Raw genomic sequence first — 71,233 nt, 5'->3', positions numbered from 1 at the left:
TGAGTGTGTGTGTGTATTGTGTGTGTGTGTATTCACAAATCCAAACATAAATCCTTCAAATGGCTCCAACTAAATGTGATGCGATTCCGAATAGTTGTGTTTTAAGGGGAATCAATAAAAAATTAAAAAATAGTTTGGTGAAATGAAATTTGGTTCGAAACTATAAGTACATAATGAATATCACTAGCTAATACGGCTACTTCAACAGAATGTGCTTGCATGCTTTTTGATGTTACTGGCAGACAGATTCTCAGTATTTTACAAATTTGGCTTGTGGAATGTTCTACTATGGAAGGCAACAGAGAAACGGATGCTGGGGAAAATAATCTGGAACAAAGACAACACTTCCCCTCCAGTCTTCTAGAGCGGGTGCTATAGAGTATTACCATTGGTTGAACGATCATCGGTTTAAACGGTTTCAAAAGCATTAGAGATGCTTTTGCAAAACAGTAATTGGAACAACCGGTATTTTCGGGGAAGCACTTAGAAAAAAATTAAGTCGAGTTGGAGGAACTCATCAGGTTATTGGAAGACCTGAAACGTGTTGCGAACAAGATGATGCTAAAAAATGATAGCACCTTGTTATGCAAGATTTCGTGAAGAAACTAATTGATCAATATGCTAGCTCAGAAACCATGTGAAAAGATAAATCACAGGCCGATGCCGTAAGAACAGCCGTCGATTCGGATCTATAGGCGCGAGCGTTTCCTTCAAGCTGGGGCTCATTGCCTATTATTTGAGTTATCAAACCAAGGGATACAATGATGAAGAACGAGTTAATGGTAACTCTGGAAAAGGCTCTATGCAACCAATCAGATGAGATCGATTGAACAATGGATCTCATTCAGCTAGGCAAGGTTATTTAGGCAGTCAATCTTGCTATTGTAGCAACAAAAAAAACGTGTTTTGCGGATCCGGTTTCCATACCGAAAACGATTTTTACGCGAGCATCGTCTAATTATCTCACGAAGCTAGCGTAATTTGTTTTGTTATGTTTATCAAAGGAACACGACGATGCCCTTTGTAGTGCTCTGAAATCATCTCGACTGGTCTTGCAGATCCATTTTAACCTCTTAACTGATCTAAAAAGTTCTGGAGTCGATATCACCCGGGTCGAGAATTTGGCCAATATTATGTAAGATCAGCGGCAACTAGCGTTGACAAGTCGGAAAATTCACCGCAATTTTCTTACATAATTTTGCGTTGAATGCGTTGAATTTAAAGACAAAAATTCAACGCATTCAACGCAAAATTATGTAAGAAAATTGCGGTGATTTTTTCGAATTGTCAACGCTAGTTGCCGCTGACCTTACATATTTAGCGTTGAATTTAGCGTAGATCTTACACATTTAGCGTTGAATTTAGCGTAGATCTTACATATTTAGCGTTGAATTTAGCGTAGATCTTACATATTTAGCTTTGAATTTAGCGTAGATCTTACACATTTAGCGTTCAATTTAGCGTAGATCTTACACATTTAGCGTTGAATTTAGCGTAGATCTTACATATTTAGCGTTGAATTTAGCGTAGATCTTACACATTTAGCGTTGAATTTAGCGTAGATCTTACATATTTAGCGTTGAATTTAGCGTAGATCTTATATATTTAGCGTTGAATTTAGCGTAGGTCTTACACATTTAGCGTTCAATTTAGCGTAGATCTTACACATTTAGCGTTGAATTTAGCGTAGATCTTACATATTTAGTGTTGAATTTAGCATAGATCTTACATATTTAGCGTTATATTTAGCGTAGATCTTACACATTTAGCATTGAATTTAGCGTAGATCTTACATAATTAGCGTTGAATTTAGCGTAGATCTTACACATTTAGCGTTGAATTTAGCGTAGATCTTACATATTTAGCGTTGAATTTAGCGTAGATCTTACATATTTAGCGTTGAATTTAGCGTAGGTCTTACACATTTAGCGTTGAATTTAGCGTAGATCTTACATATTTAGCGTTGAATTTAGCGTAGACTAAGGTCTACGCTAAATTCAACGCGAAATATGTAAGATCTACGCTAAAATTCAACGCTAAATATGTAAGATCTACGCCAAAAATCAACGCAAAATTATGTACGATTAGCGTTGAATGCGTTGAATTTATGTAAGATCTACGCTAAATTCAACGCTAAATATGTAAGATCTACGCTAAAATTCAACGCTAAATATGTAAGATCTACGCCAAAATTCAACGCAAAATTATGTAAGATTAGCGTTGAATGCGTTGAATTTATGTAAGATCTACGCTAAATTCAACGCTAAATATGTAAGATCTACGCATAAATTCAACGCTAAATATGTAAGATCTACGCCAAAAATCAACGCAAAATTATGTACGATTAGCGTTGAATGCGTTGAATTTATGTAAGATCTACGCTAAATTCAACGCTAAATATGTAAGATCTACGCTAAAATTCAACGCTAAATATGTAAGATCTACGCCAAAATTCAACGCAAAATTATGTAAGATTAGCGTTGAATGCGTTGAATTTATGTAAGATCTACGCTAAATTCAACGCTAAATATGTAAGATCTACACTAAATCCAACGCTAAATATGTAAGATCTACGCTAAAATCAACGCTAAATATGTAAGATCTACGCCAAAATTCAACGCAAAATTATGTAAGATTAGCGTTGAATGCGTTGAATTTATGTAAGATCTACGCATTCAACGCCGATCTTACATAATTTTGCGTTTTTTTAGCGTTGACACTTCGGCCCGGGCAGTTATGTTGCCGATCAATCGGCAACAGATCAAGAATTCATGAAGTTTGATGTTTAACGTTGGACCTAAGTGCTACAGAAACTAGTTGAGTCTACCTGCAACTAATTTGACCGAAACACAGCGCTGATAATTCAACTCTTTTTCTGAACAAGCTCTCTAGAGTGGCATGTAAACGATTAATTACATGTTTTTTGGTTCTCTCCGTTACTAAACAATCACGGGATTTTAGTTTTCCACCAAAATGATTAGGACCATTATCCCTGTTTGTGTTTTTAGTAAAAAAAAACTTCCCAAAGATAAGCATAAAAAGCTTCCCAAAGATAAGCAAAGATGATTTTTATTAGGCCTATTGTTGGCTTTTCTATAACTGAAAAAATAATAGTGGTAATCTATTTTTCTTGGTTTATGGTATTGGCTCTTCTACGACTCTTGGGTATTGTGCGTGTAAACTTGAAAATCACTCGCTGTTCTAACTGCTGTATCATTAAAATGTTTTCGAGAAAATGTTTGATATTTATTTATAAAGGTTTCAATAGTCACCTGATGAGAAGGCCGAATCATTTTTTCGGTTTCAAACGTACCGCAGATCGGCGCCCCAGATACATCATAGAAGTCCCCCTCCCCTTTAAAAAACTGATGGGAAAACAGTTTTTTGTTTCATTAAAAAATAATAAAAATCAATACGAATTGCACTTCTTTCCAGGAGCACTTTTTCTAATTTTTCCGGAAAACTATAGAATTATCAAATTTTAAAAACACAGTGTATCTTTCTGGACATTCTATTTGAAGGAGACGTGACAGAAAGAGTTTCGTTTCTTTGTATTCTTGGAATTTGTTTTTTTTCTGCCTTAGCGTGCAGCCTACCTTAAAGTAAGAATTGCTCAGCAAAAAATCAGTTAGATTTCTGAGAAAAACTAAAAATATGTAAGATCTACGCCAAAATTCAACGCAAAATTATGTAAGATTAGCGTTGAATGCGTTGAATTTATGTAAGATCTACACTAAATTCAACGCTAAATATGTAAGATCTACGCTAAAATCAACGCTAAATATGTAAGATCTACGCCAAAATTCAACGCAAAATTATGTAAGATTAGCGTTGAATGCGTTGAATTTATGTAAGATCTACGCATTCAACGCCGATCTTACATAATTTTGCGTTTTTTAGCGTTGACACTTCGGCCCGGGCAGTTATGTTGCCGATCAATCGGCAACAGATCAAGAATTCATGAAGTTTGATGTTTAACGTTGGACCTAAGTGCTACAGAAACTAGTTGAGTCTACCTGCAACTAATTTGACCGAAACACAGCGCTGATAATTCAACTCTTTTTCTGAACAAGCTCTCTAGAGTGGCATGTAAACGATTAATTACATGTTTTTTGGTTCTCTCCGTTACTAAACAATCACGGGATTTTAGTTTTCCACCAAAATGATTAGGACCATTATCCCTGTTTGTGTTTTTAGTAAAAAAAAACTTCCCAAAGATAAGCATAAAAAGCTTCCCAAAGATAAGCAAAGATGATTTTTATTAGGCCTATTGTTGGCTTTTCTATAACTGAAAAAATAATAGTGGTAATCTATTTTTCTTGGTTTATGGTATTGGCTCTTCTACGACTCTTGGGTATTGTGCGTGTAAACTTGAAAATCACTCGCTGTTCTAACTGCTGTATCATTAAAATGTTTTCGAGAAAATGTTTGATATTTATTTATAAAGGTTTCAATAGTCACCTGATGAGAAGGCCGAATCATTTTTTCGGTTTCAAACGTACCGCAGATCGGCGCCCCAGATACATCATAGAAGTCCCCCTCCCCTTTAAAAAACTGATGGGAAAACAGTTTTTTGTTTCATTAAAAAATAATAAAAATCAATACGAATTGCACTTCTTTCCAGGAGCACTTTTTCTAATTTTTCCGGAAAACTATAGAATTATCAAATTTTAAAAACACAGTGTATCTTTCTGGACATTCTATTTGAAGGAGACGTGACAGAAAGAGTTTCGTTTCTTTGTATTCTTGGAATTTGTTTTTTTTCTGCCTTAGCGTGCAGCCTACCTTAAAGTAAGAATTGCTCAGCAAAAAATCAGTTAGATTTCTGAGAAAAACTAAAAATAAAAGAAACTTTTTGGGCATAATTGCGCAGCAAACTGAATGACAAAAATTGTCTCTGATTCTCAGCTATCATTTCTGTCATTTTAAGAAGCATCGCAGTAGTTGACCAAAGAAATAGATTGTTTGCCAGATTTTTTTCGTTCAGGAAAACAAGCAACAAATAACCTTACAAACACAGTGAAAATAGCTTTTTTTTGAATTTTGACACGAACAGTTTTTTCATGAATTTGTCCAATGTCTCAACCGTTACAGTTGATGTCTCTTTTCCCTTTGTCGAAGACGTTACCAATTGATGTGAAGATTTTTTTAATGGTCACAGAAATGCACTTTCGAGGAAAAATGACTAAAGATGTTGCGAAAAGCAGATCTCAGTCATTACCTTAAAGGAATATCCTTTCAATAAACACAAGCACCGTAGCAACTAAGGTAAAGGTTTTTGAAAATTTTCAAAAAAAATTTGGACGTGTCATTTTCTGAATGTTTTCTACAACTTCTACTTTTGATTTGATTTTATGGTTTTGAAACAAAAAACTATTTGTTAGCTAAATTTCACATTCAATATAACAACCATTATAGTCCTTTTAGCCATTTAGTTTATATTTGCATAAAACAGAGAATCTCGCTCACGCGATACATTGTTCCTAGTGTAGAACAAAGGAGATGGTCTTTTAATGTAGCAACTTTTTAGACCTCTCGATATATAAACTTCATTCTAACGGACATTCGGCGGCGTTTTTTCTTTTGTAGCACGGTAAGCTAGATTTAACAACAAAAACTGTTATGAGCCTAATTTTTAAGGAAATTCCGCCGCGTGTTAGAAAAAACGTAAAATATAGTACCGAAAAAAACAAAAGGTGCTTTTTCGATTTACTTTCTGGTTTAGGATATCAAGCCATTCCTGATTTTCTCTGTTTGAGAAAGAATTAGCAAACACTAAATAAATCACCGAGCAAGCAGAAAAAGAAAAACAGCCAAAGCTGCATAAAAGTTTTAGAAAGAGGGTTTTAAATCGTTAACCCTACTTATCAGCAAGGCAAACTAATTAGTAACAGAACGCAAGGAAGTAACACAAAACGTGCTGAAGGAGAACTTCCAACCAGGCAGCGCATCAACAGTGACAGAAACAAAATGTGTGAATTTCGTACGTCTTAAAGACTTCGAGCACGAGGCGAAAAACTTGGACGACCGTGGACAGCTTTGCCAATCATCCTCAAGAGTACGCTATGACTTTGCTACCTCGGCTCACAGATGAGCCCGCTTCCTGGATTTGAACAGTTCATCGCTCACACCAACACATAAGACTGCAACAAAGAATCTCACCAAAAGATTCGGAAGCAATGAACATCAGCCACAACCAGCTCCAAGCCCCCCGCGCCCAAAACCATCTAAGTTTTTTGACTAAAACGGACAAGAAACAATCAATTTTTATCAAGAATACGTTTCACCTCTTATGAACCCGTACAAATTGTTACCCATGTCTGCACACCATTTTGAAAACAATGAAAACCAGTCAGATGTACAACGAGATCTGAACTAGGAAACAGATCATAACTGATTTATTGAGCGCCAAAACAGTTAGCGAATTTGAGCAAAAAGAAAATCCTGACAATGGTCTCACTGCAGCTCACACACTGTCACAAACACGAAGAAAAAGCTAGATCACACTGGCAAGTCGCCCGAAGATGTTGTTGACGTCACAAAAAATATCCGGCAATGTACATTGCCTAGTAATAACTACAATGAACCAATTTCAGCGAATAGCCTGCATTTTCTACTGTCGGAAAAACTTTGTTATAAGTCATCAAGCTGATTCAAACAGGAACTTAGATCAATCCACTTACGAAGAGACCTTGGAAGAGCCTCCTTTTCGTTTCGCTACAACAGATTCCTACAGTTTCGCTACCAAGAAACTCCAACCTGTCAAATCAAAATTTAAAATTGGTGCGGCAGGTTTGGATTTGGAAAAAAGTCAAATTTTCCGCATCAAAAAAATTTGACTGGTGAACACAATCGTCTTTGCCATGTTATGGTAAGCGAAAAGTCAGAAGTGATGTTCTCACGATCAACGAAAGCAAAGCTTTCTGTAAATATTTTTCCTTTCGTCTGTCAGGCTGACTCATGTTTTTTAAGCTCACGTTGGAAGGAACATTACTGCAGAAACTTTGGAGCCTGTGGAACCAATGCCTCAGACTAGTTTTAACACCACTTTGTCCAAAAATGACCCCTTATTGAGTAACGAAAGTGTCTAAGATTGCATTGCACAGCCAAAACACTTCGACTTCCATCACCCAGAAGTCGGAACAGAAAAACCGGGAGCTAGTCAACCTCATATTGCAAGTGTCAACACATACAGTGCATTTAACCAAAATTAATGGGAATCATACAATCCCAGGCCTCAACTGTTTTTGTTCAGGCAGTCAAACACCATTTTGTCAGCTCCACCACTACTATCGTTTCCAGCGTATAATACTATAGCAACAACCCTATTGACTCACCAAAATGTGCCCCTGCAGCAAAACTTGAGCAACGATTGATCCCTACAAATGATTGGAAATCAAGATCCTCCAGTTGCTTTTTGTCAAATCCAAATGCACGTATGCGCAATACCCAAGAGCGTGGTGCCAACCAAAAGTTAGCCATTTTTTTGCCACACAACAAGTTGAATCTTTGCAAAATTTACATAGCCGAAAATGTTGTTGATTATAAGCATTCAGTATAATTGCCCGTTTTTATCTCTTTCTCAGTTTAATTGCAATTCATACAGATATCATGAATGGCATTTGTTTTTCAATGGTGCTTAGTAACACAAGCAAAAGAGATACACATAGACCCATTTATCTACAAAGAACTGTGTTGTGGAAATCAAAGCAGATAATCCAATCTCATTCTTGCAATCGCGCATTTTACGGAGCTGCACTTGATAAAATCGTGAACCACTTTTGCTACTCAAGTGTGTGAGACAGTGTTTTCATCAACCAGCTTCAATTTGGCTTTCAACAAGAAATCGTTTGTTGCCCTTTAGATTTTTCTGAAGCGAATTAACCAAAATTTTGATTATCTTGACTTTAATGCAGACCTGCACAGCTCGACCCTGCTATAGAAAGCCAAACAAAAAAAACCAACTCGGTATTGAAGTGGGGTTAACTTTTCCAGAGGATTTCAAAAAGTTACTGCGAAAACTCTCGATATTTCGATAAATGAACTTCTGAGCTTTCCGTGAAAGGTCTAGTGGAAACTCTATTGCTAACCATCAAAGAAGATGAGTGTTTCTAAAAAAAAGAACTAAAGGCAGCACTTCTTGGCGTACATCTGATGAAAAGGGGGAAACAAGAAATGACTCTAACTAACGAAATTTATTCATTTCTTGTCTGATGGCCCTTTTGCATTAGATCGAGTATGTTCTTTCTTAAAAATAGTTTTCGTTGCGAGTACAATATCAGAAATCCATTAGTTTTCGAAATCCTCAGTTTGGCTTCATGTACCAGCGGCTCTGACGATCGTGGCACACATGGATTAGAGCTCTCATATATCTCCTTGAAATGCCAACTTTTCCAAAAGAGCAAAATTTCAGATTGTATTAATTTGTGAAGCAGAAATCAGTTGCTGCAGTAACCGATTGAGGATGGAACCAAATTCAGCCATTGGTTAATACATCTAGATGCTGGCCATGGACCAGCCTATTGCTAACAGTCGCAACAATCTTCAACCTAATTTTCAGATTGAGAAAACAAAGAAAAAATAAGGATCTGTTCACTGAAGCAGACCTTGATTCTTTTCCAAGATATCTCGTGAGATTTCACAACTGTTATTCTCTCAACAATAAACGCTCTTCAAAGTGGACGAAAGTTGAACTCGAAGTGCAAACTACGATCACTGAATCCGATCATAGTCGAGAACCGTACTCTGCGATCTCAAAGAAGACATCAATTTGCAACTACATCAATACAAATTCCGATGTGCCCAATTATTCTTCATTCCAAAGACCGAAATGCTCGTTTATACATTGAACACTCGCATCGTGTTGGCGTTCATCAGCGAACTGAAAATGTTGAAGCCTTTTTCCAAGTATCATATTTTGTAATTGGCCTACCCAAAACTTTGTTGAGCATTTATTTTAAATGCTCTCCTTGTGGCCAATTTGAAGCCCAGAACATCAAGTCTAAAATGGCACCTCTGACTCAATAGCGATATCTTTACGACAATTCAGTTTTTTCTTTTTGCAAAATGCAGAATAGTCGTTTTTTAAATCGAAGGAGAAAAAGATATTTTTTAAAGCATATGGCCTCATCCTAGCCTGCCTCATGACAAAAACTGCGTATCTTGGTGATTGTCCCAATCTCAACACAGAAATGTTTTTAAATGCTCTGCGCGTTTTTGCTCAAGTTGAAGTAATGCGTCCCGAGTCTCAACAAACAACGAATTGCGCGAAAAATCTGTTTAGCAACATTGTATGGACGTTCAACCCACAAAACGGCTCATATTTTGATGGTGCTTTTGATTGTTCTAGGTAGCAAAAAGGAACGCTTTTGAGAGGCAGCAGATGATTAGCGTAGGGCAATTTTTGCAGACGTCCCCGCCAATGGGCAGACGTCGACGCCTAATCACTTTATCACATAAAATCATGCAACTCAATGCCACCAGGGAACCAGTTCAACATTGCCCGCAGCTTTCCAGTCCTGGAAACACATACTACAACTGGTAAACCACATCTGGAGGCGTCTTGTTAAAGAGTTGCTACCAACCTTTACGAAAGGAAACAAGTGGTTCAACTCAGATGCAGCAGCTCTCAAAATTGACGATATCGATTGAATACTCAAAGAGTTAACGCTGCGTGGAATATGGCTTTTAGGAGGGGTGATTGAAACATCTCCAGGAAAGGATAGAAAAGTAGGAGTTGCCAAGTTGAAAGTGGCTCACGACAAGTACGTCCGGTCGGTAACCCGTCTTGTACGCGTTTTGGCTGACTAGCTGTTTTTTCTCATCTTGTCTTTATTTTGCAACGAAAATACTACTGTGGTCTACTTCTTAGCTTCTTAGCGCTGTTTTACCTCATGTATTCTGTGGGAATTTGTTGCCCATTAATTAGCAACAGATCAAGAAGTTTTGAAGCCTGATGTTCGATTTTAGTCTTAACTTCTACCGAAACAAATTGCGTCTACCCGCAACTTTTTTAGCTGAGTTTTAAAACGCTGACAATTCATTTCTTTCTTTTAAAAAGCCCTCTAGATCGACATAAATACGATTAATTAGTTGCTACATAAATAAAATGAAGAAAAACTTCTTCATTTGAGCACGTGGGGTCATCTGACTGAAAATTCGACTCCGTGAATGGACTGGTTCTTGTTTTGTAGAAAATGTTTCTATTGTCTAATAAAATTCATGTTATCAGAAAGTTTGTGTATCTGTGGGGGTGGCCCTTGAATGCGTGATTTGAACCACTGCCAGGTCGAATGGACTCCTGCAAAATACAGTAAAATTGTGTTATTGAGAAATGTTATATTTCTGGCGTGCTCTTCAAACCGCACCTAACTTGCTAGAGTCCAAAAATTTAATCACCATGACTGACAAACTTCACCATTAAAGCACTGATTTTAAAAGTAATTTATATGTGTAGCTTCTCGGAAATCCGATAATCTTTCTCATGTTCTTACGAGAAGTAAAACTGCTCAAGCTATATTCAGTGCAACCATTAGCGTTTGGTAACAAATCAAACGAAAAGCTTCTAAAATGCATTATTTGCCATTTGGTACTACCAATAATTAAATTTTGAACAAAACTGGAGTATGATTCTCCACCTTTTACTGATTTTACTTCAATTATTTGTTACTGATGACGGAGAATTCGGAAAACTATATATTGCATGAAAACTTGGTTATAGATCTGCTCGAGTTGCGAGCATTGAGCTGGTGATCAAAACTGTGAAATTCTTTCGGAGGTCAATTTTGAGTAATTTTAGTGAAATACTTAATAATGAGTAAACAAAAAAGATTAACATAATTTCTCTCATGTTGAAGTTTTTTTACTGGTTTGCCCTGAGATTTTGTTCACAGGGCTCAGCAAGAGTGGCACTGGTTTGTTGGGTCTTAAAGAAAACAAATGAAAAACTGAATAGATTAAACATTTTGATCCACAACAAACTATTAAAACTATTGTTTTTCATGAACTAAAATTTGACTCTGTGTCCTGTTATAGTTCATATCTAGTTTATTTATAAGCTTGGTTTTGTGGATATTGTGGCCGAGGTGCGGCATTATTGTGAGTAATTGTCGTTTGAGGATGGTTTGAGGTCGGAGATGTATTTTGATCAAACTTTGTATTCCGTCCCCAAGCTAGTACGTCTGCGGGTTCGATCCCGAGCTTCTCCTTTTTGTTTTCTCGTACACACCGCTCGTATGTCCACATGGCACCACAGGTGGTCTTCTGCATTGTGCCAAAAGGGCCCAGGTGGTTGCAACAATCTAAACACCAAAGGACTTGATAAAATCCGCTATTACTCTATTTCTTTAGAGTACCATTATTTTGCTTGGCTTATTCTAAAGTTTTTTGTGCTTGTGTGATTGGGACTCATACTTGTGTTGATTCAAAATTGTTTTTGACACCTTTTTTACACATCTCATATTAATTTATTAGACTCTTAGCTGCCATATTAAAGAAAAACACAAAACAAACTGTTCACGTTTTTCAAATTGAACGCTCTAAAATTCGGCTGAAAAATAAAATAATTTTTTGTGTAAAAAAGGGCAAATTAAATCACTGATATCAAACACAAAATTTCAGCCAATCACATGACAAATTAATGGAGCCAAATTTTAAGTATGAGCAGCAGTAAGCCAGGCAAAGTATTGTTAATCTACACGATCACTATTGTAATTGCTCATTTTATGTCCTTTTTTCACTAAAAATTGTGTAATGGTACACGAGAAAATTTTAACCGTCAACAGTTGAAATGATAGCATATTAAAGAAGGTTCATTCAGACAATAGAGGGTAACCTTTACATTCGTCCTCGGAAAAATATGAATAATATCATCTATTTTGATAATTTAACTCGTTTCTAATGGTATATATTTTTATTAGATGTTCCACCTCTTAGATAAATTTTCTTAGAGCTGTTAAATCCTGGCAATGCAGACGAAGCACAGTAACATGTTGGGTATCAAATATTCTCTCACCCTTGGGAACATCCTCTGGATTGGGTGCTGCTGATGTTGGAATCATATTCTCACAGTCATTCCAAACAAGGGCATCTGAAACAGGACCTCATTAGTTCAAGGTATATGTTTTGACATCAGCAAGTCTCAACAATTCATAATTCAGGACTGCAATATAGTAATGGTTAGACTAATATTGCAGGTGATACCCATAGAAATGTGACCTACTTATTTTTTCCTGTACGTATAAGGGCCCTTACACGCTCCGGAAAAATCATGCTCAAATTAATACAGGGATCAGCTGCAAGATTAAAACACGTACAATCCATCATTGATTAAAGCATTTATTACTCAGGTCGAGGTGTCCGTATCGACTAGGTTTCTGATCGGTCTATCTTCGAGAGCACACCTGCGCATAGTCCACTCAAATCACATGGTCTGGAAAGGTATTCGAGCGAAATTTAGTATTCACAATTGCAATTTCGAGTCCAATTTTTCTCCCAAATGTGTTGTATTTTTAACTGAGAGACGTTGGCTCTGCCAATAGGCAGCAATACAGCAGCCTCTGATCAGAGATTGGTATATAGATTCTAATGGTGCTCATCGGAACCAAGAGGTCCAGTTGCGAGAAAATGCCGATCCTTGTGTTTTATTGAAAGCGGTGTACGTTGATTCATTGAGTGGGAAATATTTAACAATGGTATACTAAATACATTTTTCCCCAACACTTGGGTTTTATTTTCATTCAGCAATACTTTGGATCGATTTTTCCTTGGCCGATTATTCTACTTAAAATATTAATTTTTACGAAACGAAGTTTTTAGAGCGATATTAAGAGATTTGTTCATTTTTAAAACCTTTCTATGATCAAGCGAATTTGAAAGGCACTTTAGTCTGATCAGACGCAGTTTCATGAGCACTTGAGTTTGATCAGATGCAAATTCGAGCACACTTGAGTCTGCTGAGACTCAGACTGTAGCCCACATTCGTCTGATCAGGTGTTATTTCCGAACGCACCATAGTCTTATCAGAGGTCGCTTCAGTCTGGTCGGTCTGGAGGTTAGTTTTGCATGGGACAATCCAACCAGAGACTATTTCGGTCTGGACCTGAACCTGGGTACCAATTCATAGCACTGATGAGTAAAAAACGAAGGAAGACTGAATATTGCGGTACAAATATGGAATTCAAGAGAAACTTAAAAATTAAGAAAAAATACTTAATTCTGTACAAGTTCAGTAATGGAGACAGATCACAGATAAAATAAGTTCTGATCAGAAAACCACTTTCGAGCACTACAGAGTTCAATATATGGCATTCAAAAATGTTGTCTCGGTTGGTCCGACCAGAAGTCGTCTATATCGTGAGAAAGTTTATCAGGCAGCAGCTCAAACATAAAAGACTAATCATTATTTTGAAGGCCCAAAAATTCTTTAATTGCTCTCGAACAAAGTTTGTAGCGTTTTTTGAGAGCTGTGTGCCTTCTTAATGAGGTTTTTTTTTTGCTTATTGAATTTTAGACTGAATCTTTTTGGTCCTCTGAAATTGGTTAAACTGATGAAGCGCAGTGTTATTAGATTGTCGTACGGTTCTCTTAGAGCTTTAATATGCTCTTCGTATATGTTGGAACCAATTTCGAGTCTTATTGAACTTATCGTCGTACCTCAATGACGCTAGCGTCTAAGTATAAGATTCGAGGGGAACTAGCGTTTGTTATACTTTTAAAAACGAAGACTTTTTGTCAATACTTGAGAATAAAACGCGCGCGTATTTGATAGTGCGAGAGCGCAATTTAATTAAAAATCAAGAAATTTGGACATTGGCGCAATAAAATCTGATGAGGCTTGACGAGGAAAAAGTTCAATGTATAAAAGGTAAATTTTTTTTCACAACCCGCCTCTCCCCTCGCCTCCCGCGCACATACTCCCCTTCCCTGTACATAATATATTTACGCACTCACGCAATGAGGCTATGTTCCCTACATTTAAGCTAGCTACTTTAAAAGCCAAAGTCGAGTGACATGTCAATTATGTTTGCAGTATTTGATTCCGATCAAACAAATTTGCAAAAAAGGCACAAAATTTCGATATAAAACCCACAACTCTTAAAAACCTGTGCCAACGAAAGTTTAATCATTTATCGATTTTTTCTTCGACGGCTTCATAAAAAGGTATGGTGATGGGGACTTCAGACTGAAATAATATGAATAGAAGAAGCCGTAAAAACACTTAAATTTGTAATCCTGATAGCACTTGCTAGTTCGAAAGTGTTTGTGTTAAACAATTGTAAAACTGTTTTTCTTTAAGTTGTTACAATATACATGAAAAATATAAATTTACGCTAATAAACCAGTGCAAAACTCTAATGCTACTCTAATAATTTTGCCGTCCTCTGAGAGGAGCACTTTAAAAAGAGCACAAACTATATGGAAGTTTTATGCACCCAATTTTTTTAAATTAGAGTAGAGTAGAATTTTTGACCTGGGGGTTTTTAACTTTTTAATAGATAAAATTCTAAACTGGCTGTTTCACAGTTTTAGTGTTGGGTGTAAGATTCTAATTTAATTGGGTTTGTGGTTACAAAAATCAATCACGGAGAGAGTACGTTTAATTCCGACTGAACAATTTAAGAGTTTTGTTATAAAACTGAAATATAATTTGACTATTCATATGAACATCATTTCCATTTTCGTGCCAGCCCAATCAGCTTAGCAGCATAAATTTTGCAATATTGTTTAGTATTGTTTGACCCATTACAATGCTATATTATGTACCTAACGAAATGCCGAAATGCGCGTTTTCTTCAAACTGTTTTATTTGATTGTAAGCTGTGCGTACGTTGTTTCTTTTGTGATGAAGAAAACATTTGCGATAATTTTTTGTTTAATTAACGCATTATTGAGTTACTTGTTTTGAAAACTCTTTCTTTTGAAAGCAGAGTTTGAAAGTTTAATTTTAAAACATACATTAGTTAGTCATTTTTTCATATCAGCTATTTGGAACCAATATTGAATATCGCTAGGGGATTTTTGGATGCCACATCTTTATTGAAAACAGTTGAGAATGCAACGGCCATCAATCAATATCAATAAAAAACTATTCTCAATCAAGAAAATTTCTTGTGAGCTCGGATTTTCATTGATTATGAACTCAAAAGCTCTGGTTTTCCAACTGTTGGATGCATTCGTTACCTCAGTCACTCTTATGCGTTTAAAGTGTTGTTAGTAAGTTAAACTGATTGAAATTGAACCTTAATTAAAGCCAGTACTTGAAACTGTCAACATATATTTACGTTTTCCCAAAATTTTTTTTGACGCTTTTCATTCTGTTCTATCTACAACAAATTTATGCATTTTTCTATTGATGGGGTTGGTGGCTAACTCACATCATTCTACTAATCTAATAAGAGTAAATTGACATGAATATAATGAAAACATTTTCAAACATTTTGAAATACCTATTACGTTGATTATGTGAATTTGTTAGTGAAGTCAATTAACATGATTGGGTTCGAATTTTTTTATTCTGAAGACTAACTCTTAATGAACTCTCGGCTGTTGTTTTCACTTTTAGTAGAATGATTTTACTTTGCACCGAGAAGCACTTACTTTTGTCTGATCTCGATTCGATTTTGATTCAAGGTTTCCTTCTTTTTCAACAGATAGGGAACAAATTTGCGAGACAGGCATTTTTCTTCAGTCCAGAATTCACTTATTTATGCATTGCAGAGAAGAAAAAAGTTATTTAGTAGCTGCTACAGTGCAGTTTTTGTTCAAATAAAAATTTGCTACTTTTGCTGTAATTTGAAAAAGGAACACCCTTTATAGAAAAAATGAAAAGGAAAACCATCGCAAGTGGAAGAACTGGGATAGATTGGAGTGCAATTTTGAATTTAATAATGCTTCAGAACTTTATTATTGCAGGTCTGGTATTTATAGTTTCCGTTGAAACAATTTCCGTGCAATTTAGCATAGCAAACACCTGCAAAAAACTGAAAATACATCGAAATTTCCGGAAAAGTTTCAAAAAAAGAGATTAAAAAAGAAACCAAATGTTTTGTCAGTACTTTTTATATTATCTTTGCCAGTTGTTCACCGTTGTTCTATTTAATTATAACGACAAAGAAATCAACACTGTGCATTTCAAGCGAAAAAAAGAGAAGAGATGAGTTCATTGACTGGCTCACAAAAAGTTTTTTTAATTTCCTTGATTTTGTAATTCCCTGTATTGTTAAAACTAACCGTGAAACTATTGTTCTCAAGTACACGCGCACCTCTCTAAAACAATGAAGGTTGCACTGAACATGGGTTTGATAATCTCGAAAAAAAACAAACGGTCAATAAGTTTTAAAAAACAATAAAATTAGATTTTAACAATGTTCGTTTTGTCTCCTATCCTATTGTTGAAGTTAAGATCCTCCTGTTTGATGATAAATTGTCCATCAAGTTTTGTATTAAATAGGAGATTAGAGATTATGGCATTCCTGGTGGATAAATTTTCGGAACAGAAATTCCTTTTGAAAGTATGGAGAAATCGACCCATGAATTTACGAATGAAAATTTACATGGACCAAATAATTTTTAAAAAAATTATTTGTGAAATATAAAAATTCAACAATTTAGCCTAAAATTTTTATTTTGTGTTTTAAAGAACACTTGATAGCTTTCCTTGCTGTCGTAAAACCGCAGTTTCACAAATAAACTAAAAATTTGGTGTGAAGCAATTTTATTTTGTGGCATTAAAAACAGACAGACGACAGCAAGAAAATATCATGAATTCATAGATAAAATCAAAGGAAAATTATTCGTTTTAAAGACATATTAGACATTTGTCTCCGTATCTCCCTCCTGATATTGTTCACCAGAGTCTCTAAGATTGATCTTAATAGATTCAAAAGAATAGAACTAGGTTTCAATATATTTTTCAAAATGGTTCCCGGTACAGGTGGGACATCTCTGCTAAATTTGCATTAAGATTGAAACTTTCAAACATTTTTTCCACATTTTTGTTCATTTTCCTCCGTTTAAATTTTTACATTTTCGCCTTTCTCATCTCCTGATATTTAATATCTTTGATTCCCGTAAAATTTCACTTGGAATTTCTTTCTAACTTTTACAAGTTTTATACTTTGAAAATCAAAAGTTTTCAAGTTTGGGCGACGTCTTGTTTAGTTCTCTTGCAGTTGAGTAGATTGCGGAAACTTTGATTGAAAATTCTAGCTTAACCGGAACAATTTATATGTCTCAGAAGCCAAATTAGGACCTCCATTTTTTCTTAGACTGCTATGCAGAGACTCGCCTAACCCGCGCAGGTCATTTGTGGTCTACGAAATTTAAGAGTATCTACCAAAAATGGCTTTAAAAAAATGGCAAAGTTTAATGGAGGAATTGTTACCGTAGAAATTTTATTTATGAGAAATTTGTAGCCATAGATATTCCATTTATGAAAAAGTTGTAGCCATAAAACTTTCATTTATGGCAAAGTTGTAGTCTAAAACTTTTATTTATGGCAAAGTTTTTGTCTTGCCAATTTCCTAAAACTTTTTTGAATTATGAAATCAATGGTCCATATTATGAAAGGTTTATGATTACAACTAGTAGTCAACCCGAGCAGAGTTCGACTATGTTTATACATCGTGCTTTCAAACAACGAGGTAGCATCTGTAGCACTAATTTTAGTCAAAAAATCTTAATACTGTCGAACGTTAAATGAACACTTTCAATAAAGACTTAACGAGGCTTTTTGCGACTGGTAGGTTTTTCTATTGTGGCAATCCGGAAGAAATTTGTTCGTTTGTGAAGTTTAGGTCAAAGCACTGACATATGCAAATTTTGAAATACCAGATCTTTACAGTGCCAGATTCTAAATATCCGAATTTCCTACATATGCAGTGCAAGATTTCAAGCTGATTAGTTCGCGGCTCAAGAAATATTAACTTACTCTCGTTAAGATGTCACTTAAAAATTCTGGATGGCATCTCGAATCGCTTCGCGGTTCTTTTGTAATGCCAGATTCTTTCAGAGTCACCAAACCTATATAGTTACACGTCCTTGCTCACTGAGAACGTGTGGGTTTTAAAGAATTGATCGAGCGCGTTTTTACTCGGTTTACTAACTGGCTTTGGTCTGTATGCCCCGTTGTTGAGCCTCCTTCCGGCAGCACACGAGCCACGGACCCCAATTAACCCTCCTGTCTCGCTTTTGACGACACTTGTCACACTTGTACGTGAACAGATCTCGGGTTATTGACGTGTTCATTTCTCAAATGCCCGAAACGGCCGACAGAAACAAACTAGTGAAAACTATAAAAGCTGAGTCTTTTTGTATATTTTCTAAGTTTTGAAATTTTTGGCGATGATTTGAGCAAAAACTATCAGCTTTAAATCGAGGGTTAAATAAATTAGCGGCTTTAAGTTCTAAGCTTGTGTTGCTAAATCTAATCACCCAAAATTAGAAGAGAAAATATATAATGATCAAGCAAAGTAGTAGTCGATTGATTACCTCATTTAAATTTAGTGATGAAACTCCAGTAATGAAATTAACTATTAAAATCGGATTGAACAAAATTTATTTACATTTAATGTCAAATCATCAAATTAAAAGCTTTTTATTGGCAGAATTTTGTCGTGTTGCTATGAAATAAGCGATCACGAAAAACAATTTATTCAGTACTGTTTATAACCAGGCACGTTTATTTCATTATGAATAGAAAAAAAGGATAGAACAAAATTAAAGGAGAGATTTTTAAGGCTTGGTTAGCAACCGAAGAAAATCAAAACAGACATTGTGGACCATTATTCATAAACCATAAACCCATTGTCTCAATAGCCATAAAAGCTCATTCCTGCCATAATTGATCAGCATCCAATAACTCACCGAACCGTTCTACATTTTCCTGCGCTGATTTGGAATAGCCACGCGGCTACTTTGCAGCCCTGCCCCGCACTCACCCCTTCCCCCAGTTGAAATTATGAATCAATGGATGTGTTCATGTACTAGCAGTGTTGTGTATAATAAACTATAGTTATAGCATTATTGCTTTCCTCTTTTGTTGCACCGTACAAAAAATAGGAGTGAAAAAAAACAAAAATATTTTTTTTTCAACCGAGCTCACAAAAATTGTCTTTTTATGAAGATCACAAAAATATCCTAAAAAATCTATTTGTCACTATAAAGCTATCATGACGTTTTCCGAGATCTTTATGACGTAATTAATGTGTTTCAAGCCCTGTTCTGTTGTCAAATTAAATCAAATCTATCATGATAAATGTACGATAGATAATTGATTTGAAAATAGCACATCAGCAAAAAGTATGAATCAGCCTGACACAAAAATGAACAAAAAAGAATTTTGAGCAGACAAAGCAAAAAAAATGGATCGAATTGCCCGAAGACAAAATGCAGAAGTTGACTTTCATTGACATTTTAAAACACTTGGGTGGTTAATTTAAGTTAATACTGAATGGATTTAAATCCATTAGTTGATTTTGTACTTCATACGTAACAACATTCCTCCATTGACATGATTAAATGTCCATTGCTAGCTCTGCTACCACATTTTCCTCATCTACTCGATTCTTATTGGGTGAGTTCAAAGAAAACTTCTGTTGAACATTGAACAGCTGTCCCATCTTGGGTTCTGTAGTCTTGTGCGATGAAATAAGATCTCCTGTCCGCTATCTAATCACTTATCTACCCTCTTTTTGGTCCAGTCAATAGCGGATTATATACCCAACAACACTCCCTTCACGTTGGGCTATAAAAGGCGTCTTGAATCTAATTGATTGCTCACTTTCGAGTTTTTGCCATTTAAAATTCCTCTCCGATTCGTTTTCATGAAAAAGCGCTATCTGCGAAAAAAAGATTTTAGGTTACCTTATGTTTCACGTGACGAGGAGAAAATATTTTTTTACTCAATTAATTCATTGCCGCTGTCTAGAGTTGAACTAATTTAGTATAGTTGCTCAGCTAATCGCCACAAGAAACTTTTGACTATCACAAGGAAAGATGGGCCCTACAATTTCCTGCTCTTTTATTAACGTAAGTGAAAACAAAATTGGCTAGCCCTCAAAACAAGTCGGATCACTTCTCAAATGATTTTGTAGACATAAGAGCATGCTGAAAACTAAATTCTCCCAGCCAATAGTCACACTTTGAAGGAAAATTTTCGAGGGTAAAACCATAGTCCTATGAAAATGGGTACTGCAACGAATTCGTGCGCAGGTAGTTAAAATTTTTCCGTTGATAGGGTAAAACCACACTTCTCCGGTGCTATTCTAATAACACTTGATTGCGAGGGAGATGTGACGGTAACACCCAATGTAGCTAAAGTTGTCGGGTAGCAAATTCTTCTGCTCAAAATTGGTCAAAATGTGCGCTCGAGCAGGCTGAAACTTTTCAGTCTCGTATGCAATCATGACAGTAGATCATATCACCTTGACCATGTCACGACATGCCATTGTGGCCAATTTTATCCAGATTCCCAGATTTATAAAAAGGATTTTTTCTCGCTTTGTCGTAAACTTGCACCAGCCGGTTTTGTGGTAGACTATGGTGGAGAAAAAGATAGAAAACAAGCTTTTTCTCAAGTAGAAGTGTGTTTGCCTAATAAAGCCTAGCAAGCTGAATTATCAAGTTCTTCATGAATGAAGAACAAAAGCTGACACGAAGGATTTCCCTGTTTCACTCTCGCCTTACTGCCAACCGTTGAGCTTTTGCAAAAAAAAAGAATGTTAAGCTGAGAGTAGTAATAGAAGGACATTATATTAGCCATCAGAGATTTCGTTGAGCTAAGAAGGTTTTTACGCCTGACTGAAATAATTGCATTTCTGAAATCAATTTGAAGTATACCCCACTTTCAGTTTTCTTGACATTTTGAAACGCAATTTTTTGGCGTGCACTATGCTCTTGGCTCCTCTCCTGGCAGCTGCTTCCCTCGAAATATTTCAACCTCCTCGAAAGCTGCTTCCTTTGCTATTGCCTATGCAACTAGACCCCTAAAAACTTTACCAACAGTAAAAGAGATATTTTTTCAAGGTTGTTGACGAATCACTACAAAAAACTCGAGCGACAAAATTTGGGAGCTTGCCCCTGCTTGCCAAATTCACTAGTTCTGTTAAGGATGTCACTACCCACTTGGATTCATCGGAAATTGAACAATTGATTGCAAGTAGATGTTCCCAGTATATTTGTGACAACCCAGCAGCTGTAATCTTAGAAAAAAGACTAAAGCTGTAATTACATTTTTGCTTCAATAAGTTGGAAACATTTGCAGTTATTTTTTAAAGATCAAGGGTTTTTTTATTATGAATGGTGTTTTCGAGTTCACCGAGGGTTTTTTTGGTTGTCGGGTGCTATTTCCTCTGATGACAAAATTTTTGCCGCAGGGCCGCTTTGTCCGTAAAAGACAATGAGTATTGGCTCGGGAAGCATGCATCTCCATCGTATTGTTGCTCTTAATTGTTGCTTGCTTCCTCGAAGCCGCTTCGTATCAAAGAGCAGCATAATCATCTGGCCTGCATTGCGCAAATCTGTTTATCATTAAATTCTTGTGTCTTGCACGCAAAAGACCTTTTGCTTATTGCAAAGAATATTTTTTGGTTATCAACACAGTCAGGGTTTGAAATTCGCTCATCTGTGGTTAACTGAAGAAATTGAGACTTTAGCAAACGAAATTTGTCTGTGTATTGTGCATGGGCGGAATCTTTGTAAGGAAAATTTTATAGTTCAGGAAGTTTGTTTGGATTGTTACTGGGGCCTTGTTAACCAATTCCCAGTATTGTAGATTGGACGATTTTATACATGCAAGTAGATGAAATTTTTTGGTGTTTTCATATCTATCGACAAAAATTGAGTGAATTGCTAGTATGCCCAAATTGATATAGTGCAAACCCAATCATCGTAGTTTGAAATTCATTGCAAGTATCTAACTTTGGACTTTACTAAATCGTGCTTCAATATTGAGAATTTGTTTATCGTGTTTTGGGGATAAAACAATATTGTATTATCGGGATTAAAAAAATAGTATTCAAACTGGAAACGAGATCTGTCATCATCAACTGAAGTTCACTAATCTGCGTAAAGACAGTTCAGGACTCAGACAGGATGCTCCTTTTGAACTGCTGGTGATTTCGGGGGCACAGACACTGACAATTTTTCACTGATGATTAAGGAACATTGAGTATGGGTAATGAGTTATCGGTTTTATCATTACTCTTTTGAGACTGATCCACTTGATCCGAAGGCACTTTGGCTCTTTGCTTGTATTTCATAGCCAAAGTGCGAGAATACTTCAAAAAGCAAACCCCTCTTTGCAAACTATGATTCGAGTATCCGAATAACGGATGGTCGATTCAGACAGATGTCGATGCAAGCCGAAGCACGTGCAAACTTTCTACAAACTTACAATTGTGTACAAACAAAAGAATAATCATTTGTTTTATGATTGTTTAACGAGGCATTTTAGTTTACGATTCTCGTCATCGGATTGTAGAGCGTAAAATACAAAACACCGACTTTGCCGTTTTTGAGGTTTCTTGCTGTCAATTTTAAAAAAAAAATTTCTGAGGCTCCAAATTATATTTATTTCTATGCATTTGCATTACTACAATATAAAGAATTAACTTTTTTGCTTTGAATATTTTTTATGATAAGATAAGAGCGCTTATAAATATAGGTTGCTTAAACTAAATGTGTGCCAGGTTTTCAAAAATGGGAACTCACCAGCGGCGTTAAAATTACAAAATTACATTAAATATATAGGCATGCTGATGAACATTCAACGATATTTTCAATTTATATTTTGTGCCGCAACTAGGTAACTTACATGGTTAGCAGGAAACACCGTTTTGGAAAGTTTCTGTAGCAATTCTAGAGTTAATGCACAGGTATGAAGAGAATAGCCTATGTTAAAGATATTGCTGAAGCTCGATTTCAGCTGCTACTTTTAAATATGTTTTATTCACAGAAGGCAATGATAAGTCGTCGCAATTTAGTAGAGTGCTAATCTTTACCTTTATTTTTCCTTGCAGTTTTTTTTTATTATGCCACGGTACTACAGGGCAGCTAATCTCAGCAAATTCAGCTCAGCTTCTGCGCTGTCAGAATTGAGGTACTACGAGATAGCGCCCCTGCCTAAAAATGGACTATTTTTACCTCTTCAATTGCACAAAACGTATCTTAGTACATGTAACAAGAGCCTTACAGTATGGGGTGTGACAAGGGAACGGTTTTACTAACTGGTAATTAGACAATGTCTGTGACCTTGTTGCCAAATTCCTACGAAGGTGACGGAAACTGAAGAGGTTTGTACTCAAATTCTCGGGCCAAGCATTTTCCCCAAAAATAACGTGGAAAAGAGCGTAAACTCACCCCTCTTTATCCGGTTAATTAAAAATGGAAGAGTGTAATTATAAGAGTGTAATTTAAAAAAAAGTGGCAAGCGGTGGTGAGGATTGCTCCCCCATCTTCCCTTTGTCGAAATAGGTACTTTCACTTTGTGCAATAACCATTGTGCCAACCATTAGTGCAGAGTTTTCTCATTAAATGCATCCTTCTCACCCAACTGGAGGGGAGTAAGGGTTTCTTTTTTCACTAAATGAGAGGTGACCATAACTGATTGTGTGGTTATGTGAGCGGAAAGAATTGTATAAACCAATTAGATTTTTAAGTTTTTATTCTTACCTGACCAAAGTGGGGAGAATAGAAACATATATTTCATATCTGGAAAGCGGAAATGAGCTGTTGAAAATTGATTTATTAAACTGGTGATCTGCTGTTTTATAAACCTAGTCATGGTAACCAAGTTAATTCATTGTGCCAACTGATATTATGATTATTGGATTCCACCTGGTTATAATGGTAACGGTGTAGCAGTGTAATTTTTTTATCACTCCACCATAAATTACAATCTTTGCAGCGCGTGTAAAAAGAGTGGAGAAAAGAGTGTAAATACAGTGTACTTTTTTAAAAGTTACACCCTAACATAATTTTTCTCGATAAATAGGAGTGGAATACGCATTACACCCGAATCCCCACTAATTAGGGGTGGATTAAGGGTGAAACCTCGGCCAGTGTTGAAGAAGATGCTGTCAATGGATTAAGTTAAATACATGTCAGTGAGAAAAAAGTGAACTAAAAATGTTTTGGGTAATTACAGAAACATAAGACTAGCACTTGGGTGATTAATTAACGATTAAAAATACAGAACTTATACTAAATATCAGCAATTACATTAATGCAGTATGACTTGCGTAATAATAAGTTAAAATGAGCAGCTCAAAAAATTATCACAATTCCAAATTCGACAAACTCCAATTTTTTCAAAGCTTTTGAGTAACACCACAAAGATTAGAACCAAAAATTTTGACAGCTTCTTCTCTTATGAGTGATGTTTTTATATAACTAATTATGTTGATGATTTTTCGTTTCGTGGGTTTCGTTGAAAAAGGATTCGTTCGTGATAGCAACCGTACATGGCAAAGGTTGTATCATTGTGTACTTTGAACATCCAGGCTGGAAATTTCCAATGGGTTGCATAACCACTTGCGTAATTGCAGGTTTTTGATCGGTCGGTTTAGCAAGCGAACTAGATCCAATAGATTTTTTAACGACTGCTGTATTGTTGTTTTTACTGTTCGGATTTTCTTCAGGAGTCGTGGGCATGCGCTGTATTAAGTCTGAGGTTTTGAGGCAAGTTTTGTCAATTGGACGGCTCGTTTGTGCCTGAAAAAATAAGATGCCTTATTTGTTATTGGCTTTGAAACAAAATTCAAATGCTTTCACTCATCAAAATTTGATTCCAAACTTTTTATTAACGCCGTTTAAATTCAGAGGTATAAAGTAACTTTTAGAAAACTAGATTTAATGCAAAACCAAAAAAAATGGCTTCTAAAACCGAGAAACCCAAAAATTTTTTAAATCAGGTGAAAGTTTAGCAGTTTCTTGGCAGTGTAGCAACTTTCCAATTTATAAAGCGACTTGTCAGATGAAAAATTTAGCTTACGATTTATTAAAACTTTTTAGAAAAAACGGCAACAAAGTAAATATTTAATATTTTGTAGTAAAAGTGATCAGTATTATTCTTAGTACATCGCGTAAAAATGTACCTTTCTCTTGTGACTATTGTTTTCATGACTTTTCATAGTCAGTGGCGAAACCCTAGCCGTATGTGCCCACCTCACAGACTGGCTATGTCCACTATTACCATAACCATGACCCGAATACACCCCACTCCGTTTCTTTTGGTGCTGTCCAGCATAGGTCAAAGAGTTCGTTCGATGCCCAGCAAACTCAACCGGTTGACCAAAAAAATGCACTGGGTTGTTTATTTTGGATGGGTCAAATGTATTGTTTTGTGGAATAAAAGACGTCGTGTGTTTGCATAGAGACGCTTTGGGCGTTGGAGTTCGAGCCATCTGATGGTAGTCCGGGGCAAACTAAAAACGCAACGATTAGGGTAACTGCAAGAAACGATCCGTCCGGCCTCTGAAGCGATGGCAAAATGCGTGGCAAATAATTCACTGACGGCTGATTGAACATTATAGATTTCGTTATTTTAACTCAAATCAGACAAAAAGGCTCTTTTAAACTATAACCCGGTAGTTTAAGACACATTAACACTAATTTGCTATAAATGAGTCTAGTGCTGCACTACTGACTTTAATTGCTGGACAAAGTATTGGGGATTCCCGAAAGGGAAAAGAAAGCTCAGTGTTTTTATCTTAAACCCACATTTCGGCTAAGTGCCCAAAAAAATTGGTTATATCTCAATTTAGAAAGATAACCACCTCTTCTGCTGTATGACTTTCAATCGAACTGATTCTGCTCCTTGATTTGGCATCTCCACTCGAGGCCATTCTGGTCTCAGAAGGTCCAGTCACCTCAACCCACTTCCAGATCTTATCCCAATCCAAGTCCAGGAAGAACGCATGTTTTAGTATCCGACACTCATAGTCATGACACGAGAATCCGAGCCGCATCCTCGGATCGTACGTGAGCAACTCGTGGACCAATGAACGAGCGCCACCCGGAAGCCGACAGCAGTGGTCGGGACTGAACCCTTTGAAGCCTGCTTTAATGTTTTCCTCAGTCAAGTCATAATCAATGCTGCGCCTGGGGCCCCGGGTTTCAGAAAGGGTTTTGCAGATTAAAAATGGATGTCTGCCTGAACAGATTTCATAGTTTTGTGGCATCCAATTCAACAGAACAATCAGTTTAGCAAAAAGTAGTGGATATTTTTTTAACTAAATGAGTTTTTCATAACTTGAGTTATCAGAGCCAGTAATAATAAGCCAAAAAAATGTAACTCAATACAGCAAGAATCAATATCATGACAGTTAATTAATACCAAAATAGCCATCGTACCAAAAAACCAAACTCCACAATACCCAACGAAGAAAAATTCATCTTAACGTTCAATAGCCCACGTACAACATAGCAGTTGGAATTACAAGCATGTTTTTGCCCTCATCTAACCAAATTAATATGACCTCAAGTCCGGTCGCGATAGTGCCATATCATGATAATGATCAATAGTTTTTAATTTTTTTCTGTGGCTATAGGGTAAAACAAGAAGGATCAAAAAAGTGCTTCAATACAAACTTCAAAACCTCCTTATGTTAAATTTTTTCGAGCTTAAAAGCTGCATATTTAAACACTGAATTCAGAGCCATTGATTAACAGACAGTTAACAGATTTGCAATAAAACCGCAAATACATTAAATACTTTTTTGTTAATTTTAACTGAAGGTCTTAATTTGATAAAATTATAATGTATGGAGACATATTACCCAAACTTTATCTAAAAATCACTATTTTGTTGTATGGTTTTGTGCTCAAACAAATCCGTTGAAGTTGAACCAGAAAACGCAGCGAAGAGTTTTGATGTCAATTATTATCATCAGCTGGAATTACTATCCTTAATTTGTTTTCTCCTTAAATTGTCGATGCAGCGAATTGTTGAAGCTTTTTCTGATAAAAAATTAAACGAATTAGGTCAATCAGACCTTTTTGTCGGTTTCTTAAAGCACCTCGTTTTTTTCGATGTAAATCTGTTAAAACTATTGCAATATATTGGTTGTGATTCTCAAAAGCCGGGCGAACTAAAAAAGAGGCAAATGAGCTAGAACAAACGTTGTATAGTTCTCAATAAAAATGGGTAAATATATTTCGTACTTTCTAAAAACTAAACTAGGCAAGCAACTAATGACAGGACCTGTTTTCTCTTTTCTCCTATCAATCATTGCCAACAACGATGGTTTTTGAAATTATAATGGCAAAGGTTTCTTACCAATCGAACAAAAAAGTAATGCTAGATCAATTTTTTTTCAATTCTTAAAATATGTCCACTTCCCTTATTCTTTCCATCAATTATTCATATTGGTTGTAAATTACTTTATCATGTTTTGCCCCCTAAAAACGTTAAATTTTCGACCGAAAAATCTACCCTATTGAATAGAAAACATAATTGACGATTGGAGTAGTTTCAGGTGGTGCATTAGTTACTCTAATATTGTTGCTGCTGAAATCTATCCGTTTTTTGTTAGATGAATATCGCATCTGCTGATAATTACGTTAGCATTGCCCAGAATTATCATCTATTGGAAAGATTAGAACAACAAAAGATTTTTGTAACATTTAGGAAAAACAATTGCTGTTTGTTTAAGCAGATAGCTAATACCCATAATCAAACCCAAAACTGTAGTCGACGAAAATAATCATTAATTGTAACATTTAGAAATAAACAGTTGTGGTTATGCTAACTATAAATAGTAAACATGAAGACCGCATAACAACTTGGCTGCGTCAAACTGCTAAAAAAAAGTTGGAAAAATGGAGTTTTTCGTCCCCACAAAATCCAAAAATTAAAAATGTCTTTTGTACGTTCTTCTGTTGTATCCCTACTAAAAAACCCATTGGCCAAACTGACCGGCTAGTGTAAACTAGTGTAGAAAATAGGGCTGGTGTAAACTTTCTAACCCCTATTAGATGCAGGGTAGGAAAATAATTGGGAAACTTTGAAGTTCATTCGGTATTAGGTAGCACGCATTTGGCCCTGGCACCCAAGAGGATTAAGATGAATGCCAGACCCGTTATCAAACATAGCTGTTTGAACCCTGTAATGGCCAGAAAACATTTCTGTGAAAATTTGTCAGATTTTTGTTTTGTCTTTTGGAAGTGGAAATTACGTCTTGTAAAACAATGTATTTTTGCCGGAACAAATTTCAAAAACACATGCTTAATCCTTACGAGAAAAATTTTACTTTCAGAGTTGTTGAGACAAAAATGCAGATTCGAAACCATTATTTGGGACATCAATTCTTTTCCACTGAAACTGTAATCAATATACAAAATATATAAAAAAAATTGGCCAAAAAAAGTTATTGCATTCTTACATTTGAAGAATTTCAATTTCAGCAGAGAATTATTTAAAGTAGTCAAATTGTTGCGGTTCTCAATTCCGAAAAAGATTTTGGCAGTAACATTACGAATATTCCATTATACTATTTCCACTGAACGAGTATTGTGACGCAACCTTTTACTCAACCAAGAACTGTATCTCTGAAATGTCATTGCTCTTAAAAGAAAAAGTGATCCTCGAGGGTTTAATCTTAAGAAATCTAGGAAAAACTGCTGGTTTTTTTTATCTCGCTATTCTTTAGATAGAATTTCTTCAACTTAGGTTATTGTGCAAAATAGCAGTAGTTTGATTTGCGTCCATGGTTTTGGTTTTTTACTACAGTTTCTGAAAACAAATGGAAACAAAAGCACTGTTTGGGTTTGCTAATTGAAGGCGGTAAATGCGGCAAGTGCAGTAAACTGGGTCTTTTCTCTAAGGTATTTTTAATACAGGAGGCAACACTTATAAATAGAATTTTTGTGACCAAAAGAGGAAAAAAATGTAATTCCCAAATACAAAAATGACCTAGTTTTTTATTAAGATATGTTAATGTAATTTCTTTTTATTGAGAAGACAAGACCTAAAGAATTAATTTAACATTGTGAAAAATTTGTTTTATAATAGTTCGAAAAGTGGTCTAAAACGCGTTTAATTTGCTCAAATTGCTGCACATTTTTGCTCAAAAGTCTGATTTCCAGATCTCCAGTAGTTGAGAGTAGCTGTTGACGCTTTCACGCCAAACAAGAAGTTGCAATTGACAGTTTAGAGACAGCTTTGAAGTCAACAATTACAATTGTTGGCTTTAAAAATCAAATGACTCTTCAACTTCACAGACGAACTCCGTGGATTATCAATTTTCCCATCTAGTGATGAGGGTTTTGATCCGATCTGTTTCGAGACAAATTGTGACCTCAAAACATTATGTTGCAAAGTTTACAATTTCTTGAGGGAATTTGCCAAAAAAAATCAGAGTTTTTCGCGATCATGCTTTAAGGTTAAGATAGTATGTTTGTGTGGACAATTCCAATTTGAGAATATCTAGCTCAAATTTGGTCCAAGTTTGGAAATATCCGTCCTATTTGTCCACATTGTCTTTTTCTGAGCAAGCGTGACAAGGTTTGCTCCTTGTTGTCAACCGGCGTTGTCGCACTTGATTAGAGTTTCTGAAAGATACTGAATTTTGATTAGGCAACATATCGATTAGGCAACTGAATTTCGATTAGGCAACGCCCAGATCTCACAATTCCGAAAGGTTTAGTTAGATGGTTCTTCTTTTTCTTACAATACAATTCCCGTACTGTGCTCTTGGCTGTTAACAGGTTTCGATGGTGAAACCCTTAAATTAAAATTTAAAAACAAATACAACAATTCAATAGACATCAGGTAACAAGCTCTAGCAAATTCAGCAAACTAACGTTAACTTTAACTGAGTCTAACTCAAACACACACAAGCATGGAACAAGAAAAAAGAAACTAAGTTGATCTCAATTCAACGCCTAAGTATTTTGCCACTAGTACTTAAGCTCAACAAACAGCTGGAATAATACTTCAGCTAATAACAGACTGATGAACCACAGTCAAACAACAACAAAAACTCAGAGCTTCTCGCGCGATCATGCAGGCAACCTTTGCCAAATAACTTCAACTTTATAACAGTGACAAAACAGAGCCTCTCCCTTAATCGTTCCGGCAACATAACGCAGGGACGCATAATAGCTATTACAAGAGCCTCCCGCTCTTCAATGTCGGCAAACTATGCCAAACGGTCACACGATTAGCAATTTCCTCTGCGCTTATAGTGTCAATCACTTTTATGCTGCGCAGTGGGGAGTGGGAAGTTCATTGCCTAATCAGCATGGGCTCTCGGCTCACGTACACACTATTAATAAGGGAGTTCAAAAACTCAAAATTCTTCGTTTCGGATTTTACCTCAAAATTATCTTTTTCCCCTTATATATATGTTAACCGCTACCCACCCGGTAGAGCCATTACTGCCAATCCTTGTATAAAAAGAGTTCTGGGGTTCCTTTAGGGTGTTGTTGTTTCCACTTTGTACCGTTTTATCGGTTCCGCAAAATCGGGGTGCACAAATTGTTAGTCCCAACTTGCAAAAATTTTCAGATTTGACCAAATATTGTGATTTTGCAAAACTTCACTGTCTTTCAGTTCGAATTGACGTTAACAAGTACCAACTGCTTCGGCTTCACATGAAGCTATCCGCAAAATCCAGCTAGCTACTATACAATACAGAACACAATTTCATATAAATTACTGTACAACGCACTGAGGTCCGTGTTTCACTATAATCGGTCTATAGATACCAGCCGCTTAGAAATGACTTTTCGTTCGCTGTTGACAGGCATCATGGGAGCTAGAATACTCTTAGTTAAATGCTACAAGTGATAGAAAGAGGTTCCTTGATCCCTTCGCAGCGATTTCGATGATAAAATTCTCTTCACGATTAGAATTCAATGATGAAAATTTTCATGATTCCTCTCTGATTGATAACAATACATGTGATAACAACACATGTGCAGGGGTTCCACCAACTTTCATTTAGTGCATGCTAAATTGTGCACTATTTAGTAGAGTATTTGTGACTTCATTGAGGTCGGGGTAATAAAGTTTTAACTAATTTTTTTCGCTCTCCTTTTCTCGTTACACGCAATACCGGGCCTCGAAAAGCATATTATGCACAAACTGTCCAGCGCTGTGGCCTGTGTACTGGTTACGATTTTACAGTTTTTGGCAACTGAGATTGTGAACAACAAACCATTTAGACAAATGAAAAAAAGTTATTGGACTAATTACAGAAATTTCTCTCTCTCATCTGTGGATCAAGAAGACAATTAGAACTTTTGCAACTACCCATGTCAATTGAGTATCAACTAATTTATATTCACATTTGTCAACGGTAACGAATTGTCATCGTGGAGACAATGACGTCAGCTGAAAATATGTGACAAAAAAATATGTGCCATGGAAGGCCTAAACTGGCTCAAAATTGCCAAATGTAGCTTTTGCAACGTAATGAAGAAAATTGGAGTAACTGGTAGACTTCGCATTCAAAACTTTTACAAAATTAAAGAGTTACTGAAAATGTCTCTCCAGTGTTTACCTGTAATGACGTCATAGAGTAGAACACCAATCATCCACCAATCAGCAGCAGGTGTGTATCTGTGCTGTCCATGCATCAACACTTCGGGGGGTAAACAAATGGGGGCTCCAGCGGATGTCGTAATTGGCTCATCCCACAAAGTTGCGTGATCAAAATCAATCAATTTAATCCTTGACGGGTTTTGCAATATTAAAACGTTGTCCGTCTTTATATCTCTATGAACAATTTTCAACTTGTAGTTCAAATAATGAACCGCACTGAAAAGCTGCGAAAACCAGTACTTCAAGTTTTGGTCTTTGAAAACCAGATCTTTCTTTTCGTGGGCAATTTTATGCAAAGAAATGCCCTCGACCATTTCAAAAACGTGCCAATATTTTCGTCTCTTTCGTTCTTCGGCTATGTGGTATATTTTGTAGATGTAAGGACATTTTCTGAGGCGTTCTTGAACACTTTTCCGACTGATTGTTCGTTTCCAGTTTTTCTCGAATTCGTCAAACTCTGATGTGAGTTCTTTAACCGCATACGAACGGGAGTTGGCAGCTATGCCCTGAAATAAGGACATTTTCTTGAAAATCTTACCAATATCTTGTTTCTTGACAGCCGCATGCAAAGATCTTGCAAGTTCGTACATATCTTGATATCTTGCCATGTAACATGGCAAGATCTTGGTAAGAGTTACCATGTTTTAGTGTTTCTTATCAAGGCTATCAAGTTTCTTTTCACTGGGAACCCAATTAGATTTATTTCCAAATTTGATTGATATGGGGTCCCCGGACCCTAGTCCCAGCACAATTCAGCGCTGAATCTTTACATTCCCATATTAACTCAGAAAATCAGTTCTGAATCAGTACATTTGCAGTCCATTTCTAGGTTTTTATGAGCAGGACAAATTCAGAACAACTTTTCAAATCATGATTTTGTACTTGACAGAATAGAACTTGATTTTTACCATAATCAGACAAAAATCATGCAAAATTGAAATTTTCGATTGTAGTTCAGAACAAATTCAGAATAACTTGGGTTGTCCTGATGTTTTACTCTGATCATTCCAATTATTGACATGATCATGATACTTGGCAGATTAAAATACAGAATAAAATTTGTATGATGCAGCGCTGAAAAAAGTGTGACCTCAGTCCGGGTCTCTACCCGGGTTAAATTAATCATAATTTGAATTTAATTTCTATGTCAGCTGCAATGCTACTGGCTTGGCGACTGGTGCTAGGAAAATTGGCAGACGGCGTTTAGCCGACAAGGAAAAAATGAGAAATTTAGCCGTGAATTGGTTGCGCCAACGGTGGGAGGTCTCGACCTTCGTTAGGCTAGTTGATTAAAAAAAAACTGCGTTATCTCTGTCCGCTTACAAAATAGTGGTTTAAATTGGCCTAATCACAGCTTCAAAACTAAATTTTATCGCTCATTTTATATTCTCGTTTTTAGGTTGTCGGCTAAACGCCTTGTCGGCCAATACGGCGGCCAACTTGGCGACTACACAACAAAATTTCCAATTTTACCAAATGCACAATTTATCACACATTAAATAAGGTGCTAGGAAAATTGGCCGACAGGGCGTTTAGCCGACAAGGAAAAAATGAGAAATTTAGCCGACAATTTTATCATAATTGGTAATAAAAGTACATAATTGGTCCATAAATCAGTAGTTCGGTTGTGATAGATTCATATCAAGTCCCACGGGCCGCTGAGGCATGGCCATGGCCCGCGAGGCATGGCCAGATCCGGTAAAATACGGTCCGACCACGGATAGACCTTCGTTACACTAGTTGATGAAAAAAACTGCGGTATATTTGTCCGCTTACGAAATAGTGTTTTAAATTGGCCAATCACAGCTTTAGAATAAAATTACTTGCTCATTTTACTTAAATTGTCGGCTAAATTTCTCATTTTTTGGTTGTCGGCTAAACGCCCTGTCGGCCAATACGGCGGCCACCATTAAATAAATTTAAAATTTGCTTATAAAAGTTAAATCTAATCAAAGCATCAACTTTCGGTCCACTGGGGTACCCGGGTTGACTTCATAATTGAAAAAGTTGTAAAATTACAACTTCCTATTATGTCGTCTATGAAAAGTTGTAATCCTAGAACTTTTGGTTTACCCGGGTATATATCTGTTTTCGTACAGAAGATGGTTACCTTGAAAACTTTGCCAAACGACCCTTTGCCCAGTACAGCTTTCGTATTCACTGTGAATTCCGTTTTCTCACCGTTATCCGAAATGAACAATCTGATCAAATTCGGCTCCAACTTTTTGATCGAAATTGCCTGAGCCGCAAATTGAATATTCCTGCCCTGACTCACGTGGTTGGGTGGCAGAGACTGCGATGCAAAATTGTGAAAATTACCGAACGGTGATAAAATTGTTTTCCCATTATTTTCATCGGGTTGGCGTGCGTAAATTCCTGGCGTATTGCATTTAGCTTGACTTTTTTTGGGCGAAACTGTAACGTTATGGCTACTTTCTGAGATATTGTCAAGCGAAATAAACAGTTCAGCTGGCTGGACCTGATTTTGTTCTGAATTCGAGCTGGTTTTGTCTGGGCTTGTGCTGGCTTCACGCGCAGTCTGGCTGTGTTTAGTAGCTGAAGCATTCAGAGCGCTGTTTTCGTTGGCAAGCTGCGGACTTGTGTGGTTAACAGGACTATGTTCTCTTTTCAAGGCGAAAGCGCCACCATCGCCTAAAGCAATCTATCAAATATTACCGCAATTGCTAACAACTCCCAGTTGGTCTAGCGGTTAGGATTTGTGGCTCTCACCCACAAGGCCCGGGTTCGACTCCCGGACTGGGAATATTTTTCTTTCGATTAATTTGCGAGTTCGATTAATAAATTAGCAAGTTGCAAAATTAAATAATTTAAATTTCTTTTAACTTTGTGGTGCGCGGTGACTGACTGTTCTTGTTTGGTGGGAGTAAGGATTATTAGGGAGTAATTTTACGCCAGGTAATTATCATATTGCAAAATTAAAAATCTGACAAAGAGTTTCGGATCTTGGATCTTTTCAACAATTGCCCCCCCTTTGGTACCTAGTAGAGAATCGCCACCCCTTTTGTGCTATATACTTTACCACAATATTAGTTGGCCTACAGTTTAGATAGCCGAATATCAGTTTAAGTGCAATTGCGGACCGCTGTTCATGGCCATGCCTCTCACGCGCTGTGGGATGTAATCCGGAAATCGCGGGCCGGTTGTCGCGGCGAAGCCGCGACACGCGCGAAGCGCGCCCACCGACCCGCCAGTCGGAAATTCTTTTCGCTTTGTATTCCAATTCGGCTAATTGCCCTAGCATGGCGCACTTTATTCTATCCAGTTTAACACAGTATGAGCATACACGGAAAGTTTAGTCGTCTCTGATTGGTTAATAAATCGCTCGCTTAAATTCTATTCAGGAATAGGCCCCCCTTTTGCAAAGGGGGGGGGGGGGGGCAAAAGATCCGGATCTTTTCCGCAAAGAAATTTCTTAAGATCTTACACAATAAAAATTCTCACATCACCGAGGTAACAACATGCTTGAGCATGTATAATTTTTTTTTGGGGGGGGGGGGGGCAAACAAAACTGATGATGAAAGAGCGCTCTAACCGTGTTTAGTAACGGTTGCATGTTTCACCACCTGATTCGGACTAATAACAGTGACAACTGTTTTCTGCTCTGCAATTGCAGCCTGCTGCTGCTGCTGTTCGTTTCTCTTCATTCGCATCAGACACGAAGCGGAATCTCCGGATCCATCCGGATGCACGGCAGCTGTGGTTGCCAGCTGCAACTGGGGCTGAGCGATACATCCTGGAGTGTTTCTTTTGGTGGCAGCAGCTGATGTTAGATCACGTGACAGCTCCCTGATGATTTCGAGGAAGTCATCAAACTCGAAGTGAGATGACATGTCTTTCCCATATCGCTTCAAAACTGTTCAGGAAAACAAAGAGATTATTGTTTGTTTCTTTCACGCCAAAAATAAGTTCAGAAAATTTAACAAAAAAACACCCGGACTGACCACCATAAATCAATCTTAGATACCATACACACTAAATAATGTTAAGACCTTAACGGAGTTAAAGTAAACCATTGATAAGGTAAAGTTAAGGTAAACTTTTTAAATATTGTGATCGAGTTTTGCTTGTAATTAATGTTTGCTATTAATTGTTTTTGTGTGTCTTGTCCAGTTCTCTCAGCTCTTTAATTCAGCATTATTTTTTCACAAAGTTGTCTGTTGAATGATATGTGTTTTTTTAAACCTTTTTCTTTTCCTCATTTGGTAGAATTTTAAATCAAAATGCGGATGTGCGGGGTTGGAACATCATGTGCAAACGTACATTACCGAGCCTCCTTGTTGCTCTTAAAACATTACCGTATCTTGCTTCCATACTCATAATGTAATAATGCAGTCGTGTGTATATATAATATTTAGACAGGGCACACCCCGTCTATGTGTCTTAAGCTGTCAACGGTCATGCCTCTCACGCATTATGGGATGCCTCTCACGCCTCTCAAGCTAGGAATTTGTTATTTGGGATTAGTGCAATTTTATCTTCTCAATAAAATGTGTCGTCAATTCGAAACATTTTTTTCGTCCAGTTAATACCTCCTCCTGTTGAAACACCCCAGGGGTGTTCAGACAAGATTCAGATGAAACTGGATCCAAAAGTCTGTTTCAGTAGATCAGTATTATAAAAAATTGCAAAAACAAGACCGAGTTCTGAAAAATGCTTTACAAAGACATCACGGATCATGGTAGCATAAAAAACCTAGTCGCAGGGTGCCTGAAACTCAGTTTCTTAACTGGCAAGAGATACATCTAACGGAAAAATTCTAATAGCATAAATAATTGACCTAAACTGAGCGTTGAGTCTATACGCGGACGGGTGCTAGAAAAACTGGCCGAGAGGGCGTTTTGCCAAAAAGGCAAAAAGAGAAAATCATTCGACAGTTATATCATTATTTTTTAAAAAAAAAAACTTCATTGGTCAAAAAATCAGTAGTCGGTGGACTAATATCTTTGGCGTGCGCCGGTGTGGTGCTCCACCCGGCCTATCCGTGACCGCACCCTTTTTGGCAGGTGTGCAATCATTGATAGACCTTCGTTAAGCTAGTTGATAAAAACTGTGCCGTATATTTACCCGCTTGTGATATACTATTTTGAACTTGCCAATCAAAGCTTCAGAGTTAATCTAGTAGCTCAATTTACATTAAATCTCCGCTAAATTTCTCATTTCTTGATTATTGGCTTATCAGCCAATACGGCGGCTACCATCCAGTGTAGATTGCCGCCAAAATAACTTTCATATCAAAAGCTTACAAAGACCCGCCAGTTATTAATTTTATTCAATGTTGCAAGCGATATATAATTGACAGTAAATATCAATAAACGTGGCATTGAATCAAAATGCTACAATCAAGCTTTTTCCCCACTGCTATTTGCTCGACGCCTATTTGAAATTGATATTTTCAGTTGACTTATTGAAAAAACGAAGATCGGAAACACACAACATTCAAATATAAATTCTACTAAAGACATGGACACTGTTTGTTACAACACTGCATGCTGCATGTTTTCCGGGACAGAAAATAATGGAGTACAATTATACAAAATTTTCCGATAAGAGGTTTTTATCTTGTAGAAGAAAAACGTAACATATTCCAGTTGTGTTTTTAGAAAGATGAATTTCAGAAACTCTATAATTTGAATATGAATTCCGAATTTTGAAAAACCAGACACTTGATCTTTCGTTTAAGGTTCCAAAACTCTAATTCGCGTAGTTCAAAATCCTGATTTGATTACCAAATGTTTTCTTAAATCTACACATTTTCGCCTTCTAACCCATGCACGTAGAAATTGAAATGAAATGTTACTGTGGGTCCGTAGACTGTGCTTCTAAAATTTTATCTTTCGTAAATCTATTCGTCACAAGCTAAGTTTTGTGCTCTGTGCCAAAGTATCTCTAAAATATTCATTTATACAGGAAACATCAGAAAATAACCAACTAATCAGAGCTTTTAAGAATAACTTGACTTCAGCAAAAATTCACTGGAACTACTAAGAGCACGTCTCTACAGATATTATTTTTCATCTTTACACTTGGTTCTGCCAAGAGACTGAAAACTGTTGCAACTGATGACCTTTTGCATCACTTCTAATGTAACGTTTTGGTTAGCTAAAAAAAGGGAAGATTTCAATTAGACACCTGTATAATCTTCCTGGGCCAAGGCTCAACCCTTAATCCACCCCTAATCAGCGGGGATTAGGGTGTAATGCGTATTCCACTCCTATTTATCGGGGGAAAAAGAATGAAAGAGTGTACTTTTTTTAAAAAAAAATAGTATTCCCAGTGAAACGAATTTTGATAACCTTGCCATGTCATGTAAGATCTTGTTAACTCTCGAAATACTTCAAACATCTTGATTGACAAACATTTCTTGGGACACTTTGATAAGATCTTGACAGGATCTTATCAAGACATGTCAAGAAACTTTCTTGACTTATTTTGATAAGATCTTAATAATTCTTGATACGTAGAAAATTTTGGTTCTAAGCAACCCGGAGTGAGGTGATGGAATTATGCACCGGGAATCCAGAGAAAAATCGGCAATGCCCAGACAATCCAGACAAAAAAAAATAGCTATGACTAGAAGTAGTGACAATTACCAACGCGTTTATGTCTCAACTTTGTAACGATATGCAAGTATTACTGGACATTGCGACGATTAGATGCAATGCAACTATGATTAGACAGAAAAAAACATAGTCATAGTCGCAAACCTCGCATAGTCCAACAAAGTCAAAAGACCAACAAGATATGTGCAGTTAAAAAAAATCCTTTTTGACCGTCAAAAATGTATTATATGACTCAATATTGACTGAATCCTAAGCTCAAAAAATTCTAGTAGTCACCGGAAAATTATTAGGTTAATTGGAAGATCTTCAGTTTTTGTCCAATAACTCCATGGCCAAATTTTATATGTTCTATGTCAAAAAATGTAATTCATAGCAGTCTGAATAACAATATGTGTAAATTTACACTCTTTTTACACTCGTTGCATAGTGTAATTTATGGTGGACTGATAAAAAATTACACTTTTACACAATTACCATTATAAACGAAATTGAAACGTTGAATGATGGTATCAGTTGGCGCAAGGGCTAACGTACAAGGTGAATGTAACACGTTCGAGAGAGGGCAGATGGGGGATCAAACCTCACTACCTCCTTCCACTTTTTTTTAAACTTACACTCCTGTAATTACACTGTTCAACCGTTAATTAGGCGGAGAATTAGCGGTGTATTTTTTTTTTAGTTTTTACACTCTTTACACTCTTTCCCCCGTTATTTTTGGGGAAAATCCTCGGCCCAGGTTCTACATTACTGAGAAGAAGACAGATGTATATCAATGTTAAAATGTGAAATGCATGCCTGATCTGAAACTGCGAAGAGGGATGTCAATTTGGAGTGTCTCACAGACGACCTCGTGCAACTTGAGCGCTGTCACTTTCTCCTCCCGTATACAATTGGTGCTCACTTTGGACATGAAGACACGCTTCAGCTTTCTACCCGTCAGATGCTGATGGTTGATATTTTGGTTGGCGTTCAGATTGTTTGTTGTTCTATTGTTGTTGATGTTGTTCACGCCGAAGTGTCTTACGCTACCGATGCGACCTGAAATATAGCTTGATAAAATAAAGTAGATGCCGTGGTTCCGAGCGAGAATGGCCTCTAATCTGATGAAGCCGGTTCAGACTGGAAAGAGTTCTGATGAAGACTACCACGCTCTCCAATTTTTCTGCACTCATAGCGTGCTGGAATCCATATTTTATTATAATTGAGTGAGCTCAATTGGTTTTTTCCGTATCGATGAACAGACAAAATAGTCACAAAAACAGACAAAACAGTCCCAGACAAAACAGTCCGAGTCAATGCGCTACTTAGATAAATCAAAAAGAAAATGCAGCTTCAATCTTGAACGAATCTTTGGGAGTCGGCAGAGCAAAAGCATCGCAGATTAGTGGCTACTGACTTGGACTCTCATTTGGAGATTGCGGCTTTCAACCCAGGTTGAGGTACCAGACCAAAAATTGATATGCCCAGACCGTCCCAGACGAAACATGTCTGTGTCCAGACCGTCCCAGATGTAAAGTACCCATGCCCATACTTTCTTGTGATGAAAAATTTTGTGCATTCATAGTGCGTTCAACAAGCGTACATCCAGACTTCCGTTCGTTCCGATCCATAATTCGTGCGCTCCAAACTGAAAATTTGTGCGTTAATGTCTAGATTATCGTGCGCCCAAAGCACCCTATGTGCCGAATTTCGTGCAGTCGAAATTTTCGACGTCCAGGCTTTGTGCACTCCATGCCAAAAATTGTGCGCTACAGAATGGAAAATCGAGCGTTCAAAAAACAATGAACAGACTTTCGGGAGTTCAAAGTTGCCTATGTCCAGAATTTGGGCGTTAACCAGACGAACGCGAAAAGCTGTGTGGGGCATGAGGAACCAATCAAGAGGAATACCAAAGGGTTTCATAAATCCACAGATCTATTCCGTTTGTGCTCTCCAGCTTAGTGGGTGCACATTATTTGTACCCCCCAGACGCACGTGCTATTTTTTAACACAAAGATTTACTATGTAATGGCACGTGTTGTGTAAATGGGGGCGCATAACGTCCTGGGGGCACAAACGGAAAAGATCCAAATCCACAAATATTTAAACGATAACGTATGAAAAGCTCTTTTCCGCTACCGAAAATTTTATTGGCGTTAAACGACAATTCCCTCGAATAAGTTTAATTATTTTAAATTTAAAAGTTTTTCATCGGGTCATGCCATAATTCAAATTGAACCAAACTTGGTATGTCGTACGCTTGGCGTAACTTGAGTCTGAACTGAAGAAAATTTTGTATTGTCTAGCCTAGAAAAAACTCCCGAAATTTTTTATAAGCGAATTACCTTCTTATTATATTCGGATCTTTTCCGTTTGTGCCCTCAGCTTAGTGGGCGCATAATATTTGCTCCCCCAGATGCACGTGTCATATTTTCACATAATGATTTACTATGTAATGAAACTTGCTCTGTAACTGGAGGGTGCATAACGTACTGGGGGGAGGGCACAAACGGAAAATATCCTTATATTCTATACTAATGTTTTCGCTCAAAGGTTGTCTGAAATCAGATTAACATATGTCCAAAACCGCGTTCCAGTCAGAAGATATAACTAACAATTAATCGTTTGCTTAAAATTACATCACATTGCATCCATTTGCGCAAAAAATCTTGAATTTTGGGATATATTCTGTTTCCCCCCAAATTTTTTTATGACCCCCAGTTTCAAATTATATGTTGTTATATAGCACGTTACTATGAAAGGAGATAGCACGTGCGCCTGGGGGTCGTAAAAGATTTGTGCTCACTAAGCTAGGGGGGGGGGGGGGGGGCAAAACAGAATCGATTCGAATTTTATTTTTGAGGCCTTTCAAAGGTGAATTGCAGGCGTAAATGTTGCAGTTATTGGCTTGAGTGAGTTTGACGAGTACAGAGAGTTTTGGATACTGAAAAGTTTGGGATATTTTATCTTTTCCATTTGTACCCATCCACCCCTCCTCCCCCCCCCCCCAGCTTAGTGGGTGCATATTATTTGCAATCCCCAGACGTACGACCCATATTTTTACGTAATGATTTACTATGTAAGAAACGTGCTCTGTAACTGGGGGTTGCATAACGTACTGGGGGAGGGGCACAACCGGAAAAGATCCCGGATCTTTTTCCGTTTGTGCCTCCCCCGTTTTAGAGTGCGTGACATTACATAGTCGGGGGATCACAAACGGAAAATATGGGACAAAAAAGCGTTTCTTGATGCTTTCACATCTTTGAGAAAGAGAAGTGCTAACTTAGAAATCTTGAGGTGGATGCTAGGTTGAAAAGGGGGTAACGTGGATTAGCAGCAATTTTTAAACTCATAGGCCTTGAAATCTGGGATCTTTTCCGTTTGTGCCCCCCCCCCCCAGCTTAGTGAGCGCATATTATTTTCACCACCCAGACGCACGTGCCATATTTTCACATAAGGATTTTCTATGCAATGGGACGTGCTCTGTAACTGGGGGGCGCATAACGTATGGGGGGGCACAAACGGAGAAGATCCGAAATCTGTTAATAGACATCAAATGAACAAGAGTAGTTGGATCTATTCTGCCCCCCCCCCCCCCGTTTAGTTTTGTGGGCATATAATGTACACTTGCTATTTTTTACACAGTTAAGTGCTATAAAACAACACATAAATTGTAATTGAGGGCATGAAAACACTGTGGGGGGGGGGGGGGGGGGGTTAGTGAAACATGTTAGATTCAAATAGTTTACCTGTACTGGCAGACTTCAACTTGTCCAAAGAGAGTCTCAATTGTTTATCCAAATTAGTAGTAGTAGTAGTTGTTGTTGTGTTCTGCTTCTTGTGTGTGGCTACAGTTGCACGCATTCTGTCCCATCATAGATATAGATAACAACAGCCCTCTTCTCATTAACCACGTCCTTCTACTCCTACTCTCCCACCTCTATCCTTGGGGGTTTCCAAACAAGTCTCCTCTTCTTATTCTTGAAAAAGAATAACCTTTAGCATTTAGAGTAAATTTAATTTAAAAAACGATATTTTCAAAATTGAAAAAGACGCCAAGACGGAAAAGATGCGGGGAGGGGGCAAATGCACATGATCCGAATCCAAAGCCCTGATAAAAAGGACCCCGCCACCAGTATTTGGGTACATTTTCAACCCCCTTCCCCCCAACTAGCTACCAAATTGTCCATATGGTGCGTTACGACTTATTATGTGTCCTCTAAGGGTGCGTGTGTGTTTGTGTGTCTGTATGAGTTGGGTCAGTTTTTTTTTTGGGGGGGGGGGGGGGGCGTCTCAATAAGCATTTGCAGTTCTGTTTTGGATCTTTTCCGTTTGCGCCCCCCCCCCCCCCCCCCCGTTATAGAGCACATCCATTATATTGGAAATCATTATGTAAAATATGTCGCGTGAGTCGGGGGGATGCAAATAATATTCACCCACTATGCGGGGGGTGGGACACAAATGGAAAAGATCCTCTATTTTTTTTTTAAATTCGCAAGTTATAGGTTAGATCATGCAAGCTTTTGCTAAGAACTACTTGCAAATTTTTTAAAAGAAAAAAAGGATCATTTCCGTTTGTGCCCCCCAGCATCTTGATTGAAATAAATATTAACCTCTCGATGCCTTTCGTTTTTGCTTTTTCCAGTTTCAAATACAACTGCACATATCATAACTTACGACAAGAAGATCTGGTAAAGATGAGCTGGAACGTATGCCAAATTAGAGAACTAGTCTGATTTATTTCCAATTAGAGCAGAGTATTTTTACGCTACAAACACTTTTTACGCTGCGCACCCTCCCCTATCACTGCAGAATCTTTTCCATTTTTGTCTTGAATAAAATATAAAAGGACATAATGGAAAAGGTTCCTCTATTTTATGGGATAGAAAATTAGTAAATTATCTCACCTTTTGTGTCTTTGTGTTGCTGCTCTTCGTACTTGTTCACTTCTCATAAATAGATTTTAATAAATAAATACAAACACCATGCCTTAAAAACCCATTCTAGTTTGTACGGTACATTAATTAGACATTTTGGTCATCTTATTGCTAAAACTGACACGTGCTAAAATTTGGCATGACTTCCATTTTTTTTTATTATTTAGACAAACTGGCATATATGCACGCTGCTGATGACCATTCGTCCTTCCGAAACCCAAGATGATTGTTTCTATTTGGTTCTTATTAAGGGCACTTGACATTGGAGAAATACATCAAAAATGGTATCTATTCTGTCCGGACACTCCTAGCTGGTGCATAAAAATCGCACGTGCATTTTTTTTAAATATACGCGTGTTATATGACAACTCAAAATTCGTAAACAGGGCTGTAAATGGACTGCGGGAGGTGGGCATTGAGGTCTATCCGGCTTGATATCAATCAAATGTTTTTGATAGCTATCCTTTGATCCAATGCTGTGCATTCCCCAGTCGAAGGTCTTACCATTATTGCCCATCCCATGAAATTATAGCCCCCATTATGGTATAATTAACATGATGGGGTTATAGGTTATGTGACCACTAAGCTGTGGGGGCTATTATGGGAAAGACCCCCAGTCGAAATCGAATGGCTCTCTTGCAAAACACGGATCTTTTCCGTTATGAACAACCGCCGTTACAGAGCACGTGTCATTACATAGCAAATAATTATGTAAATAAATGGCACGTGCGTCTGGGGTCGCAAATAATATGAACAGACTAAGCGGGGGACACAAGCAGAAAATATTGCAAAAATCTGGTAGATTCTGCCAAAATCTCGAAAGATTATGCATAATCTTGCGCTATTTCTGCTAGAATCTTATAAGACAACCTTTCTCTCTGTCAGAATCATACAAGACAATTATTGTTTAACAATTATTGTCGATCCTTGTCGGTTTTTTGACAGATTAGTAAAAAACAGCCAGTTACAGACTGAAAATTCCAAGAAAAAGTCTTTATATGAGTTTTACTGTGGTAATTGGTTTTAAATCGAGAGCTGCATCCATCAGACAGGAATGAAAACAGAAGGCAGTACTTTTCAGACGGTAGTGCAAACTTATAGAACTACGGGGGGCAGAATAGATCTGCTTTTAACAAACTCAAACTCAAAACTCAACCTCTTATGATAAGAAGTGATGAATACTTCTTCGGAGAACAACAGATGCGCTTTTCAAGAACAGTTGCGCTTTCTTTCTTTCAAGTTGGCCTTCAATAGCACATTAAACGTGCATCTTTATGAACAAAAACTTGAACGTTTAGAACCAACTCAACACTAGCATGCATATCTAAATCTAATAACGTGTTTGCATAATCATTTCTATAGTAAAACACTAGTTTTCTACTATGTACCCAGCTCGTGTGTAAGAACTGGGAACGGCCATTCTCTAATAATTAACAGTTCATTTGCGGATTTTGGTTTCTCTTTCTCTTTTTTTACTCGTATTCTTTACAAGTTTGTATTTATCGTTGTTACAATTAACTTTTGACCCGACTCACAGCTGGATAGAAATGGAGGGTGAATCAAGTCAACTGAAGAAGCAGGTGGATCAATTGCAGAATTCGGTCATAGGTTTGATCGCAAAAAACAAAGAACAGGAAAGTAAAATAAAAAATCTTGAAAAAATGCAATTTGATATGAATGAGCGCCTCAGAGCACAAGAAAGGTACACGAGCAAAGACTGCCTAATTATCTGCAATCCGCCTTTCGATCCAAGAGATAGCAAAAATGTACTGAAAAATACCTTGAGATTTTTTAGCAATTTTCTGAAAATAAATCTCACTGAGAACAGAACAAAAGCATGTCATATTTTACCGGGAACTGCTAATGGAGATCAATATGACTCGGTTATTTGCAAGTTTGTCTATTTCGACGAGAAAGACAGAGTGTTTGGGGCAAGACGAAAGTTAAAAACTGCAAAAAACAGCCTGAATAAAAAACCTATTTTCTTGAATGAACGACTACCAAAGTTTGAAGCTGAACTTAGGGCTGAGGCAAATAGACAGGGCTTCAATACTTCGACAAAAAATTGTTCCGTATCTGTATTGGTGAAGCGAAACAACAATGATACTGGATATCACAACATCAATCAAATTAGCGGTCTTGAAAATGTCAAAAACCCGATCAAACGAGAAAACCAAAAAAGGAAATACTGCCTTGATGATGACGACAAAGTTGATGATGACAGAGAGAAGTCACCTGACTTCAAAAAAATCTTTAAGTGCTGACTGAACAAAAAAAACAAAGACGTTTAGTGAACAAATTAAAAATATTTTTGTTTTGTGCTAATTTTATTCTAATCTTATTGGCATTTTTCGGAAGCAGTTCCTATTTTGAGGCCCCGTAGAAGAAAAGTATTCAATTAGATACGTCAAAATTTCTAGATTTTTCTTCTTTTTTTTAAAATTGATTTAGATTATTTCTGATTTACTGTAAAACCAAAAATGTGACTGCGATTACGCGTCACATATAAATATATAAAGATAACTGTATAAATATTTAAATGTGAAATATAGTAACTGACTGCGATTACGCGTCACTACGACCAAAAATCAATGAAAAAAGAAATTGTTCGCACATCGGATTTGATGGCTGCGATAAAGCGCCTATTTAAATTCGAAGATGTCGTTTCTTTTTATTTCTCTCAATGTGAAAACAGGATCACCCAAGATAAATCAAGTATATCAACTGATTACTGCGATTACGCGCTTGAAGTTGTTAAACTTGTAAACTTTCTCCAAATACATGATCTTAGCAGTAAAATTTCTATTTTTTCTCATCGTTTTCTTGTTTTTTTCCTCCTTTTAGGCTATATATTTTTAAATATTTTAACAAAAAAATGCATTATGTCTACGATTTACCTTTTTTCCGAAAAAACAGTTTTTTACTCTGGTAACCAGAGTTGTTTTAACTCTAACGTCATATCCGCTAACACTTTGAACTTTGCTGCTACAATCCATTGAAGACAATGGTCGTCCCACTTTTCTTCCACTTGTACATATCATTTTAGTACAACAAAATGCAAAAGCTCTTCATGCTTCAAAATATAAGATCTATATACAAAAATTTAGATCAGCTTCAATTTCTAGTAAACAGTTTAGATAGTCTACCTTTAGCCGTCTGCTTAACAGAAACATGGATATATGAAGAGTATGACACTGCTTGTTTGCAACTAGATGATTATCAAAAAATCGTCACAGTCAGTAGGGGTGTAAAGCGAAATCGAGGTGGAGGAGTTGGTATTTTTCTGAAAAATAAAATAAAGTTCGAAACAGTAAGCAAGTACACCAGCAATGAGTGCCAAATTTTGACACTGAAATTTTGCTATAATAATTTAAATGTTTTTTAACTACAATATACGTCAAACCAAACACGTCCATCGAAAAACTAAGCACAAGCTTAGGAAACCATTTTTGAGAAAGTTGTTATTCCGGAAGACTGTATGTCAGTTATATGTGGTGATTTCAAGATAAATCATCACACCGTTTCTTCAAAGTTGAAAACATTGCAAGAAGCCTTGCTGTCTTTTGACCTGCATTATGCAGTAAATGCGAACTGCACTAGAGAAACAAAGACTAGTAATTCTTGTATTGATGCCGTGTATTCCAACGTAAAAATTGATCTGAAAGTGTCACAAACTACGCTAACAGATCATTATACGCTCTTTTTTGGATTCTCGGGACACAAATTGAATCATTCAGAAAAAGAAAATGATGATGATCGTATGATTAAAATGTGGTCAAAACTTAATGATTCAAACGTAATTATTAATCTTCAGTTTTATATGCAACATGAATTACAGAAGTTTGAACTAACACTTGATCAAATAAGTTCTGAAGAAGCCATGGAAAATTTCCAGTTTTTCTTGAATAAATGTGCTGAAAAATTTGTTCCTACAAAAATTTGTAAAGGTACAAAAAATAAAAAATTGTGGATTGACAACGAAATAAAACATCTAGCTACCAAGAAACGACAACAATACCAAAATTTTATGAGAACGAAAGACAAAAACGATCAACTCAATATCAATGCATTACGTAACAAGCTGCAAAAACTGTTTAGAAGAAAAAAGGAAATGTATTATCAGCGGTTATTGAATGCAGATGGTCAGAAAAACTCTAAATCTTTTTTTGGATTCATTAGCAGATTAGAAGTCAAAGTTGCATCGCAAGATAGGCCCAATAAAGAGACAGCTGATAAATTCATAGACTATTTCTCTACAGTTGGTAAAACCTTAGCATCAAATTTTGAGTCTAAAAGTCAGAATATTTCTAAAAGCAGTAGTATTAGTGTACAATCAATGCGACTAACCAGGGCCACTTCGCTGGAAGTACGGGAAATAATAAATAAAATGCGAACGAAATATAGCACAGATGTCTTTGAACTGAACAACTTTTTTTTGAAGAAACTCGAATGGGTAATTGTGCCAATACTAACAAAAATAATCGACAAATGTATCGATGAAAAAAGTTTTCCAACTTGCCTGAAAGAAGCTAGCAGTACATAAAAGTGGTGATGTCCATGAACCATCTAACTTCAGACCAATTTCTCTACTTCCAACTGTTGCAAAAGTCTTTTAACATTTCTGTACAACAAATTATCTAATTTTTTTGGAAGTTTTTGATCTCCTGGATGCAAATCAATATGGTTTCCGACGACAAAGAGGAACCATTGATGCATTAGCGCATTTTGTTGAAAACGCTAAGGACACTTTAGAAATCCAACCAAAGTGCTCGATAGGTCTGTTTCTAGATTTGAAAAAGGCATTTGACACGGTTAATCATAACTTACTACTTAAAAAAATAATTGCTAACATAGGTTTGAGAGGCCCAATGCTTGAAATTATGAAATCATACTTATCTGACAGAAAGCAAATTCTTAGAAATGGTGCTGCAAGAACGAGTCCAAGAACTCTTACGTTTGGCGTGCCGCAAGGTTCAGTTTTAGGACCACTACTTTTCATCATATACGTCAATTAAATCAGACAACAATGCAGCTGCTCTACAATAACGCTCTATGCCGACGATACTGCTCTGCAGCCAAAAAAAAGTGCAAATGAAGTTCTTTTTCAAAGTGATATTGACAACATCGGCCTCTACTTAAGCGATAACAAACTGACGCTCAATGTTGAAAAAACGATTAATCTAAACTTAGGTTTTAAAACTATGATGAATGTTCTAAGACTGAACAATGCAACCCTTAAAAAGAGCAACGAAGTAAAGTATCTAGGCGTTTTGCTGGACAACAAATTGGATTTCAAAAAAAACACATAAATAGCGGCGCTGCAAAATTGACCAAATTTACGGGATTGTTCTACAAACTGAGGTTTATATTGAGCATTAAACAATTAGTTTTAGTATATAAGTCTTTTGTTCAATCGGTTATACAATATGGAGTGCTTATTTACGGAACTGCAAGCAGGACAAGCCTGAAGTTTATCGAAGTGAAAATTAAACAAATTTCGCGAATTATTTTCAGGAAACAAAGTCATCAATCAACAGCGAACGAACGGGAAAAATATGGAATCTTCCTGGTGAAAGAGCTACATATTTATGAGCTTTTAAAATTTTTAATCAAAACAATTAGGCGGGGACATAAAAAGAAGTTTTGAACAGGTTTATTGAGGATTCAGAGCTTGTGAGGCTAGATGAGAAAAAAACAACAAGTAAGAAACTAAAACCTAGCAATCAATTTACTGGTATCAACACAAAGAGAATTGGAAAACGAAAAAGGAAATTGCTAAATTATATACTTAATTTCGACTCAAAATATGTTCACTTTATAAAGAGTTGCGACAAATCTCGAATTAATACACACCACCACACTTTTCTTGAAATTTTTTTACAAGGAAATGATATCATAGAACTTTTTTATTAGTTTTTTTTGAGCAATTGTCTAAAACATTTCTTTTTTTTTATTTTTTTTATTTTTATCCTTTTACAAAAATTGAACTGTTTCCTCACGTGTACTTGCTGTCACTCAATCTATTTAAACATTAAAAACAAATCAATATCAACACCCTACCCCCACCCCTATTTGCGAACAAACTGCTTCCCAAAGGCATCACACGACTAGGCTTCTTCGCCTTTTGATGATCTTTTGAGTATGTATATGTAAACCTCATTGAGCAATGTTGTTTGTTTATACATACTTGAGAACAATTTATTATTATTATTATTACTATTCAACCTATGCTAAATCCTGGGATGCTACTACTACTGTTGTAACTCTTACTGAACCTAAAACTTGAGAGTATTCGTGCTGTTCCCGCAACATCATTTCACATTTCCCAAAATATAGTTTTACTTAATGTACAAGCTACAAAGCAAATATATTTTGAGGTTTTTTTGAAAAAAAAGAGGTATTAAAAAACGTTGTTTCCCATTATAGCTGCATCCCACAATAATCACCATAACAACACCATAATTGGGGCTATAATTTTGTGGGGTTGAATAGATTGGAAAAACAAAATTTCAAGGATGATTGTTTCATAATCCAAGTAAGTCACCAAACGCAAAGACGAAAAAAGAACTACATGAACTACAAAATGACGGAAGAAAAGTTAAACAAACTTTCTCCTAGATTTTTTTAGAATTTCATGATTCTCTTCTCAAATAATATTACTTATTAAATTAAACTTGAACTAACAGACGGGTTGTTAACAAAGATCCTACAAACCTGTAAAAATAAATCGATGCTAGATATTTCAATTGGAGCTCTTTTATAATGATTTTCTAATATTTGTCATATTTTGAGTTTCAATTTAGAAGGGAAAGTTTGATTTTGTTAGTTAACTTCTTTTGAAAGGATATAGCTTTTAACTTTCATACCATGCAGATGTAAATGGGATTTGTCCCCTGACAAAAAATTTTGTGTTGAGCGTCAGAGTTGCCCAACATTTGGTGATCTTTAGAGTATAATAGGCAGACTAGAACTACGGGGGGCAGAATAGATCTGCTTTTAACAAACTCAAACTCAAAACTCAACCTCTTATGATAAGAAGTGATGAATACTTCTTCGGAGAACAACAGATGCGCTTTTCAAGAACAGTTGCGCTTTCTTTCTTTCAAGTTGGCCTTCAATAGCACATTAAACGTGCATCTTTATGAACAAAAACTTGAACGTTTAGAACCAACTCAACACTAGCATGCATATCTAAATCTAATAACGTGTTTGCATAATCATTTTTATAGTAAAACACTAGTTTTCTACTATGTACCCAGCTCGTGTGTAAGAACTGGGAACGGCCATTGTCTAATAATTAACAGTTCTTTTGCGGATTTTGGTTTCTCTTTCTCTTTTTTACTCGTATTCTTTACAAGTTTGTATTTATCCTTGTTACAATTAACTTTTGACCCGACTCACAGCTGGATAGAAATGGAGGGTGAATCAAGTCAACTGAAGAAGCAGGTGGATAAATTGCAGAATTCGGTCATAGGTTTGATCGCAAAAAACAAAGAACAGGAAAGTAAAATAAAAAATCTTGAAAAAATGCAATTTGATATGAATGAGCACCTCAGAGCACAAGAAAGGTACACGAGCAAAGACTGCCTAATTATCTGCAATCCGCCTTTCGATCCAAGAGATAGCAAAAATGTACTGAAAAATACCTTGAGATTTTTTAGCAATTTTCTGAAAATAAATCTCACTGAGAACAGAACAAAAGCATGTCATATTTTACCGGGAACTGCTAATGGAGATCAATATGACTCGGTTATTTGCAAGTTTGTCTATTTCAACGAGAAAGACAGAGTGTTTGGGGCAAGACGAAAGTTAAAAACTGCAAAAAACAGCCTGAATAAAAAACCTATTTTCTTGAATGAACGACTACCAAAGTTTGAAGCTGAACTTAGGGCTGAGGCAAATAGACAGGGCTTCAATACTTCGACAAAAAATTGTTCCGTATCTGTATTGGTGAAGCGAAACAACAATGATGCTGGATATCACAACATCAATCAAATTAGCGGTCTTGAAAATGTCAAAAACCCGATCAAACGAGAAAACCAAAAAAGGAAATACTGCCTTGATGATGACGACAAAGTTGATGATGACAGAGAGAAGTCACCTGACTTCAAAAAAATCTTTAAGTGCTGACTGAACAAAAAAAACAAAGACGTTTAGTGAACAAATTAAAAAATATTTTTGTTTTGTGCTAATTTTATTCTAATCTTATTGGCATTTTTCGGAAGCAGTTCCTATTTTGAGGCCCCGTAGAAGAAAAGTATTCAATTAGATACGTCAAAATTTCTAGATTTTTCTTCTTTTTTTTAAAATTGATTTAGATTATTTCTGATTTACTGTAAAACCAAAAATGTGACTGCGATTACGCGTCACATATAAATATATAAAGATAACTGTATAAATATTTAAATGTGAAATATAGTAACTGACTGCGATTACGCGTCACTACGACCAAAAATCAATAAAAAAAGAAATTGTTCGCACATCGGATTTGATGGCTGCGATAAAGTGCCTATTTAAATTCGAAGATGTCGTTTCTTTTTATTTCTCTCAATGTGAAAACAAGATCACCCAAGATAAATCAAGTATATCAACTGATTACTGCGATTACGCGCTTGAAGTTGTTAAACTTGTAAACTTTCTCCAAATACATGATCTTAGCAGTAAAATTTCTATTTTTTCTCATCGTTTTCTTGTTTTTTTCCTCCTTTTAGGCTATATATTTTTAAATATTTTAACAAAAAAATACATTATGTCTACGATTTAGCTTTTTTCCGAAAAAACAGTTTTTTACTCTGGTAAACAGAGTTGTTTTAACTCTAACGTCATATCCGCTAACACTTTGAACTTTGCTGCTACAATCCATTGAAGACAATGGTCGTCCCACTTTTCTTCCACTTGTACATATCATTTTAGTACAACAAAATGCAAAAGCTCTTCATGCTTCAAAATATAAGATCTATATACAAAAATTTAGATCAGCTTCAATTTCTAGTAAACAGTTTAGATAGTCTACCTTTAGCCGTCTGCTTAACAGAAACATGGATATATGAAGAGTATGACACTGCTTGTTTGCAACTAGATGGTTATCAAAAAATCGTCACAGTCAGTAGGGGTGTAAAGCGAAATCGAGGTGGAGGAGTTGGTATTTTTCTGAAAAATAAAATAAAGTTCGAAACAGTAAGCAAGTACACCAGCAATGGGTGCCAAATTTTGACACTGAAATTTTGCTATAATAATTTAAAAGTTTTTTAACTACAATATACGTCAAACCAAACACGTCCATCGAAAAACTAAGCACAAGCTTAGGAAACCATTTTTGAGAAAGTTGTTATTCCGGAAGACTGTATGTCAGTTATATGTGGTGATTTCAAGATAAATCATCACACCGTTTCTTCAAAGTTGAAAACATTGCAAGAAGCCTTGCTGTCTTTTGACCTGCATTATGCAGTAAATGCGAACTGCACTAGAGAAACAAAGACTAGTAATTCTTGTATTGATGCCGTGTATTCCAACGTAAAAATTGATCTGAAAGTGTCACAAACTACGCTAACAGATCATTATACGCTCTTTTTTGGATTCTCGGGACACAAATTGAATCATTCAGAGAAAGAAAATGATGATGATCGTATGATTAAAATGTGGTCAAAACTTAATGATTCAAACGTAATTATTAATCTTCAGTTTTATATGCAACATGAATTACAGAAGTTTGAACTAACACTTGATCAAATAAGTTCTGAAGAAGCCATGAAAAATTTCCAGTTTCTCTTGAATAAATGTGCTGAAAAATTCGTTCCTACAAAAATTTGTAAAGGTACAAAAAATAAAAAATTGTGGATTGACAACGAAATAAAACATCTAGCTACCAAGAAACAACAACAATACCAAAATTTTATGAGAACGAAAGACAAAAACGATCAACTCAATATCAATGCATTACGTAACAAGCTGCAAAAACTGTTCAGAAGAAAAAAGGAAATGTATTATCAGCGGTTATTGAATGCAGATGGTCAGAAAAAATATATGATTAAAATGTGGTCTAAACTTAGGTTTTAAAACTATGATAAATGTTCTAAGACTGAACAATGCAACCCTTAAAAAGAGCAACGAAGTAAAGTATCTAGGCGTTTTGCTGGACAACAAATTGGATTTCAAAAAAACACATAAATAGCGGCGCTGCAAAATTGACCAAATTTACGGGATTGTTCTACAAACTGAGGTTTATATTGAGCATTAAACAATTAGTTTTAGTATATAAGTCTTTTGTTCAATCGGTTATACAATATGGAGTGCTTATTTACGGAACTGCAAGCAGGACAAGCCTGAAGTTTATCGAAGTGAAAATTAAACAAATTTCGCGAATTATTTTCAGGAAACAAAGTCATCAATCAACGGCGAACGAACGGGAAAAATATGGAATCTTCCTGGTGAAAGAGCTACATATTTATGAGCTTTTAAAATTTTTAATCTAAAACAATTAGGCGGGGACATAAAAATGAAGTTTTGAACAGGTTTATTGAGGATTCAGAGCTTGTGAGGCTAGATGAGAAAAAAACAACAAGTAAGAAACTAAAACCTAGCAATCAATTTACTGGTATCAACACAAAGAGAATTGGAAAACGAAAAAGGAAATTGCTAAATTATATACTTAATTTCGACTCAAAATATGTTCACTTTATAAAGAGTTGCGACAAATCTCGAATTAATACACACCACCACACTTTTCTTGAAATTTTTTTACAAGGAAATGATATCATAGAACTTTTTTATTAGTTTTTTTTGAGCAATTGTCTAAAACATTTCTTTTTTTTTATTTTTTTTATTTTTATCCTTTTACAAAAATTGAACTGTTTCCTCACGTGTACTTGCTGTCACTCAATCTATTTAAACATTAAAAACAAATCAATATCAACACCCTACCCCCACCCCTATTTGCGAACAAACTGCTTCCCAAAGGCATCACACGACTAGGCTTCTTTGCCTTTTGATGATCTTTTGAGTATGTATATGTAAACCTCATTGAACAATGTTGTTTGTTTATACATACTTGAGAACAATTTATTATTATTATTATTACTATTCAACCTATGCTAAATCCTGGGATGCTACTACTACTGTTGTAACTCTTACTGAACCTAAAACTTGAGAGTATTCGTGCTGTTCCCGCAACATCATTTCACATTTCCCAAAATATAGTTTTACTTAATGTACAAGCTACAAAGCAAATAGATTTTGAGGTTTTTTTGAAAAAAAAGAGGTATTAAAAAACGTTGTTTCCCATTATAGCTGCATCCCACAATAATCACCATAACAACACCATAATTGGGGCTATAATTTTGTGGGGTTGAATAGATTGGAAAAACAAAATTTCAAGGATGATTGTTTCATAATCCAAGTAAGTCACCAAACGCAAAGACGAAAAAAGAACTACATGAACTACAAAATGACGGAAGAAAAGTTAAACAAACTTTCTCCTAGATTTTTTTAGAATTTCATGATTCTCTTCTCAAATAATATTACTTATTAAATTAAACTTGAACTGACAGACGGGTTGTTAACAAAGATCCTACAAACCTGTAAAAATAAATCGATGCTAGATATTTCAATTGGAGCTCTTTTATAATGATTTTCTAATATTTGTCATATTTTGAGTTTCAATTTAGAAGGGAAAGTTTGATTTTGTTAGTTAACTTCTTTTGAAAGGATATAGCCTTTAACTTTCATACCAAGCAGATTTAAATGGAATTTGTCCCCTGACAAAAAATTTTGTGTTGAGCGTCAGAGTTGCCCAACATTTGGTGATCTTTAGAGTATAATAGGCAGAATAGAACTACGGGGGGCAGAATAGATCTGCTTTTAACAAACTCAAACTCAAAACTCAACCTCTTATGATAAGAAGTGATGAATACTTCTTCGGAGAACAACAGATGCGCTTTTCAAGAACAGTTGCGCTTTCCTTCTTTCAAGTTGGCCTGCAATAGCACATTAAACGTTTATCTTTATGAACAAAAACTTGAACGTTTAGAACCAAATCAACACTAGCATGCATATCTAAATCTAATAACGTGTTTGCATAATCATTTTTATAGTAAAACACTAGTTTTCTACTATGTACCCAGCTCGTGTGTAAGAACTGGGAACGGCCATTGTCTAATAATTAACAGTTCATTTGCGGATTTTGGTTTCTCTTTCTCTTTTTTTTACTCCTATTCTTTACAAGTTTGTATTTATCCTTGTTACAATTAACTTTTGACCCGACTCACAGCTGGATAGAAATGGAGGGTGAATCAAGTCAACTGAAGAAGCAGGTGGATCAATTGCAGAATTCGGTCATAGGTTTGATCGCAAAAAACAAAGAACAGGAAAGTAAAATAAAAAATCTTGAAAAAATGCAATTTGATATGAATGAGCGCCTCAGAGCACAAGAAAGGTACACGAGCAAAGACTGCCTAATTATCTGTAATCCGCCTTTCGATCCAAGAGATAGCAAAAATGTACTGAAAAATACCTTGAGATTTTTTAGCAATTTTCTGAAAATAAATCTCACTGAGAACAGATCAAATGCATGTCATATTTTACCGGGAACTGCTAATGGAGATCAATATGACTCGGTTATTTGCAAATTTGTCTATTTCGACGAGAAAGACAGAGTGTTTGGGGCAAGACGAAAGTTAAAAACTGCAAAAAACAGCCTGAATAAAAAACCTATTTTCTTGAATGAACGACCAAAGTTTGAAGCTGAACTTAGGGCTGAGGCAAATAGACAGGGCTTCAATACTTCGACAAAAAATTGTTCCGTATCTGTATTGGTGAAGCGAAACAACAATGATACTGGATATCACAACATCAATCAAATTAGCGGTCTTGAAAATGTCAAAAACCCGATCAAACGAGAAAACCAAAAAAGGAAATACTGCCTTGATGATGACGACAAAGTTGATGATGACAGAGAGAAGTCACCTGACTTCAAAAAAATCTTTAAGTGCTGACTGAACAAAAAAAAACAAAGACGTTTAGTGAACAAATTAAAAAATATTTTTGTTTTGTGCTAATTTTATTCTAATCTTATTGGCATTTTTCGGAAGCAGTTCCTATTTTGAGGCCCCGTAGAAGAAAAGTATTCAATTAGATACGTCAAAATTTCTAGATTTTTCTTCTTTTTTTTAAAACTGATTTAGATTATTTCTGATTTACTGTAAAACCAAAAATGTGACTGCGATTACGCGTCACATATAAATATATAAAGATAACTGTATAAATATTTAAATGTGAAATATAGTAACTGACTGCGATTACGCGTCACTACGACTAAAAATCAATAAAAAAAGAAATTGTTCGCACATCGGATTTGATGGCTGCGATAAAGCGCCTATTTAAATTCGAAGATGTCGTTTCTTTTTATTTCTCTCAATGTGAAAACAAGATCACCCAAGATAAATCAAGTATATCAACTGATTACTGCGATTACGCGCTTGAAGTTGTTAAACTTGTAAACTTTCTCCAAATACATGATCTTAGCAGTAAAATTTCTATTTTTTCTCATCGTTTTCTTGTTTTTTTCCTCCTTTTAGGCTATATATTTTTAAATATTTTAACAAAAAAATACATTATGTCTACGATTTAGCTTTTTTTACTCTGGTAACCAGAGTAAAAAACCAGTTTTTTACTCTGGTAACCAGAGTTGTTTTAACTCTAACGTCATATCCGCTAACACTTTGAACTTTGCTGCTACAATCCATTGAAGACAATGGTCGTCCCACTTTTCTTCCACTTGTACATATCATTTTAGTACAACAAAATGCAAAAGCTCTTCATGCTTCAAAATATAAGATCTATATACAAAAATTTAGATCAGCTTCAATTTCTAGTAAACAGTTTAGATAGTCTAACTTTAGCCGTCTGCTTAACAGAAACATGGATATATGAAGAGTATGACACTGCTTGTTTGCAACTAGATGGTTATCAAAAAATCGGCACAGTCAGTAGGGGTGTAAAGGGAAATCGAGGTGGAGGAGTTGGTATTTTTCTGAAAAATAAAGTAAAGTTCGAAACAGTAAGCAAGTACACCAGCAATGAGTGCCAAATTTTGACACTGAAATTTTGCTATAATAATTTAAAAGTTTTTTAACTACAATATACGTCAAACCAAACACGTCCATCGAAAAACTAAGCACAAGCTTAGGAAACCATTTTTGAGAAAGTTGTTATTCCGGAAGACTGTATGTCAGTTATTTGTGGTGATTTCAATATAAATCATCACACCGTTTCTTCAAAGTTGAAAACATTGCAAGAAGCCTTGCTGTCTTTTGACCTGCATTATGCAGTAAATGCGAACTGCACTAGAGAAACAAAGACTAGTAATTCTTGTATTGATGCCGTGTATTCCAACGTAAAAATTGATCTGAAAGTGTCACAAACTACGCTAACAGATCATTATACGCTCTTTTTTGGATTCTCGGGACACAAATTGAATCATTCAGAAAAAGAAAATGATGATGATCGTATGATTAAAATGTGGTCAAAACTTAATGATTCAAACGTAATTATTAATCTTCAGTTTTATATGCAACATGAATTACAGAAGTTTGAACTAACACTTGATCAAATAAGTTCTGAAGAAGCCATGGAAAATTTCCAGTTTTTCTTGAATAAATGTGCTGAAAAATTTGTTCCTACAAAAATTTGTAAAGGTACAAAAAATAAAAAATTGTGGATTGACAACGAAATAAAACATCTAGCTACCAAGAAACGACAACAATACCAAAATTTTATGAGAACGAAAGACAAAAACGATCAACTCAAATTCAATGCATTACGTAACAAGCTGCAAAAACTGTTCAGAAGAAAAAAGGAAATGTATTATCAGCGGTTATTGAATGCAGATGGTCAGAAAAACTCTAAATCTTTTTTTGGATTCATTAGCAGATTAGAAGTCAAAGTTGCTTCGCAAGATAGGCTCAATAAAGAGACAGCTGATAAATTCATAGACTATTTCTCTACAGTTGGTAAAACCTTAGCATCAAATGTTGAGTCTAAAAGTCAGAATATTTCTAAAAGCAGTAGTATTAGTGTACAGTCAATGCGACTAACCAGGGCCACTTCGCTGGAAGTACGGGAAATAATAAATAAAATGCGAACCAAATATAGCACAGATGTCTTTGAACTGAACAACTTTTTTTTTGAAGAAACTCGAATGGGTAATTGTGCCAATACTAACAAAATTAATCAACAAATGTATCGATGAAAGAAGTTTTCCAACTTGCCTGAAAGAAGCTAGCAGTACATAAAAGTGGTGATGTCCATGAACCATCCAACTTCAGACCAATTTCTCTACTTCCAACTGTTGCAAAAGTCTTTTAACATTTCTGTACAACAAAATATCTAATTTTTTTGGAAGTTTTTGATCTCCTGGATGCAAATCAATATGGTTTCCGACGACAAAGAGGAACCATTGATGCATTAGCGCATTTTGTTGAAAACGCTAGGGACACTTTAGAAATCCAACCAAAGTGCTCGATAGGTCTGTTTCTAGATTTGAAAAAGGCATTTGACACGGTTAATCATAACTTACTACTTAAAAAAATAATTGCTAACATAGGTTTGAGAGGCCCAATGCTTGAAATTATGAAATCTTACTTATCTGACAGAAAACAAATTCTTAGAAATGGTGCTGCAAGAACGAGTCCAAGAACTCTTACGTTTGGCGTGCCGCAAGGTTCAGTTTTAGGACCACTACTTTTCATCATATACGTCAATTAAATCAGACAACAATGCAGCTGCTCTACAATAACGCTCTATGCCGACGATACTGCTCTGCAGCCAAAAAAAAGTGCAAATGAAGTTCTTTTTCAAAGTGATATTGACAACATCGGCCTCTACTTAAGCGATAACAAACTGACGCTCAATGTTGAAAAAACGATTAATCTAAACTTAGGTTTTAAAACTATGATAAATGTTCTAAGACTGAACAATGCAACCCTTAAAAAGAGCAACGAAGTAAAGTATCTAGGCGTTTTGCTGGACAACAAATTGGATTTCAAAAAAACACATAAATAGCGGCGCTGCAAAATTGACCAAATTTACGGGATTGTTCTACAAACTGAGGTTTATATTGAGCATTAAACAATTAGTTTTAGTATATAAGTCTTTTGTTCAATCGGTTATACAATATGGAGTGCTTATTTACGGAACTGCAAGCAGGACAAGCCTGAAGTTTATCGAAGTGAAAATTAAACAAATTTCGCGAATTATTTTCAGGAAACAAAGTCATCAATCAACGGCGAACGAACGGGAAAAATATGGAATCTTCCTGGTGAAAGAGCTACATATTTATGAGCTTTTAAAATTTTTAATCAAAACAATTAGGCGGGGACATAAAAATGAAGTTTTGAACAGGTTTATTGAGGATTCAGAGCTTGTGAGGCTAGATGAGAAAAAAACAACAAGTAAGAAACTAAAACCTAGCAATCAATTTACTGGTATCAACACAAAGAGAATTGGAAAACGAAAAAGGAAATTGCTAAATTATATACTTAATTTCGACTCAAAATATGTTCACTTTATAAAGAGTTGCGACAAATCTCGAATTAATACACACCACCACACTTTTCTTGAAAATTTTTTACAAGGAAATGATATCATAGAACTTTTTTATTAGTTTTTTTTGAGCAATTGTCTAAAACATTTCTTTTTTTTTATTTTTTTTATTTTTATCCTTTTACAAAAACTCAACTGTTTCCTCACGTGTACTTGCTGTCACTCAATCTATTTAAACATTAAAAACAAATCAATATCAACACCCTACCCCCACCCCTATTTGCGAACAAACTGCTTCCCAAAGGCATCACACGATTAGGCTTCTTTGCCTTTTGATGATCTTTTGAGTATGTATATGTAAACCTCATTGAACAATGTTCTTTGTTTATACATACTTGAGAACAATTTATTATTATTATTATTACTATTCAACCTATGCTAAATCCTGGGATGCTACTACTACTGTTGTAACTCTTACTGAACCTAAAACTTGAGAGTATTCGTGCTGTTCCCGCAACATCATTTCACATTTCCCAAAATATAGTTTTACTTAATGTACAAGCTACAAAGCAAATATATTTTGAGGTTTTTTTGAAAAAAAAAGAGGTATTAAAAAACGTTGTTTCCCATTATAGCTGCATCCCACAATAATCACCATAACAACACCATAATTGGGGCTATAATTTTGTGGGGTTGAATAGATTGGAAAAACAAAATTTCAAGGATGATTGTTTCATAATCCAAGTAAGTCACCAAACGCAAAGACGAAAAAAGAACTACATGAACTACAAAATGACGGAAGAAAAGTTAAACAAACTTTCTCCTAGATTTTTTTAGAATTTCATGATTCTCTTCTCAAATAATATTACTTATTAAATTAAACTTGAACTAACAGACGGGTTGTTAACAAAGATCCTACAAACCTGTAAAAATAAATCGATGCTAGATATTTCAATTGGAGCTCTTTTATAATGATTTTCTAATATTTGTCATATTTTGAGTTTCAATTTAGAAGGGAAAGTTTGATTTTGTTAGTTAACTTCTTTTGAAAGGATATAGCTTTTAACTTTCATACCATGCAGATGTAAATGGAATTTGTCCCCTGACAAAAAATTTTGTGTTGAGCGTCAGAGTTGCCCAACATTTGGTGATCTTTAGAGTATAATAGGCAGGATCTGCACTTGAAAATACTACTGCATCATCATGAGTTTTGAGGAAAAATAAGTAAAATTATAGATCAATTTTGGCGAGTTTGAACTTACAAAAGTTAAAGGTATGCACTATATTCAGTAAATGCAAATAAAAAATTTTGAAAAATTTTTCTCTCTTTTTAGTTGTTGCTTTGCAAATGAAATTATGTTTTAATTTTTGTGCATCAAGAAAAGTTGCTTCTTATGTTTCCTAAAAACGTATGTTATATGCAAACCTTTGCTGCTGTTATCTTCTAAGCAATGAAAAATTATTTGAACGTCGCCGGGAACAGACTGGTTTGTTCTGCAGTTCTAAACCAGGGTCTGTGCAAATCTAAACAGAGTCTAGGCTGGATTGGCGTGCAGTTATTCTTTTATGTGTCTTTGAAATTTCATTATCATCAACTCCAATTTATGATACTCACGGCAAAAGTATCAAAATATGTAAATTTACTGTTACCACCTAATAATATATTTTGGATTGATGAACTTTAGTTTTTTTCTTTTCAGAAGGCTAAGTGACGAATTTTTGGCAATAAAATTAAATACTGCTTGTAAAAAATCAGTGTATATAATGCCTACAATTGTGCAGCAGGCTAGATTAATTCCCAAAAATTGCCCGCATCGGATTCGGATGTTAATATTGCAAGATCTCATCCGATGTTACAAGAGGGCCGTAACGTGCGTAAACGGTCAAAAAGTGGAATTTTCATTTTCTTCGCACAATTTTAGACGTAATTAAAAACGTTCAAAAAGGTAAGAAAAGTTGACACACCTTTCAAAAATGTTTTTAGAAAGAGCTAAAATTTAACATATACATGTACGCATTTAGTATCAGTGCCATGTACATATTTAGTCCAAGAAACGTAATGTTTTGGTTACAGAAGACGTATGATTATTAATTCGGCGTGTTTTAAGTTTTTGCTTTGTTTCAACTTGCTATTTGAAAATGATTTTCATGGTATTTAAGCCCTGTTTATACTTCAATGCTGTATTTAACCTCATTCTTCATCCAAATAAACAGGCTAATAAAAGGAGAAGATACACTGACAATCCAAATAACCATTAGCAATAATTATTGCAACAAAGAACATTTGGAATAGAATTTTTGTCACTTGAATCAATTATTTTCTTTCGCGGTATAAAATTCGGATGTTAATCTCACAGGAGTCTTGCAAGATTTTGCAAGATTAACAGCGTCTTGCAGGATCTTGCAGGATTATCCTTGTGTTGCCAGATCTTGCAAGATTAATCTCCTTTTGCAGGAATCTTGCAAGATCTTGCAAGAATAACATTCTCGACCAGAGTGCTCATATAGAGGAGACAAATGCTTAAAACACGATGAGCTCGTGTGAGAACACTGGTCATTTTTTTCAAAATCAAAACTCCAAAAAGCAGTAAGCTTGATCGTTTTTGCCAGAAAATTTAACTAAGCGATTGTAATTGTTGGAGATAACGATGTGAAAACTAGACCTGTGCAATATATTTATATTTAAATTATGATGTTTTTGATGCTATATTGCCAATTCGTACCAAGTTTGCCCGAAGTTTGCCTAATATTGTTTCAAAATACAACATGTTTCACAGAAATAAAATGGGACATCTGCTCCAAAGTACAAATAGAATAAGGCGAAAAAATTTTTATTATCACTTTTGGTTTTATCCCAAGTCGCGACGAGTTGGTTATCTTGCAAGATTCTACCAGAATCTTGCAAAAAATGGTTATCTTGCATATCTTGCTATTATGTTTACCGAAATAAAGAAGACTTTTGCCACATGGCAATTCTAGGTTTTTCTGTTTTCGAAGTATGCCTCTCTGGAATTTGGGGTAACTGTGCTTCATGCTGCTCCTAGTGTTTCATAATGGACCATGCTTCAGTAAGTTTTTGCTCCTATCCTATATATCAAACGTATGACAGTTTGTAAGGCACAATGGTTAACAAAAGGCGAAAACGCATGTTTAAGAAGCTTCTGAAGATCATGTTTAAGAGCGACTGAACAACATGTTTAAAGGCCCTTGAGGAGCATGTTAAACTAGTGTCTTGCTGGTTGGGGGGAGGGTGGGGGTGAAGGGGGAACTGGGATGGCATGGGAGAGGGAAGGCGGGGGCGGGGGGTTGGAGAGGGGTGGGGAGGTTAGGAGCGGGGACTCCATTACGGCATTCCTATTTTGCACATACCCGGGAAGGTATTGTGGTGGAGATTTGGTTGTTGGTTGCACTATCCGTTGGTTATGTGTTATGAGATTTGTCGATGGTTGTGTCATGAGTGGGGTGGATTCGTAAGTCACGCGACGCAAAGGGGAGAGGAGAAGCATTTTAGTTTTCGGCATTATTTGTTCTAGCAGCCAGCTGTGAGACTGTAACCTGTCTAATTTTTTTGTTTTCAGACAAAGGAGCAGTATCGTCTCACGTGTTCGGCCCTTCGATTGCCTCAATGTGAAAATTTGCCCGATAGATTTGGACTGCTATCTGAGACTGTAGACAGGTAATGAGGTCTCATTGACCTCTTTCAGCGCTCAGCTGCTGTCTTAGAAATCTCTGAATGCTAAAAGCTCGTATTTTCGCAGTTCTAGATTCGGATTTTAAACGTGATGATGAATGCTACTTTTGCAGTTTCTTCTTTACAAAGTCATTTTAAACAGACCTTTGAAATTATTGAAATAGGAGTCGAATAAGCGATTAAGCATGTTGAGAAAAATGTCGGTAAATCGGAACGAGCCGTAGCTGAGATCAAGGATTTGAAGAAAAAAGGCTCCGAAGCTTTTGGCAATGTAAAAAAATATTTTGCAATTCAATTCGGCTGCGTTATTTTTTATTGGTCTTAACGTACACCCTTTGAACCCTCGATTCAAAGAGTTTTTAACTAGCGACCATTTTGGTTTAAAGAAGCAACAAACAAGAAAATTGAGGAACGACAAGGAGGTGGCCAGCAAGCTCTACAAAAAAAGAGGGAGCAGTCATTGGGCAATGCGAATGATTCAGGGACTAGAAGGCAGCATCTGTTTTAACCTCCCGATGCTGCAAATATTTCGAAGGCAAGTGAAACGCAAATAAGCAATCAGCTGTTAAATTGAGGAAGGATGTATCAAGTACACTAGTTTCTGGTGATCTGGTTACTAAGAAGATCAGGAGAGCAACTCATCATGGCAAAGATTCTGCACTGTCCTGCACGGTTGTGCGGCCGTGAACCAAGGTTCAGACAGCGAAGGAGAGCAAACCTCAGAAGGTATTGGAAAAGTACACAGACAAAGAGATGCGACGAATTGAGGCGCAAATGTCTTCATCTGAAGAGGAAGTGTTTCCTTTGGCACCGGGAGAATATGATTTTCATGGTAAAAGAGAGTCTGAGGACCATAATAAAGAGAAGGAAGAAAAAGACTGGACAATAGCATGTAAAAAGAAGCAAAAAATGAACAAATGATTGAGAATAACCTAGAGGAGGGGAAATTACTGATGTTGAGTGAAATTATTAGAATAATTTTTGGTGCTTAGTTATGAATTTTATATACAGATTCTGTAAATTGTGCTGTTCTGAGATGCAAAAAATCTTTTGATGCAAAAAGTTATTGATTAATTTCTGCGATGGATCACGTAAATTAAAATTGGTTTCAGTTTTTGTACCTCTTTTAAAATATCAGTTATCTAATTTCGAGTGACACAATTGTTTTTGCTAGCGAAAGAAATGGTGAAAGGACGATCAACTTTAAAAATGTTTTGTTTTAGCGTGTGTACTTTCTTTGACTGTACTTTTTTCATGACTAAGTTCTCAATTTTCTTGACACAGAAAAAAAGAAAGCTCAGCTTAACAACGCAAGGCAACTTAAGAACCGCCTTTCAATATTTGAACGGTAATCGATCTGACTTGAACAACTGAAAAACATATTTTCTTACACAACTTCTACAGGAGTGTATCTCAAAAAATTGAGCGCTCGCGCATCGTACACAAAACAGTGATAGCATAATGGTTACGGAACGAGAAAATGTTCTGAAATTTAACAATTGGCTCTCATTGACCAAAGCTATAGAACAATGAGTAGTCAATCGGGGAAAATTTCTTCGAAGTTCGATGTTAGTTAAAACTCTTTAACTAAAATCATCCTGTACCGTTTTCTGCGTAATTGATAAATCCTCCAAAGACAAAAAAATAGCTTTGTTGCTCACAATAGGAAAAATATTTAAATAAAGGACTTAAATTTGGACTTAAGAAAAGGCCTCGTCAAACAACTATGCCTTTTTCACAAAATATTTGAATGAAGTTCGTATTTCAGTGATTAGGGTATAACTTAACCTGCCTTTCATTGTGAACGGTAATTCAATCTGGCTTTGACAACTGCAAAGCATACTTTCTTACTCGATTTCTACATGAGTAAATCTGACAATTTGAGCATGTACGCATCGCACACAATTTTTTTTTGCATATTAGCATATTTTTAGAACATTTTTGTGTTCTCCTTAGTATTTTCTCGTTCTAGAGGATATGGTGCAAGAAAATACTCTGAATTTTAAAAAGTAGCTCTCATCGACCAAAACTTCAGATTAAATGTATTTCAGTAATTAGGTTAGTACTTATTTTGCTTTTCGTTGTGAAGTGTAATTGATTCTGACTTCAATAATTGCAAAGCATACATTCTTACACGACTTCTACAGGAGTAAACCTGAATATGTTGAGCGCTTGCGCATCGTGCACAAAAAATTTATAGCATAATGGATATGGAGCGAGAAACTATTCTGAATTTTAGAAAATGGCTCTCATCGATCAAAGCTATAGAACAATTATTACTCAATCGAGGAAAAAGTCTTCGAGGATACCTAATCATTATCGTTTTGGAGTAATGTTTTAGTTTTTGAACCAATTTCATTTTCAGTAATTAGGTTATTAGCTATTTGGCCTTTCGTTATGTGAACGGTAATTGATTCTGACTTGAACAATTGCATCGATTACGTTTTTACCCGACTTGTACTGGAGTAAATCTGAAAGCTTTGAGCGCCTGGGCATCGTACATAAGATATATTAAAATGGATACCGGGCAAAAAAATGTTCTGAATTTTTAATATTCTGAATAATTACTCAGTGAGGGGGGGGTGAGGTGTTCGAGGATACCTAATCATTATCGTGTTGAAGTATACTCCCAATATACACTGACAATAAAATTTTTTTAACTCTCATCATTGTTTCCTGTTTTCTATGTCTTCGAAAAATCCTCCAAAGACAATAAAAAATTCAGCTATGTTGCTCTCTATAGAAGAAAGTTTTTGACGGGTTCTGCCTTTCCTGCGAACTATTTTTGAATTTTAAAAATTTATTGAAGTGGTCTTTGATGCAGTTCTTACTTGGTTTACTCGGTTTATTACTTGTTCTTGAGTGACTCCTAACACATACTCGTTTTGAAAATCAATTGTCGAACATCGATATTAAGGAAACTTTTTTCGACTTAAGACAAGGCCCTCGTGAAATAAATTTTGCCTAATACTATTAAATTTTTTCTAATTTTTTGTTTCAGTGATTAGGTTATTACTTACTTTGGCTTTCATTGTAAACGGTAATTGATTCTGACTTGAACAACTACACAACATGCTTTCCTGAAAGACTTTTAAAGTAATAAATTTAAAAATTTTGAGCGCTTGCGCAACGTACACAAAATAATTATAGCATAATTGATATGGAGCCAGAAAATAATCTGAATTTTAGAAAATGACTCTCATCTATCAAAGATGTAAAACAATGATTGCTCATTCGCAGAGAAATCTTCAAGGATACTTTGTCAAAATCGTGTTTAAGTATACTCCCGATATATACTGACATTGAAATTCTTTTACTAACATCATTTTTTTACCGTTTTCTGGGTCTTCGAAAATAACGCCAACGACGAAAAAAATTGGGTTTTGTTGCTCATAATAAAAAAAATGCTTAAAGAGATTCTGCTTTTTATCAATTGATTTTTTTCGCCTGTTATTGTTTTTCTGAAAAATCATTGAGGTGGCCTTTGATGTAGTTCTTAGTTTACTACTGGTTCTTAAGAGTCCTAATACAAACTCGTTTTGAATATCCATGGTCAAAAATCGATATTAACGGAACATTTTTGAATTTGAGACAAGGCCCTCGTAAAAAAGTTTTGCCTAATACGATTAAATTTTTGATAATTTTGTGTTTCAGTGATTAGGTTATTACTTACTTTGGCCTTCTTTGTGAACGATAATTGATTTTGACTTGAACAACTACAAAACATGCTTTCTTACAAGACTTCTAAAGGAGTAAATCTAGAATTTTTGAGCGCTTGCGCAACGTACACAAAATATCTACAATATAATTGATATGGAGCGAGAAAATAATCTGAATTTTAGAAAATGGCTCTCATCGAGCAAAGATGTAGAACAATGATTATTCAATCGAGGAAAAATTTTCGAGGACACTTAGTCATTATCGCGTTCGAGTGTACTCTCATTATGTACTAACATTAAAACACTTTAACTAACATCATTTACCGTTTTCTGGGTCTTCGAAGAAGCCTCCAGGGACAAAAATTTTGAGATTTTTTGCTCACAATAGAAAAAAATTTTGAGAGATTCTGCCGTTTCCTATTAAAGGAATTTTTGTGGACTGTTATTGATTATTTGAAAATTCATTGAGGTGGCTTTAGTGCAGTTCTCAGTTTACTAGAGGTTCTTAAAGGGCTCCTAATACAATTTTGTTTTGGATATCCATGGACAAACATCGATATTAACGGAAATTTTTTGGATTTAAGACAAGGCCCTCGTGAAAAAAGTTTTTGCCTAATCCGATTAAGTATTTGATAATTTTGCGTTTCAGTGATTAGGTTATTACTTATATTGGCTTTCATTGTGAACGGTAATTGATTATGACTTGAACAACTACAAAGCATGCTTTCTTACAAGACTTCTAAAGGAGTAAATCTAGAATTTTTGAGCGCTTGCGCAACGTACACAAAATATCTACAGCAAAATTGATATGGAGCGAGAAAATAATCAGAATTTTAGAAAATGGCTCTCATCGAGCAAAGATGTAGAACAATGATTATTCAATCGAGGAAAAATTTTCGAGGAATCTTAATCATTATCGCGTTCGAGTGTACTCTCAATATGTACTAACTTTAAAACACTTTAACTAACATCATTTTCCGTTTTCTGGGTCTTCGAAGAAGCCTCCAGGGACAAAATTTTGAGATTTTTTGCTCACAATAGAAAAAAATTTTGAGAGATTCTGCCGTTTCCTATTAATGGAATTTTTGCGGACTGTTATTGATTATTTGAAAATTCATTGAGGTGGCTTTGGTGCAGTTCTCAGTTTACTAGAGGTTCTTAAAGGGCTCCTAATACAATTTTGGTTTGGATATCCATGGACAAACATTGATATTAACGGAAATTTTTTGGAATTAAGACAAGGCCCTCGTGAAAAAAGTTTTTGCCTAATCCAATTAAGTATTTGATAATTTTGCGTTTCAATGATTAGGTTATTACTTATATTGGCTTTCATTGTGAACGGTAATTGATTCTGAATTGAACAACTACAGAGCATGCTTTCTTACAAGACTTCCAAAAAGAGTAAATCTGAAATTTTTGAGCGCTTGCGCAACGTACACAAAATATCTACAATATAATTGATATGGAGCGAGAAAATAATCTGAATTTTAGAAAATGGCTCTCATCGAGCAAAGATGTAGAACAATGATTATTCAATCGAGGAAAAATTTTCGAGGACACTTAGTCATTATCGCGTTCGAGTGTACTCTCATTATGTACTAACATTAAAACACTTTAACTAACATCATTTACCGTTTTCTGGGTCTTCGAAGAAGCCTCCAGGGACAAAAATTTTGAGATTTTTTGCTCACAATAGAAAAAAATTTTGAGAGATTCTGCCGTTTCCTATTAAAGGAATTTTTGTGGACTGTTATTGATTATTTGAAAATTCATTGAGGTGGCTTTAGTGCAGTTCTCAGTTTACTAGAGGTTCTTAAAGGGCTCCTAATACAATTTTGTTTTGGATATCCATGGACAAACATCGATATTAACGGAAATTTTTTGGATTTAAGACAAGGCCCTCGTGAAAAAAGTTTTTGCCTAATCCGATTAAGTATTTGATAATTTTGCGTTTCAGTGATTAGGTTATTACTTATATTGGCTTTCATTGTGAACGGTAATTGATTATGACTTGAACAACTACAAAGCATGCTTTCTTACAAGACTTCTAAAGGAGTAAATCTAGAATTTTTGAGCGCTTGCGCAACGTACACAAAATATCTACAGCAAAATTGATATGGAGCGAGAAAATAATCAGAATTTTAGAAAATGGCTCTCATCGAGCAAAGATGTAGAACAATGATTATTCAATCGAGGAAAAATTTTCGAGGAATCTTAATCATTATCGCGTTCGAGTGTACTCTCAATATGTACTAACTTTAAAACACTTTAACTAACATCATTTTCCGTTTTCTGGGTCTTCGAAGAAGCCTCCAGGGACAAAATTTTGAGATTTTTTGCTCACAATAGAAAAAAATTTTGAGAGATTCTGCCGTTTCCTATTAATGGAATTTTTGCGGACTGTTATTGATTATTTGAAAATTCATTGAGGTGGCTTTGGTGCAGTTCTCAGTTTACTAGAGGTTCTTAAAGGGCTCCTAATACAATTTTGGTTTGGATATCCATGGACAAACATTGATATTAACGGAAATTTTTTGGAATTAAGACAAGGCCCTCGTGAAAAAAGTTTTTGCCTAATCCAATTAAGTATTTGATAATTTTGCGTTTCAATGATTAGGTTATTACTTATATTGGCTTTCATTGTGAACGGTAATTGATTCTGAATTGAACAACTACAGAGCATGCTTTCTTACAAGACTTCCAAAAAGAGTAAATCTGAAATTTTTGAGCGCTTGCGCAACGTACACAAAATATCTACAGCATAACTGATATGGAGCGAGAAAATAATTTGAATTTTAGAAAATGGCTCTCATCGAGCAAAGATGTAGAACAATGACTATTCAATCGGAGAAAATTTTCGAGGATACTTAATCGTTATCGTGTTTGTGTATAATCTCAGTATACACTAACATTGAAACTCTTTAACTAACATCATTTACCATTTTCTGGGTCTTCAAAAATCCTTGAGGGACAAAAACTTTGAGCTTTTTTGCTCACAATAGGAAATATACTTTCTGCTTTTTCTTATTAATTGATTTTTTGTGGACTGTTATTAATTTTTTGATGTTTCATTGAAGTGGCATTGGATTCAGTTTTTAATTTAATACTGGTTTTTAAAGGACTCCTGATATAAATTCGTTTTGAATATCCATGGTCGAAGAACAATAACAATTGTCGAACATCGATATTAGGGGAATTTTTTTGGACTTAAAACAAGGCCCTCGTGAGAAAAAGGTTTTGCTTATTACGATAAAATATTTGAAAGTTTTTTCGTTTCAGTGTTTAGGTTATTACTTACTTTGGCTTTCTTTCTGAGCTGTAATTGATTCTGCTTTGAACAACTGCAAAGGAGATTTCTAAAGGAGTAAATATAAACATTTTGAGCGCTTGCGCAAGGTACAAAAAATACTTATTGGATAGTGGATATGGAGCGAAAAAAAACTCTGAGTTTTAGAAAATGGCTTTCATCTACCAAAGATGTAAAACAAAAATTACTCATTCGCAGAGAAATCTCCGAGGATACTTTATCACAATCGTGTGTAAGTATACTCCGGATATATACTGACATTAAAAGTTTTTGAGCTAACATCGTTTTTTACCGTTTTCTGGGTCTTTGAAAAAGCCTCCAACAACGAAAAACATTGAGGTTTGTTGCTCACAATAAAAAAATAATTAAGAGATTCTGCTTTTTTATAAATTGAATTTTTATCGCCTGTTATTGATTTTTCGAAATTTCATTGAAGTGGCCTTTGATGCAGTTCTTAGTTTACTACTGGTTCTTAAAAGACTCTTAATACAAACTGGTTTTTGAATATCCATGGTCGAACATCAATATTAACGGAACTTTTTTGGACTTAAGACAAGGCCCTCGTGAAAAACAGTTTTTGTCTAATACGAATAATTGAAATTTTTGTGTTTCAGTGATTCGGTTATTACTAACTTTGGCCTTCATTGTGAACAGTTACTGATTCTGACTTGAAAAACTACACAGCATGCTTTCTCACAAGACTTCTAAAGGAGGAAATCTAAAAATTTTGAGCGCTTGCGCAACCTACAAAAAACATTTATAGGATAGTGGATATGGAGGGGAAAGACTCTGAATTTTAAAAAGTGGCTCTCATCTACAACAGATGTAAAACAATGATTAGTCATTCGCGGAGAAATCTTCGACGATACTTTATCACAGTCGTGTGTAAGTATACTCCCGATATATAATGACATTGGAAATCTTTCTTTTAACATCATTTTTTTTACCGTTTTCTGGGTCTTCGAAAAACCTCCAACGACAAAAAACAATGAGTTTT

At 35.7% G+C, this 71,233-nt stretch overlaps 2 protein-coding genes and 1 non-coding gene across 3 annotated transcripts; 1 reads left to right on the top strand and 2 right to left on the bottom strand.

Annotated features, from left to right (window-relative positions):
* Positions 1–10,893: 10,893 nt before the first annotated feature.
* On the bottom strand, positions 10,894–18,679 carry LOC142349513 (uncharacterized). Its single transcript, XM_075401119.1, has 3 exons — positions 18,105–18,679; positions 12,014–12,088; positions 10,894–11,300 (listed from the first exon to the last, which is right to left on the bottom strand). The coding sequence occupies exons 1-3, from the start codon at positions 18,244–18,246 to the stop codon at positions 11,047–11,049; spliced, it is 471 nt and encodes a 156-aa protein (XP_075257234.1). The 5' UTR covers positions 18,247–18,679; the 3' UTR covers positions 10,894–11,046.
* A 5,422-nt stretch (positions 18,680–24,101) lies between these two features.
* Positions 24,102–43,228, bottom strand: LOC142349366 (uncharacterized). The gene is made up of 9 exons (XM_075400853.1): positions 43,014–43,228; positions 41,856–42,086; positions 38,923–39,165; positions 35,100–35,420; positions 33,657–34,198; positions 31,506–32,052; positions 25,776–26,152; positions 25,095–25,424; positions 24,102–24,711 (listed from the first exon to the last, which is right to left on the bottom strand). The coding sequence occupies exons 2-9, from the start codon at positions 41,968–41,970 to the stop codon at positions 24,391–24,393; spliced, it is 2,796 nt and encodes a 931-aa protein (XP_075256968.1). The 5' UTR covers positions 41,971–42,086; positions 43,014–43,228; the 3' UTR covers positions 24,102–24,390.
* On the top strand, positions 34,239–34,310 carry Trnae-cuc (transfer RNA glutamic acid (anticodon CUC)). The gene has a single exon. It is a non-coding gene; the product is annotated as a tRNA-Glu (tRNA).
* Positions 43,229–71,233: the final 28,005 nt, after the last annotated feature.

Source organism: Convolutriloba macropyga, chromosome 11 (genome assembly GCF_964194025.1).
Source record: "Convolutriloba macropyga chromosome 11, txConMacr16.3, whole genome shotgun sequence".
Lineage (NCBI taxonomy): Eukaryota > Metazoa > Xenacoelomorpha > Acoela > Convolutidae > Convolutriloba > Convolutriloba macropyga.
This window is presented reverse-complemented; position numbering and strand designations above follow the sequence as displayed.

Bases quoted from the DNA above. Each gene is read 5' to 3' on its own strand.
- LOC142349513 (XM_075401119.1), bottom strand. From the start codon at position 18,246: ATGAACACGTCAATAACCCGAGATCTGTTCACGTACAAGTGTGACAAG. The intron at 12,089-18,104 runs GTTAGTAAACCG...GTCCTGTTTCAG, and splicing joins GGGCATACAGACCAAAGCCA to ATGCCCTTGTTTGGAATGAC. The intron at 11,301-12,013 runs GTGAGAGAATAT...TTTGGTGTTTAG, and splicing joins TCCAGAGGATGTTCCCAAGG to ATTGTTGCAACCACCTGGGC.
- LOC142349366 (XM_075400853.1), bottom strand. From the start codon at position 41,970: ATGCGTGCAACTGTAGCCACACACAAGAAGCAGAACACAACAACAACT. The intron at 39,166-41,855 runs GTAAACTATTTG...GCTATATTTCAG, and splicing joins GTTGAAGTCTGCCAGTACAG to GTCGCATCGGTAGCGTAAGA. The intron at 26,153-31,505 runs GTAAACACTGGA...AAATCTGTTCAG, and splicing joins ACTCTATGACGTCATTACAG to GCAGACATCCATTTTTAATC.